The following is a 72,089-nucleotide window of genomic DNA, read 5'->3' as shown; positions in this document are numbered from 1 at the left end:
ATGCCAATTTGTATGAAAAGTCTCTATGTGCCTATGATTCCCAATCACTCACATGTGTATTTAAAGTTTTGAATGGAAAGCCTTAATTGTTGTTGATAATGATAATGATGTTTGCATGTGGAAAAAGGTAACTTGAATTATGAAATACGGCCAAGTGCTAAGAATGACTTTATAATTGTGGCAACTAGTGCCAATGAATTAAAAAAAAGATGTGAAAGAAGAATGAAGTGAGATTATTGATAGAAAAGGGTAACGGATCGGGTGAGACGGCCTAGCCGATCGGGCCGTGATCGCACGCCATGCTGCACACATGGTGGTGATTGTGCTGGAAATTTGTGATTGAAATTGTGATGGTGGTTGATGTCTCAAATGAGGTAGCCTAGCCGATTGGGCCTTGATTGTACTCCGTGTTAAAGTACGGTGGTACTGTGAATGATGGTATATCGGAACTAAAGATCTCCAAACCTAAAAACACGGAAATTTATTTGAAAATATAAGCGGTTCTTAACTTGATTTTTGTATTGTTTGAGGCTTCTATTGATTTCATGATTGCTCTCCCGTGTATTATTATTCATTCCATTGAGATGGTGTTTAGTTATACATACTAGTACTATTCGACAGTACTAACGTCCCTTTTGCTGGGGGCGCAGGTTGTTCCACAGCAGGCAGTATTGATCAGTGATAGCAGTACACCCTCCTCCCAGCAGACTTGGTGAGCCCCATCTCATTCTGGGGTTATACATCTTTTGCTTATCATATTATCAAATTTTGAGGTATAGCCGGAGCCTTATACCGGCACTATTATTGTACTCTTGGTAATTATTATAGGCTCCGTAGACATAGTGTGGTTCGTACGTTGTTGTTGGGGAAAGTCAAACAATTCATGTTATGTGTAAATCACTTGTTCCACTTCAGACTATGAAAGTGCGTGTATTTTGAGACATTAAAACTGAAGTAACTATTGAAATGATTTTGTATTGTATACATGATCTTCTTACTATCTAATTAATGAAAATATGTCTTCTCTTTATCATGGGTGAGTGAGTAGAAAGCATCTAACATGCTTGTTTGACCGGGTTCACTCGGTTGAGTGCTGGTCGTGCTCCTCGTATTTGGGGCGTGACATAAAGAAGAAGGAAAAATTTTGGGGTGAGCTATCTTGTGATGATTAAAGTGGATTGAAGGAATTGCGCTTAAAATTGAATACGTGATCTGTTAAAGTGTTTAGGAGGGTTAGCCGATATATCCTAAAAATATCCTACACATTCCTTAGTCCACATTACAACTATAATAAAGTCCTAGTTGATTTCGGACCTAGCGAGCCTGCATTAGTAGAGGTTTACATAATGGGCAAGCCTACTACTCCTTTTGTGCGCATGTGACTTATTTGAGAGGGTGAGTTCCTTTTCTTCATATGTGTGAGTCCTTAAATTTATATTCAGTCATGTGATTTGGATGTGTAGACTGCTTACTCTTTTGTTTTATTGTGAGGGCACATGGTTTCACAAAGGATATGTGACATTATTAGACTTCTCTATTAGATTAAATATACAAGCTTCGGGTGCATTGTGACATTGAGTTAGTTTTTTGAGGCTAGGATTGTTATAATTATGTTGTCCCTGTATTAGATGTTTTGAAATTAGGCATAAGTATGGAAAGTATATTACGACAGCAATATGCTAGAGCGTAATTGCTTCTATCAACCATGGTCATATGTGTAGTGTGTTGTAAATTTGTGGCTTGTTGGGTCCTTTAAGAGGAAGTGCTTAGTTGGTTGACTCGAGGGCGAGCAACATTTAAGTGTGGGGTGTTGATATTGTGCGATAATACCCTATATTTTGACACTATTAACCCTACTTGCTTGTTTTTTGGATGCTAATTTGTGCGAGAATTATGCTTAATAGAGCTTATTTCACATGTAGGAATGCTTGGAAATGAATTGGAGAAAAGTTGCACGAAATGGTATTTCTGACCTACAAAGTGGAGCAATAAAAGAAGACATGCAAGGCAATGAAAAGTCATGGCCATAGACAGTGCAAGGCGTTGTCCAGGGCACTATCATTGGTGCCCCAAATAGTGCCTCGCCCAGAAACATTGGTGCCATAGAAAGTTCCTGGCGCAGAAATATTGGTGCCCCAGACAGTGCCTCGCGCCGATGATGTTATCCGAGCCAATTTTATTTCCTCCTTAGTTTTGGACGTGGACACGTTAACCCTACTATATAAATACCTCATAAAGTTATTTTTTACATAGAGAGGACGTTTTTTGAGAGGGAATTCGATCCAAGGAGGCAAGAACACGCTAGGAGCAAGGAGGAAAAATCTTCTACGAGTTTTTAACTTCCTTCTTCCTATTTTTGTTATTGGTTATGAATTCTAGTTTTGTAGTTTTGCATTCTATTATAGCTAATTTGTTATCTAGGATTTTTATGGAACCTTTTTTAAGATAAATTCTCGCTATGTTTTTCTATAATTAAACAGTTAGTTTTCTCTATTCGTACAACTATGTGTTTACTGTTGTTAACTAAATGGCTATCAATTGACTGTGCCTATTTAGTGTGTATTGCTTGAGAGAGGGTACATATTTAGGTCATTTTTGAACAAAATCACTCCTAACGTATGTGAGAGATCAATAAAGAGTATTTAAAGGCGGGATTAGAGATAACGAAACCTTCGTGGGATCGTAGTAAGCGGTGAATTAGTGTCAGCTAGCGTAGTTCGAGAGAATATATTTAGTAAATTGTGGTAGTTGCTCGAGAGAGAATTACGACACTCAAAGTACTCATGATCGGTAGAGAATACTTAGGAGAAATTATAGAAGACGTAGTGGGAAGGATTCCGACAATTGGGGAAATCATAACTCTAGACCTCCTTAATCTTTTCTCCAACCTGTAGTATCTTTAGTTGTTAATCTACTACTTTATTTGTTAGTTAATTCGATATAAGAATCTTAATATTTATAACTTAGGAATTGTTCGAGCTTGTCTTCTTAGTGATAGTCAATGATTATAGTGAAACGTTAATTATCTGTGGGATTCTACTCCGGATTTTTAGATCGGATTATGTTTACAGCGACCGCTTATCCTTTTTAGGACTAGAGTTGGGCATAATCAGGCTCTGATACCAATTTATCAAGATCCAAATCCCACCAAGGGCTCGTGATGGTACCTACACTAGGTAAGACAATTCTCATTAACAACTTTAAGTCATCCAAATATCATATAATAAGGCTGAATTAACATAAAACAGTGAAAATAGTGATACCATGAGCCAGAAATGGCAATACACAATACAACTCCCCAAAACTAGGTAATAGAGAGTTATGAGCTCTAAACCGTAAACATAAAGAAATATCTCATACAATATTGTCTAAATGTGAAAATAATAGTAATCAACACAAAGTATGGGACCCCAAGGGAATGCGACGGTATTGAAGCACAAAGTAAGAAAATCCAATTTCGACAACCAAATCATCAAGTATAAAAATAGAGGCATATGATAGCATGTCAAATACAACTTAAAACAACTGGCCAAATATATGACGAGATTTAAAGAATACATGTGCATGATCAAGAATGTCACCCCCATGCCCCACATATCATCACAGTAACAATATCTACCCTTATGATCCATACCCCGACACAATAACAATATCCATCATTATGCTCCATACCCTGTCAAAATAACGATATCCACCCTTATGCTTCATATCCCGACACAATAACAACATGCATCCTTGTGCTCCATATTTCATCAATAACAATATCCGCCCCAACATGTCCATAGGTGTCATAATCATCAATGCAATATGCTAAATTTTATCAAAAGACAGAGACTCATAATTTATTAACAAGGGCACAAGGACATGATAATAATAAAATGCTAATGAATGTTCAATGTATATAGCATGGCCATGACTAAACCAATTGTAGCATTAAAGTTCATGTATTCGCAAGCTGATTAAGCGTGTTTCATGTAAAGCATATCATCAAAATAAGGCATATTAGAAGTTTAAAGTCAAATCGGATCATAAACCACACATAGCCCCCGTGTACATGCTCTTCACCTCGCGTACACGTCGCTTTACACATAACACAATTATGTAAATAAGGTCAAATCCTAAGGGTATTCCCCAACACAAGGTTAGGTGAGATACTTACCTCAATAAGCCTAAATAAATCCTCTAAAATAGATTTTCATTTAAAAATCACCTTCGTCCGACTCAAATCTAGCCAAAAACAACTCAATAACATAATACAATGCTAAAGAAAACAATCCCAAACAATAAAGTTCCAATTTTTACCAATTCCCAAAAAGTCAATAAACGTCAACCCCGGCTCACATGGTCAAAACTCGAGTTAAAGGGAGATCCCGACTACTCATAACCCCAAGAGTCCAAATACATTATTAGATTCCAAAACCAAGTCAAAATTGACTCTCAAATCACCAATTTTCATTTTTCAAAACATAGACAACCCCCCCTACCCCCACCCCCCAAAAAAAAGAAATTATCTTCCAAATTCCATTATTTAGGTATAAAAATATATGTGAAATCAAGATATAATATCAAAATCAAGTGAAAATGACTTACCCTTTGCCTTTTGTGAATATCCTCTTCAAAAATCGCTCATCTCCAAGCCCAGGGTTCAAAATATAAGAAAATGGGTATAAGTCCCAAAATCCCTTCTAAATAATAAGCTACGAAAGTCTCAATTACGACAAGGGGTTTGCAACTGGGACCCTCGTAAATGCATGAAATGGCTCACAAATGCGAACTAGATCCCTTCGCCTTAGATATCTCATGTGCGACTAGGAAGCTCGAAAATATGACCAAGTATTGCAAATGTTGACTCCCCTTTGCAATTGCGGAAGTCTCATTTGAGACAACAGATTCGCAAATGTGAAACTATCCTTTAGTGCCTAACATCACAGATGCGATCCCCACTCTGCAAATGCAAAGCATCACAAAAGCAAGCAGACCATCGCAATTGTGATGTTTGTAGAACTAGCAAAATCTAAACCTTCACCAAACTAATCTGCAACCAATATGAGACGTACCTGAACCCCTTGGGACCCATATAAAACATCCAGAAAAAGTATATAAACCTCATAAAAACTAACCTCGCAATCCCAAAACATCAAAATAACATCCAAAACCACAAATCGAAGACCAAAACGCATTATGTAAGCCTTCAAATTCAAGGACTTCAATATTCACAACCAAGCGTCGGATTCCTACCAAACCAACTTGGAATGAGACCAAACTTTGCACACAAATTTCAAACAAAACAAACCTATTCCAATTCCTGAAACAACAATCCAAATTCGATAGCCTCAAAGTCAATTTCATGTCAAACTTATGAAATTTCTAAATGTTCCAAAACGTAACTTTCGGCAAAAAGAGCCAAATAATCCTAGGAACCTCCAAACAGAATCCGAACATACGCCTAAGCCCAAAATCACCATATGAATCTGTTGGAACCATAAAAATACGGATTCGGGGGCCCTTTACACAAAAGTCAAATCTTGGTCAACTCTTATAACTTATTCTTGTAAAAATAGAACTAAGTGTTCCAATACACTCCGAAACCTTCATGGGAACAAACCAACAATTCCCTCAAGTCACAAAACAACAACCAAACATACGGAAACATTAGGAAAAAAAGTGCTCAAATACACAAAATGATCAGTCGGGTCGTTATATTCTCCCTCTCTTAAATAAACGTTCGTCCTTGAACAAGCTTAGAGTAATATCTGAATTGCCAAAAAGATGAGGATATCTGCTCCACATATCATGCTCGGTCTCCTAAGTCATGACCTCGACTGGTTGACCTCTCCACTGCACCTTCACCGACATAATATCTTTAGACCTGAGCTTTCGAACCTACCAATCCAAAATAGCCACTAGCTCCTCCTCATAAGCCAGATTCCTATCAAACTACATTATGCTGAAATCCAATACATGGGACATATCTTTATGATACTTCAGAGTACAGAATCATGGAATACTGGATGAACTCCAGAAAGACTAGGAGGCAAGGAAAGCATGCAAGTAACCTCGCCAACTCCATCCAATACCTCAAAAGGACGAATGAACCTCGGGCTCAACTTTCCCTTCTTCCCAAACCTCATCATGCCCTTCATAGGCAGAACTCGAAGAAAGACCTTATCACCCTCCATGAATATCACATCACGGACTCTCCTATCAGCATAACTCTTCTGCCTGGATTGTGTTGTGCAAATCCTCTCCTGAATTAACTTCACCTTCTCTAAGGCATGAAGAACCAAGTTTGTAACTAATAGCCTAGCCTCCCTGGGCTCAAACCAACCGACCAGAGAACGACATTGCCTCCCGTATAAGGCCTCATATGGAGCCATCTAGATACTCGATTGGTAATTGTTATTTGAAGAAAACTCCGCTAGAGCTAGAAATTGGTCCCACTGGTCTCCAAAATCAATAGTACATGCCCTCAGCATATCCTCCAAGATCTGAATGGCCTGCTCAAACAGGTAGTCTTTCTGAGAGTGAAATGCAGTATTCAACTCAACCTGCATGTCCAACTCACTCTGAACCACCTTCCAAAAGTGCGAAGTAAACTTTGTGTCACAATCTGAGATGATAGAAATAGGTACACCATACACGGGAACAATCTCCTTGATGTAGATCCTAGCCAATTGCTATGAAGTGTAGGAAATCATGACCGAAATGAAATGTGCCGATTTGGTCGACCGATCCAAAATGACCCAAATGGCATCAAACTTCCTCAAGGTCCGCAACAACCCGTCTATAGTAATGCTCTTCTACTTCCACTACAGTATATCAATCTTCTAAAGCAAACCACCTGATTTGTTTCTCATACTTGACATGTTGGCAATTAAAACACCTAGAAACATGTCCAATAATATCCTTTTTCATCCTTCTCCACCAATAATGTTGCTTCAAGTCATGATACATCTTCGTAGCACCCTGGATGAATATATCACAAACTATAAGTCTCCTCAAGAATCAACTCTCTCAAACCCTCGACATTAGGGACATAAACTCGACCTTAAAGTTGCAATACACCATCATTGCTTATAGTCATCTCCTTAGCATCATCGTGTTGCATTGTGTCCTTAAGGAAAAGAAAATAGGGATCATCATACTAGCGAGCCTTAATGTGCTAAAACAAGGATGATCGAGATACAACACAAGAAAAGATCTTGCTAGGATATGAAATATCCAATCTCACCAATCTTTTGGCCAACTCCTGAACATCCATAGTTAAAGGTCTCTCTATAGCTGGAATGAATGCTAAACTCCACATGCTCTCGGCCTTTCTACTCAAGGCATCTACAACTATATTGGCCTTCCTTGGATGATAGAGAATAGTGATATTATAATCCTTCAACATCTCCAACCACTTTTGCTTCCTCAAATTCAAATCTTTCTATTTAAACAAATGTTGGAGACTCTAATGATCCATATACACCTCACAAAACACACAATATAAGTAATGTCTCCAAATCTGAAGCGCGTGTACCATAGTTGCTAACTCCAAATCATGCACTTGATAGTTCTTCTCATGGGGCTTCAACTAACGCGAAGCATAGGGAATCACCCTACCATCCTGCATCAACAAGCACACAAGACCAATACATGAAGCATCACAATAAATTGTATATGATCTCGATCCTGAAGGAGAAACCAATATTGGAGCTATAGACAAAGCAGTCTCCATCTTCTGAAAGTTCTCCTTACACTCATTAGACCATCTGAATAGAGAAATTTTCTGAGTCAACTTAGTCAATGGGCCCGAAATGGATGAAAACCCCTCTACAAGTGGCGATAATACCTAGCCAAACCTTGGAAAATCTAGATCTCTGTGGTTGTAGAAGGTCTGGGCCAATTCTGAAATGCGTCAATCTTCTTTAGATCTACCTTAATCCCCTAACTAGGCACCAAGTGGCCTAAGAATACCACCAAATCCAACCAAAACTCACACTCGGAGAACTTGGCATATAACTTCTTCTCCCTCGGCACCTGAAGCACTATCCTCAAATGTTACTCGTGCTCCGCCCTACTACGGAAATATACTAAGATATCATCAATGAACATGATGACAAGGGAATCCAAATAAGGCTGGAACACACTATTCATTGAATGCATGAAGGCTTTGAGGACATTGGTCAAACCAAAAGACATTACCAAGAAAACATAATGCCCATAACATGTCCTAAAAGTCATCTTAGGAATGTTTAAAGCCTTGATCTTCAACTGGTGGTACCCTGATCTCAAGTCAATCTTTGAGAACACCTTAATGCCTTGAAGCTAATCAAATAAATCATCAATGAAAGGTAGTGGATACTTATTCTTCATGGTAGACTAGTTCAATTCTCGGTAATCTATGAACATCCTCATGGAACCGTCCTTCTTACAAATAGAACTGGTGCTCCCCAAGGTGACACACTCATCCTGATGAAACCTTTATCCAATAAATATTTGCAATTGTTCCTTCAATTCCGTCAACTCTGCTAGAACCATGCAATACGGTGTAATAGATATGGGTTGAGTGCCTGGTAAATCAATATCCACATCAGGTAGTATGCCCGGTAGGTCTACACGGAACACATCTGGAAATTCTCTCACAACGGGGACTGGATCACTGTAGGAGTATCAATATTGACATCTCTAACAAAGGCTAAGTGCTCTAAACATCCCTTCTCAACCATCCGTTGAGCCTTCAGAAAGGAAACCACTCTACTAAGTATACGACCCAAAGAACCTCTCCATTCCAACCTCGACAACCGCAGAATAGCAAATGGCATGGCCTTAGTGTGACAATCAAGAATATCATGGTATGGAGATAACCAATCCACACCCAAAATCACATCAAAATTGACCATATTAAGAAACAAAAGATCAACCCTCATCGCATAGCCCCCAATAGTGACCACAAATGAACGCTACACGGCCCACTATAATAAAATTCCCAACGGGTGTAGACACATAAACAGGAGTAGCAAAAGAATCACGAGTCATATCCAAACACGAAGCACAGTAGGATGACATATACAAATAAGTAGGACCAGAATCAAATAAACAGAAGCATATATATAACATACTAGAACAATTTTTGTAATGATTTCATTTGATATGATTGCCTCAGTCCTACTAGGGAAAGCATAACAACAAGATTGGCCTCTCCTCTAAGACGATCTCTACCCGCATGTCCTCCACCTCTAGCTGGTTGTGCAGGTGGGGTAGCATTGGATCATAGCCTGAGTACCCTACTAAATTATACCCATCCAAAGTCCATGACAATCTCTCACAATCTTCCTAGCATAACCACACGTAAAACAACCCCTCTATGGACGTAGCTACTGGAACTGATTCTGCCTCGGGCGTTTGGAACATCTGCTATAGGAAACCCGTACTTAAGGATGAATGTCTGGTACGAGTGCTTTGAAATCAATGGCTAGCTACAGCACTACATGAAACCTAAAGTGCGGACTGAACTAGTCAACTGAATTGACCTCTACCATGTAGAGCCTTGACCTCAGAGTAGAAGCCACTAAATTCTCCAGAACCATGAGGCCTCGTAGCCTCCTTATACTCCTTCTCCTACCTGCGGATACACTCCAACTTCTTAGCAATCTCCCAGCCTACTGAAATGCAGTCTCCATCTTCCATGCCATCCCAATTCTAAGGTTGTACGTGAGTCCCTCAACGAATCTTGGTAGAAGAACGCAGTTCTGCGGTCAAGTTCACGACCACAGAACCACTCTGTGGGACGCATATCCATCTTGAAGTTGGCAGAAAGTTTGTAGAAATTTGAAGGATGTTTTGCGGTCATTTATGCGATCGCACATCCATTTCGTGGTATGCATTTTCCATCGCAGATTTGTCATGAAGAATTTCATTAGGCGATTCTGTGATCCATTTTGTGGCCGCATCAGTGGTCTACGGATCGCAGACCTGTTGCAGACTGGTCCAGACTAGCCCAGTTTTTGGCATCATTTTCGCAGCCAATTTTGCGGGCTGCATATCTGTTATGCGGTCTATTTTGCGACCGCAGACCTGAGTTCGGAGGGTCCATTTTCCTATTTTTATAACTCGACCCCATTTTGATAAATAGCCTTCGGGGTTCATTTTGAAGCGGATTTATGATAATTTTAGAGTGAGGGAAGAGCATTTTAGAGAGAGAAGGAAAAAACCTAACATTCTAATCATCCAATCTTGAACCAATCTTCAAGAATCAAGGAAGCCAATTACAAGATTATAATATATCTGGGTAAGTCCTACTCCTAAACTTTCATGTAAGAGGTTATGAGTTTAAGTGTATTATAGGGTTGGAAATAGGCCATGCATGTGACAATAGATTATAGTATGTGGGGTTATGAACCATTTTGGGTAGTTTCTTGTTAAAATTGGTTGAGGGAGGGAGGGAGCACCATTGTAGAGCCTTGTAGTCTATTTTGCATGATAGGTATTTGACAAAATTCCTAAGAGAGTTACACCATGAGAATCCCTCTAATTATTGTATGTTTTTCGCTATCTTCCTATAGATTGATATTGCTATAAGTGTTGGGACATTGTAGTAACTTAAGGAAAGCTCAAACAAGGCATGTTGGCTAAACTTCTCTCTTGGAATCGAATTCCATGATATCCCCATAAGTTTCAAGTATGGTTGGCCCAAGTTCCTAAGTCCCATGTTCCGAGTTATCCTGTGCAAATGTTATATATTTGCCTATTCCGGATAACTTGTACTGGAAGATATGTACTAGAAATGTGTACCAAAAGCTCCTATCGTATTGTGCTCTCCTTCGGGAACGTATTGAAATGTGACCAATATGTCGGAATATTATGATTTCAATCATGTTTTTAATTGCAAGTTGTTACGACCATTTGTGAAAGAAAACTCAATGCGCCTAAGAGCTATTGTTCATATTCATGCTTATGGCCTTGATCCCAAATGCTCTTACTGTTGATGACCTATAAATATGATTGAAAGTGAATGAACTAAAGTGAGATATAAAACATGGCCATGGTTGTTGTAGCTAGTGCTTTTGATTTGAAGTCGTGTTTATATCGTAAATCACCATGCCCTCCTTCATAAATATTTCCAATGTGATTTTAGTTCTAATGTACTCAAGAGTTGATATTGTGTATTTCCCCTTTATGAAGAAGTATTTAAAAAAGTACGGTGTATTAGTCGCTTGTAAATTTTTAACTTGTATTGTGATTACAAGTCATTGTGCTCTATACTTGGAAAAAGGATCTAATGTGTTTAAATCCTTCACTACTAATGAACTTAAAGTTCTATTTTTCAGAATATTCTATATGTTGATGTTTGATGGTGATCCTTGAAAATAAAGAAAAGAATGTGTGAAATATGAAATACGGCCACCGTGCCATGAATAAAGAATCTTGTGAATAGCTAAAAGAGCCGAGGAAATATTGTTATTGTGAGTGGTTGAAAATACTAATTAAGATTTATACAATGCGCAAATTAGGCTTGTTCGGTGTCGGTTTTCTGTGTTGCATACCTAATGCCAAGGCATTATCAAGCGCAATCGGTTGCCTTTCGCCCCTCGCGTTCGACGTGCGGGGTGAACCAAAAGCTGTAGTTGTGTCCCAGGTCGTCCTTGCTTTGCCTTGCGATGGCTTGGTCCATGACTAGTATGCTCGGACTCTCGGATTCGGTAAACGCAATGGGCATGGGGCCTTCATTGGCTCCTATTTGCCCAAAGAATGCTCCTTACGAATGACGGTCGTGCTCGTCTTGGACTTGGCGGTGCCCTTTGGGTCGGCCATGCTCATGCGATGCCGGCGTCAATAAGGAATGCTACCTGGTTGATCCTGCCAGTAGTCATATGCTTGTCTCAAAGATTAAGCCATGCATGTGTAATGTCATGGGCGGCTTTCCAGCCGTGCCCCATGACCCCTTGGGCGCGCCCCGTGGCGTCCTAGCAAGCCTTCCAATGCCTAGCGCCACGGACGGCCCCGTGGTCTTGGTCGCGCCAAGTGACAAGCGCGCATGTGCCTCTGTCGCCCCACCGATATCCCTCGCCAGCGCCCAACCGCAGGCAGATGCCAACAGCGCCGCGCGCGCAGACAATGCCGCGCGCGCAGATCCTGATGCCAAAGACTATGCTGCCGACAACGGCCATGTTTTCTGCCTTATAGCAAACTAAGTCTTTTTCATTGTAAATATAGAGTAGTTTTATTCCATGTAATTTCATTATGTTTCTCTAGCTTAATCAAGTCTAGTCTTGTAGCTTTGGATTATTTTTTTTAAGCATTATTAAGGGGGACCAAACAATCAAAACTTTCTAGCAAGCAAACAATTCTCTGTACTGGTGTCTCTCCCCCTCGACACCGCATTTCCTTTCTGTAATAGCTTTCATTAATGCAATCAAGCTTTCTTTCATTCTCAATTCTCATTCCTGTTCTCTCAATTTCTCTTGACATTGGTTTTCCCGTACGGCACTGACAATCTAGTCTAGCGTACGGAGGGGACCTCAGTTGGCGGACAGCAACTGCACTGACATCAGTTGCTTAGCCTTACGTCGCCCTTCCAAGGAATCTCAGGAAGGCGCCGCGTAACAGTTGGTATCAGAGCCTAGGCTCGACATCGGACGAGGGAACGCATTGCCATTACCACCATTTCTGACCATGGTGAATCATGGGGACCGCATTGCGGCCCTTGAACAGACGGTTGACGGATTACTGCCCATCATGGATACGGTGCCTGAACTAAGAACCAGCCTAGGGCAAAGGTTGGATGACCTGGACCGCAGGGTGCTCCAGGCCGAAGTTGACATAGAAAACATCAGTCGTGACTCCGAGGGAGATCGGCAAACGGCAGCCACAGAGGCAGCCGAAATTTTTGGCAAATTCGAGGGACTCCAACAGGAGCGTGCCGAGGATTTAGCTTACAGGGCACAAGAGGCAGATAGGGTGACTGCCATGCAACAAACTATTGACGACTTGACAGACAAGCTCAATGTTGTCAATGCTGCCTTACAGGGCCTACTGCGAGGCGGTGGAAACCAGGTCGGGGGCGCTGCAAACCCCACCTCCGCGACACAAAAATTGAAAATTCCTGAGCCAAAGCCATACAGTGGAGCTAGGAATGCCAAGGAAGTGGAGAACTTCATTTTTGATGTCGAACAATATTTTGATGCTGTTGGGGGCCTAGAAGAAGCCAAGAAGGTAGCAACTGCTGCCATGTATCTTCAGGGTGATGCTAAACTCTGGTGGCGGGTGAAATACGAAGCTATCAAGGCCGGTGAAGATGCTCTCGAAACATGGGCAGAACTGAAGGCAGCCATCCGCCTACAATTCTTCCCCGAGAATGTTGAATACAATTCAAGGAGAAAGCTACGGGAGCTCCGTCAGACCAAATCTGTGCGGGACTACGTGCGGGAATTCTCCGCGCTCATGCTAAGCATACGCGACATGGGGGACAAAGACAAGCTCTTTACTTTCCTAGAAGGGCTGAAACCTTATGCCCGTATGGAGCTACAAAGGCAACGGGTAGATACCCTGCCCAAGGCGATCCAAGCAGCTGAATGCCTTGGGGACTATCAAATGGAAGCCCGGAAGGATAGGCCTCAACCGCCTACCCGAGCGGGATTCAAAGGGGGCCAGTCTAGCAATGGTGGCCCTAGCAGAAGTGGGGGAGATCGAAGCTCAACCAAACCTAAGGCTCCCTCCACAGGCAGCAACAGTGCTGCATCTAACAACAATGATCGGGGGAGGAAGCCTCCTTCAGGGTGCCGTCATTGTGGCGGACCACATTGGAACAATGAGTGCCCACATGCACAGATGAATGCCCATCAGACTTTTGATGATGGGACAGATGACGATTCAGACGATGCGGATCAGACTGAACCCGTAGGTGCCTTCAATGCAATTGTTGGCTCCATTTCTGAGGCATTAGCAGAGACTAGTGCTGGTATCCGTAAGAAGAAGGACCCATGTCCCGTCACCAAGAAAGGGAAAAAGAAGGCGGATGATGAGACTCCTCTTAAGCACGAGAGGACCTTAATGTTCGTTGAGATGAAGGTGAATGGCAAGCCCATTCGGGCCATGGTAGACACGGGTGCTACCCACAACTACTTAGCCTCGACTCAGGTGGAGCGCCTTGGTCTAGTCGTAGGGAAAGGTAGAGGCCGTGTCAAGGCTATCAACTCACCTCCCCAGCCAGTGGGTGGAATAGCCAAAGAAGTACCGATGAAGCTTGGCCCTTACGAAGGAAAATTCAACTTGCGTGTGGTGATCATCGATGACTTCGAGTTGATAGTTGGATTGGAATTCCTGAGGCAAACCAACACCATGCCTGTACCGTATGCTGACATGTTACTGATGATGGGAGCAAACGGGGCCAAGCCCTGCGTTATCCCGTGCATGCCCATGAAGATGGCCGTTGAAAACATCTCGGCCTTGCAGTTGAAGAAGGGGGTCAAAAGAAACGAACCTACGTTCCTGGCAACCCTCTGCATCGAAGATGTAGAATGCTCCTCGGGTCCCATTCCTGAACCCGTGAAGGAGCTACTACTAGAGTTTGAAGATGTCATGCCACAAGACATGCCAAAGCGACTACCGCCTAGGCGCACTGTGGATCATGAAATTGAGCTGGTGCCGGGCGCGAAGCCACCTGCCCGGGCGCCTTACAGAATGTCACAACCCGAACTCACCGAGCTTCGGAGACAATTGACGGAAATGCTAGACACAGGGATTATCGTGCCCTCCAAATCCCCATACGGGTCCCCTGTGCTATTCCAAAAGAAACATGATGGTAGTCTACGACTCTGTGTGGACTATCGGGCTCTAAACAAAATTACTGTGAAGAACAAGTACCCTATTCCGTTAATGGCAGACTTGTTCGATAGACTGGGTGGCGCGACAGTGTTCACCAAAATAGATCTGAAGACAGGTTATTGGCAAGTTCGGATTGCAGAGGGTGATGAGCACAAGACGACCTGTGTGACAAGATATGGCTCGTACGATTTCCTAGTTATGCCATTCGGCTTGACTAACGCCCCAGCTACATTTTGCACTTTGATGAACCAAGTCTTCCGGGAGTACATTGATGAATTCGTGGTGGTCTACTTGGATGACATTGTGGTATATAGCAAAACATTGGAGGAACACCTGATGCACTTGCGGAAGGTCCTAGCTCGATTGCGGGAGCATGAACTATATGCGAAGCTATCTAAGTGCTCCTTTGCTCAAAAGCAAATTGACTTCCTCGGACATGTCATTGGGGAAGGGCGAATCAAGATGGACCAGCAGAAGATTCAGGCAATCACAGATTGGCCGCCACCTAAGGATATCCATGCCTTGAGGGCGTTCCTTGGTCTATGCAATTTCTATCGGCGCTTCGTGAAAAACTACTCCCTCATTGCAGTACCATTGACAGAACTCCTCAAGAAGATCACGCCTTGGGAATGGGGACCCAAGCGAGCGGAGGCCTTTAATGCATTGAAAGCGGCTATGTCTAGTAGCCCCGTCTTGGCCCTTCCTGATCTGGCCAAGCCATTCGAAGTACAAACAGATGCATCTGACTATGCCCTCGGTGGCGTCTTGCTACAAGAAGGGCATCCTGTGGCGTACGAGAGCCGGAAGCTAAAAGATGCAGAGCGGCGCTATGCCGCCCATGAGAAAGAATTATTGGCTGTCGTCCACTGCTTGCGCCTCTGGAGGCACTATCTGCTGGGAACCCCGTTCGTGGTCAAGACAGACAACACAGCTGTTAGCCATTTCATGACCCAGCCGAAGTTGAATGGTCGACAGGCCAGGTGGCAGGAACTCCTAGCTGAATTCCACTTCAACCTGGAATACCGAAGTGGGAAGACCAATCATGTTGCTGATGCGCTCAGTCGGAGAGCTGATCTAGCATCAGTGTGCTTACTCGCCACCCTAAGGGGGAGCGAGGTAGCCACCTCCATCAAGGACCAGATACAAGATCTACTCATCAGAGATCCTGCTTCACAGTATTTGGTTGATTTGGTAGGACAAGGCAAGACTCGCCAGTTCTACATGGAAGATGGTTTTCTGAAAGTGAAAGGGAACCGACTTTATGTTCCTAAAGGAGGAGATCTACGAAGGACTCTTCTAGCGGAATGTCATGATACTCTGTGGGCCGGCCATCCCGGTGAAGAACGCACCATGGCGTTACTTCGCCGTGCATATTATTGGCCTCAAATGGCCGATGACGTTGCTCAGTATGTGAAGACTTGTCTAGTATGCCAGAAGGACAAGTCAGACCGCTTAACACAGGCGGGACTTTTGGAACCACTAGCTGTCCCAAAGAGACCTTGGGAAAGTGTTTCCCTGGATTTCATCACCGGATTGCCCAAGGTCGGGGATCTAACAACTATCTTAGTTGTGGTAGATCGGTTTTCCAAATATGCGACCTTTATTGCTGCCCCACAATATATATCAGCAGAAGATACAGCTCGACTCTTCTTCTCTCATGTCGTCAAATATTGGGGCCTACCCAAAGATATTGTTAGTGATCGTGACTCACGCTTCACTAGCAACTTTTGGACCCAACTCTTTAAGTGTCTTGGGTCGAAGCTGAATCACAGCTCAAGTTTTCATCCGCAATCTGATGGACAGACGGAGCGGTTCAATGGTATGTTGGAGGAATATTTGCGTCATTTTGTAACCGGATCGCAGAAGAATTGGGTGAAGCTTCTGGATGCTGCTCAACTGTGTTTCAATTCACAAAAGAGCTCTAGTACAAACAAAAGCGCTTTTGAAATTGTTACCGGACAGCAACCGCTACTCCCACACACCGTCAATGCACCAAATATGTCTAAATCTCCTCGAGCTGCTAGCTTCTCTAAAGAGTGGAAGCAAAATTTGGAGATAGTGCGGAGCTATCTTGTCAAGGCTCAAAAGCGGATGAAGAGGCATGCTGATCAGAATCGTCGCTTTGTTGAATACCAAGTAGGAGACAAAGTGATGGTCAAAATTCCAAAACGTTACTTATTTGCAGGGGTCCATGACCCTCGCTTATTGCAAAAATATATTGGACCCTTGTCCATTGAAAGGCGTATTGGGAAAGTTGCATATCGGGTGGATACCCCAGCTTGGTGGAAAATTCATCCTGTTTTTCATGTCAGCCTCCTGAAACCTTTTCGGGAAGATACAGAGGATCCTTCAAGGAGCCAGCTCACAATACCCAGTATTCGAGGGCCCAATTCAACCGGGAAGAGGCGTGTTGAAGCTATCCTTGATGATAGAGTGATTCATGCCTCAAGGAAAGATCACCAGGAGTTCTTGGTGAAATGGCAGGGCTGTGATACAGAGGAGAACACTTGGGAGAGGGGAACAAACCTCAAAGCCTACAAGAGCCTAATTGAAGATTACCTTGCAAGTAAGGCGCCGAGGACGTCGCCAACTCAGGTGGGGGAGAATGTCATGGGCGGCTTTCCAGCCGTGCCCCATGACCCCTTGGGCGCGCCCCGTGGCGTCCTAGCAAGCCTTCCAATGCCTAGCGCCACGGACGGCCCCGTGGTCTTGGTCGCGCCAAGTGACAAGCGCGCATGTGCCTCTGTCGCCCCACCGATATCCCTCGCCAGCGCCCAACCGCAGGCAGATGCCAACAGCGCCGCGCGCGCAGACAATGCCGCGCGCGCAGATCCTGATGCCAAAGACTATGCTGCCGACAACGGCCATGTTTTCTGCCTTATAGCAAACTAAGTCTTTTTCATTGTAAATATAGAGTAGTTTTATTCCATGTAATTTCATTATGTTTCTCTAGCTTAATCAAGTCTAGTCTTGTAGCTTTGGATTATTTTTTTTAAGCATTATTAAGGGGGACCAAACAATCAAAACTTTCTAGCAAGCAAACAATTCTCTGTACTGGTGTCTCTCCCCCTCGACACCGCATTTCCTTTCTGTAATAGCTTTCATTAATGCAATCAAGCTTTCTTTCATTCTCAATTCTCATTCCTGTTCTCTCAATTTCTCTTGACATTGGTTTTCCCGTACGGCACTGACAATCTAGTCTAGCGTACGGAGGGGACCTCAGTTGGCGGACAGCAACTGCACTGACATCAGTTGCTTAGCCTTACGTCGCCCTTCCAAGGAATCTCAGGAAGGCGCCGCGTAACAGTACTAACGTCCCTTTTGTTGGGGGCGTTGCATCTTTAATGAATGTAGGTGGTTCATTAGAGGGCATCTTTGGTCCTCGTTAGTAGTCACTCTCTATTCAGCAGGTTTTGGTGAGCCCTACTCTACTCCGGGTCCAATGTCACTTGATGTTCTACTTTGTGTTTTGAGGTATAGCCGGGGCCTTGTCGCCGTCACTTCCATATTACTCTTCGATTGTACTTAGAGGCTCAATAGACATAGTGTGGGTGGTCTTTGATGTTGGGAATTGAATTAGAAGTATTGATATTTTGGCATACATGTTTTCATCATATCTATAAACTTGTAATATTTAGGTAATCATAAGTGAATCTCTTTGAGTAATGGAAAAAGAATATGGAACACTTGACTCTTCTCTTGTCTATCACTTGTACTGATTCTTATATTGTTAATGGGCAAGGTTGGGTAGAAGGCATCAAGTAGGCTTGCACAGTCGGGTTATCTCAGTTGAGCGTCGGTTGTGTTCCCCAAAGTTGGGGCGTGATAGGATCCTCCTGAAGTCTTGGTATCGCTATAGGCCCCTCAAATGCATGCTTAATATGTTTAGGTTCCTGCTCCTCAATTGGAGCTACTTGTGGCTCCATAAATGCTACTCTAGCAGGGGCTCTGGCTGCGGTGTGTACCCCGCCTTGGCCTTTATCTCGGCACCATCCTCTTGCGGCTCTAACAAGGGGTGTAGATGTCTGCTCAGCTGAACCCAAAGACTGTGTCCTCACCATCTATGAGATAATAAAAGATTAAAGGTTCAAGCTTCGGGAATAAAAAATTTGCATGATAAAGAATGCAAGAACGTGAAGTTTTCCAAATAGTTCGATAGCCTCTCGAAGATAAGTGCAAACGTCTCCATACCGATCTGAAAGACTCTACTATACTTGATCATGACTCGTAAAACCTATGAACCTAGGGTTTTGATAGCAACTTATCAAGATCCAAATCCCACTAAGGGGTCGTGATGGCACCTAGCCTTCAAGACTATGTAAGCCAATTCTCATTAACAACTTTTATTCATCCAAATATGATATAATAAGGCTAAATTAACATAAACTACGAAAATAGTGATAACATGAGCCAGAAATGACAATACACAATACAACTCCCCAAAACCAGGTAATGGAGAGTTGTGACTCTAAACTGTATACATAAAGAAGTCTCACATACAATACCGTACGAGTGTGAAAATAATAGTAATCAATATAAAGTATGGGACCCCAAGGGATTACGGCAGTCATGCAGCACTACCTTGAATCCTCGCGAACAACATATGCACTCACTCTCAAAGTCCCCTACTTCTAAGACCCGGGTCTACACAAAAATATGCAGAAGTATAGTATGTGTAACGACCCGATCGGTTGTTTTAAGAATTAACATCCCGATCCCCTATTAACTACTTTTCCCGTATTTTTTTCTGCTATTTTGATTCGCCGGGATGTTTGGTTTTGAGTTTCGAAGTGTTTTGGGACACTTAGTCCCTAAATGAGAGCTTAAGCTTTAGAATTTGGACCCTAGTTGGAGCAGTGTGACGACGGCATCTGAATGGAATTTAATCAGTTCTGTTAGCTCCGTTGGATAATTTCGGGCTTAGGAGCGTGTTCGGATTGTGTTTTGGAGGTCTGTAGCTTATTTAGGCTTGAAATGCCGAAAATTGAATTTTTAAAGTTTTCGGTTCGATAGTGAGATTTTGATATCGGGGTCGGAATGGACTTTCAAAAGTTGGAGAAGCTCTGTAGTGTTGAATGTTACGTGCTTGCAAAATTTTAGGTCATTCGGATGAGATTTGATAGACTTTTTTATCAAAAGCGTAATTTAAGAGTTTTTGGAGTTCTTAGGCTTGAACCCGATGTTAAATTGGTGTTTTGATGTTGTTTTGAGTATACTGAAGATTAGAACTAGTTTGAATGATGTTTTAGGATTGGTTGGCATGTTTGGTTGAGGTCCCAGGGCCCTCGGGTGTGTTTCGGATGCTCAACGGGTCATTTTTGGACTTAGAAAAATTGCAGAAAAATTGCAGAAGCTCAGTTCTAGTTTCCTTCTTCGCATTCGCGAGTGGGGTATCGCGTTCGTGAAGAGGACCTGGGGCTGGGGGAGGTGTAATGCTTCACATTCGCAAAGGTGTTCCCACGTTCGCGAAGCTAGGAGGTCTTATACCTACGCGTTCGCGATAATGGTCCCGTGTTCGTGTAGAAGGAGGAAATTGGTGATCGCGTTCACGACATAGGCATCGCATTTGCGATGAAGGAAAGCTGGACCCAAGCGGAGTTTTACTTGATGAACGCGAGGGTCCTTCCGCATTCGCAAAGAAGGAAATACCTGGGCAGATTTTAAAGACCCAAAATCGAGGGTTTAAGTCATAATTCATATTTTTGGACTTGGGAGCTCGGGAAATTGTGATTTTTGAAGAGATTTTCACCTGGGCGATTTGGGTAAGTAATTCCTACTCGGTTTAGACTAATTTCCATGAATCTACACTTAAATCCATCCTTCAAATTTATGGTGGAAAATTGGGGAAAAGTTCTTAGACCTAAATTTCCAAGTTTTGATTGGGTATTTGACAGTGGATTTGCATAATTTTGATATGGTTAGACTCATGAGAGTATGAGGATTATGAAAATGTAAATTTTACCCAATTCCGAGATATGGGCCCGGTGGGCATTTTGGTCATTTTTCCTAATTTCGCGTATTAGCTTAGAATTAATTAGTGGAATCAGTTACTTGAAGTGTTATTTACATTATGCAATTGATTTGAATAGATATAGGCCATTTGGAGTCGAGTACTCGTGGCAAGAATATAGTTTCGGGTTGATTTTGAGCTGATTCGAGGTATGTGGCTTGCCTTACTTTGTGTGGGGGAAACTCCCTTTAGGATTTCGTATTATTGATAATTGAAATACCTTGTATGTGAGGTGACGAGTGCGTACTTGTGCTAATTATTGAAAAATCCAGTTTTCATTAAGTAATTATAATTGTGTTTCGTTTCTTGTTTATACTACTTGTAATTTAAGACTATTGTTAGCATAGGGAAGCATGTCTAATTGACTTAATTACTTTACTTGCTCAAACTGCCTTATTTGGATTATGTGCAGTATGCTAGGCTAGAAATACCTGTTTTACCTTGGTATGGAATTTGAACTGAACTGTGTATTCTTCTTGTTGTTGCTCTGTGTTTACTTTGGGACTACGGGACAGTATCCTGGGAGATCCCCTGCAAGTTTACTTTGGGACTATGGATCGGTATTCCGTGAGATCCCTCTGCACTTTTATATTGGAACTACGGGACTGTGCCCGGTAGATTTCCCTAGTGCTGGGTATTTACATTTGGGACTACGGATCGGAATTTTGGTAGATCCCCGCATACTATGAGTTGGACTACGGGACGGTATTCCGGGAGATCTACAAGATATGTATATTGGGACTAAAAGACGGTATCCTTGGATATCCCCAGTTGTTATCTCTGTGTTGAGTTGTACTCCTTTCCGTGATCATTTTGCCTCTGTTATAGTTGTTGTTGTCCTTCCTATTCTATGTCATTTCTTACTGTTGCACTTAATTATACTATCTTGTTCTATACTGGTATACCTTATATTTCATTTAATCTCAGTAGGGCCCTGACTTTTCTCGTCTCTACCCGACCGAGGTTAGGCTTGGCACTTACTGAGTACCGTTGTGGTGTACTTGTGCCCTTTCTGTGCATGTTTTACATGTGCAGATCCAGGTACTTTGACTCAACCCTATCACCCTAGAGGTGAGGTGCTTTCATAGAGACTTCAAGGTATATCTGCCGCATCCGCAGACCGAAGAGTCCCTTTCTATTCTCAGTACTAGTGTAGCCCTTCTGTATTTTCCTTGTTAATAAATATTTCTGGAGTTAGAGCTTTTTATGTAAACTCTTAGATTGTGGCTCATGGGGTTTCAGATTTTGGGAGTGTTAGGTTGAGAATATTGTATTGTTATATGCCAGGTGGCATTTTAAACATTGTTAAATTTCATTATCTCGACTTTTATTACTTTCTTTCCGCAAATTTTTCTTTTTTTTCGCATTTGTTAGGCTTACCTAGTCGTAGAGACTAGGTGCTGTCACGATAGTTCACGGAGGGCAAACTGGGTTCGTGACAAGTTGGTATCAAAGCTCTAGGTTCATAGGAGTCATGAATCACAAGCCGGTTTATAAGAGTCTCGCGGAACGGTACGAAGACGTCTCTACTTATCTGCGAGAGGCTATGTAACTGTTAGGAAAATTCCACTTCATTTGAATTCCTTGTCGTGCGAGATTTTGATATCACTACTCTAAACTTCTGTCTTCTATTCTCTCACAGATGGTGAGGACACGTGCTACCCGAGATGATCAGGCACCTGTGCCCCTTATTGCAGCCGTCACAGGCTGGGGCTGGGGTAGAGGCCAAGGACGTGCACGCGGTGCAGTCAGAGCACCCGCGCGAGCTACCACCGAGGAGCCACCAGCAGTTCTAACCGGAGCCCATGCACCTGATACGCCTATTTCTACTACTACTCCAGCGCTTCAGGAGACTCTAGCATAGTTCATGAGCATGTACACCATTTTGGCTCAGGCAGGGTTGTTTCCCCTTGCTGTAGCTACATCTCAGGCCGGGGGAGGAGCACAAACTCCCGCCACTCGCACTCCTGAGCAGCGAGTGCATGTTAAGCAGGTCCCAGAGATTATTCTTGTACAGCCTGCAGTCCCAGATCAACCCGAGGACAGGGTAGCGGTTTTCGAGGATGAGTAGTTGAGGCTTAAGAGGTTCAAGAAGTACAAGCCTCTTGTATTCAGTGGTCTAGCATCGGACAATGCTTTGGGATTTCTAGATGAGTGCTACCATACTCTTCATACCATGGGTATATCAGGATCGAGCGGGGGTTTCCTTCACTTCTTCCAGCTTCGAGGAGCCGCCTATGAGTGGTGGCGCACCTATGAGTTAGACAGTCCGGATGAGGCTGCTTCCCTGACTTGGACTCATTTTTCAGATATGTTCCTGAGGGAGTATGTTCCTCAAAGCCTTAGGGACGCATGGCGTGCAGAGTTTAAGCATTTGCGCCAGGGTACTATGACTCTCTCGGAGTATGTTGTCCATTACACTAGCTTGGCTAGACATGCCCTAACCTTGGTTTCTACTGTTCGCGAGAGGGTTCGCCGGTTTATTGAGGGGCTTATTTCTAGCATCAGGTCTAGCATGTTTCGTGAGTTGGAGATGGATATTTATTATCAGCAGGTGGTGAGCATTGCTAGGAGGATTGAGGGTATGCATGCTAGGGATAGAGAGGAGAGGGAGGCCAAGTGGTCTCGAGAGTCGGGACATTATTCTGGTGCACGTGCCCCAGCTACAGGTCATCATGGTAGGGGTTATATGAGTCGCCCCGTTCATTCAGCTCTTCCAGCAACCAGTGGTATTCCAGCCCCTCCTAGGCCTTAGGAGCCTTATTATGCACCTCCAATATCTAGTGCGCCTCCTGAGCGGGGTGCTTTCAATGGTCAGTCCAGCAGACCTGGCTCGAGCCAGTCACAGTCGCCACGTCCTCCTAGAGCTTGTTTGAATGTGGTGACACATACCATATGGTGAGGGATTGCCCTAAACTTAGGAGGGGTGCCCCTCCACAGACTTTTTAGCCACAGCGTGCCCCCGCAGAGTTCTCAGGCTATGGTTACAGCTCCAGTTGCTACCCCACTTGCCCAGCCAGCTAGAGGTGTAGGTCGGGGAGGTAGAGGTTGCCCTATAGGGGGAGGCCAGGCCAGATACTATCCCTTTCCTGCCCGTACCGAGGTTGTTGCCTCCTTCTTTCATCACAGGTATTGTCCTGGTTTGTCACAGAGATGCATCGGTTCTATTTGATCCAGGCTCCACTTATTCTTATGTGACTTCTTATTTTGCTCCGCATTTGGGTGTACCTCGGGATTATTTGAGTTGCCCTATTTATGTTTCTACTTCTGTGGAGATTCTCTTATTGTAGACCAAGTTTATCGGTAGTGTTTGGTTTCTCTTAGTGGTTTTGAGACCAGAGCTGATTTATTGTTGCTCAGCATGGTAGATTTTGATATTATCTTGGGCATGGACTAGTTATCACCCCATTATGCTATTCTTGATTGTCATGCCAAAACTGTGACCCTGGTTATGCCAGGTATATCGCGTGTTGAGTGGAGGGGTGCTTTAGATCACACTCCTAGTAGAGTTATTTCTTTCCTTAAGGCTCAGTAAATGGTTGAGAAGGGATATAACGCGTATCTAGCTTATGTGAGAGATGTCAGTATTGATACCCCTTTAGTTGATTCAGTCCCAGTAGTACGGGATTTTTTTGATGTGTTTCTAGCTGACCTTCCGGGTATGCCGCCCGATAGAGATATTGATTTTGGCATTGATCAATTGTTGGGCACTCAGCCCATTTCTATTCCTACATATCGTATGGCCCCTCCTGAGTTGAAAGAGTTGAAGGATCAGTTACATGAATTGCTTTATAAGGGTTTTATTCGGCCTAGTGTATCATCTTGGGGTGCCCCTGTCTTGTTTGTGAAGAAAAAGGATGGTTTTATGCGTATGTGTATTAATTATTTCTAGTTGAACAAAGTTACAGTGAAGAACCGTTATCATTTGCCTTGTATTGATGATCTGTTTGACCAGTTTCAAGGCACACGAGTGTTTTATAAGATTGACTTGCACTTAGGTTACCATCAGTTGAAGATTCGGGAGCCATATATCCCAAAGACTGCTTTCAAGACTTGGTATGGTCATTACGAGTTACTTGTTATATCATTTGGGCTGGCCAATGCCCCAGCAACCTTTATGCATTTGATGCACAGTGTGTTCCGGACATATCTTGACTCATTCATCATTGTCTTTATTGATGATATTCTGGTGTATTCCCAGAGTCGGGAAGATCATGAGCAGCACCTGAGAACAGTGCTCCAAACTTTGAGGGAGAAGAAGTTATATGCTAAGTTCTCGAAATGTGAGTTTTGGTTGGATTCCGTGGCATTCTTGGGTCATGTGGTATCGAGTGAGGGTATTCAGGTGGATCCAAAGAAAGTGAAAGTAGTGCAGAGTTGGCCTAGACCATCCTCAGCTATAGAGATCTGTAGTTTTCTTGGCTAGCGAGTTATTACCGCCGTTTTATTAAGGGGTTTTCATCGATTGCAGCCCTTATGACCAGGCTGACCCAGAAGGGTATCCGTTCCAGTGGACGAAAGAGTGTGAGGCAAGCTTTCAGAAGCTCAAGATAGCTTTGACTACGGCCCCAGTTTTAATATTACCTACAGGTTCGGGGTCTTATACTGTCTATTGTTATGCCTCGAGGATTGGCCTTGGAGCAGTATTGATACAGGACGGTAGGGTGATTGTCTACGCGTCCAGATAGTTGAAGGTACATGAGAAGAATTATCCTGTCCATGATCTTGATCTAGCTTCTATTGTTTACGCCTTGAAGATCTAGCGTCATTATTTGTACGGTGTGCCTTGTGAGATTTAAGCTAATCACCGGAGTTTGCAGCATCTATTCAAGCAGAAGGATCTTAATTTGCACCAGAGGAGGTGGTTAGAGCTGCTGAAGGACTATGATATCACTATTTTGTATCACCCGGGCAAGGCCAATGTGGTGGCCGATGCTTTGAGTCATCGGGCAGAGAGTTTGGGGAGTTTGGCTTATTTACCAGCAGCAGAGAGGCCCATGGTGATGGATGTTCAGGCCTCATCCAGCCAGTTTATGAGATTGGATCTTTCGGAGCCAAATCAGGTTCTAGCTTGCATGGTTTCTCGGTCTTCATTATTTGATCGTATTAGGAAGCGTTAGTTTGATGACCCTCATTTGCTTTTCCCAAGGACAAGGTTTAGCACGGTGATGCCAGAGATGTGACTATTGGTGATGATGGGGTATTAAGGATGCAGGGTCGGATTTGTGTACCCAATGTTGATGGGCTTTGGGAGTTGATTCTAGAAGAGGCCCATAGTTTGCAGTATTCCATTCATCCGAGTGCCGCAAAGATGTACTAGGATTTGAGGCAGCACTATTGGTGGAGGCGGATGAAGAAAGATATAGTTGGGTTTGTAGCTCGGTGCCTCAATTGTCAACAGGTGAAGCATGAGCACCAGAGACCGGGTGGGTTGCTTCAGCAGATAGAGATTTTGGAGTGGAAGTTGGAGCAGATCACCATGGACTTTGTAGTTGGACTTTCATGAACTTTAAGGAAGTTCGATGCCATTTGGGTGATTGTGGATGGGCTGACCAAGTCCGCGCATTTCATTCCTATGTGTACTAACTATTCTTCAAAGCATCTGGCGGAGATTTATATCCGGGAGATTGTTCGTCCGCATGGTATTCCAGTTTCCATCATTTCAGATAGAGGTACTCAGTTCACATCACGGTTCTGGAGGGTCATACAACATGAGTTGGGTACTCGGGTGGAGTTGAGTACAGCATTTCACCCTCAGACAGACTGACAGTCCGAGCACACTATTCAGATTCTTGAGGATATGATCCGTGCGTATGTGATTGAGTTTGGAGAGTCTTGGATCAGTTCTTGCCATTGGCAGAGTTTGCCTACAACAACAACTATTAGTCCAACATTCAGATGGCACCGTATGAGGCTTTATATGGTAGGTGATGTAGATCCCCAGTGGGTTGGTTTGAGCCGAGTGAGGCTAGATTATTGGTCATAGACTTGGTTCAAGATGCTTTGGAGAAGATTAAGGTGATTCAAGATAGACTACGTACAGCCTAGTCCAGACAGAAGAGTTACGCGGATCAGAAGGTTCGTGATGTTTCCTATATGGTTGGAGAGCGGGTTCTACTTCGGGTTTCGCCTATGAAGGGTGTTATGAGATGTGGGAAGAAAGGGAAGTTGAGTCCGAGGTTTATTGGCCCTTTGGAGATATTGTGGCGAGTTGGGGAGGTTGCTTATGAGCTTGCCTTACCTCCCATCTTGGCAGGAATTCATCGGGTATTTCATGTTTCAATGCTCCGAAGGTATCACGGGGATCCGTCGCACGTGTTGGATTTCAGTTCAGTCTAGTTGGACAAGGATCTATCTTATGTTGAGGAGCCAGTGGCGATAATGGAAAAGCAGGTTCGAAAGCTGAGGTCAAAGAACATTGCATCAGTAAAGGTTCAGTGGCGAGGTCATCCGGTCAAGGAGGCGACCTGGGAGATCGAGCAGGATATGCACAGTCGTTACCCTCATCTTTTCATTACTTCAGGTATGTCTCTATGCTCGTTCGAGGATAAACGAATGTTTAAGTATAGGAGGATGTAACGACCTGGCCGTTCGTTTTAAGAATTAACGCCTCGATCCCCTATTAACTACTTTCCCCGTATTTGTTTCTGCTATTTTGATTCGCCGGGATGTTTGGTTTTGAGTTTTGTAGTGTTTTGGGACACTTACTCCCTAAATGAGAGCTTAAGCTTTAGAATTTGGACCGTAGTTGGAGCAGTGTAAAGACGGCCTCGGAATGGAATATCGTCAGTTCAGTTAGCTCCTTTGGGTAATTTTGGGCTTAGGAGCGTGTTCGGATTGTGTTTTGGAGGTCCGTAGCTTATTTAGGCTTGAAATGCCGAAAGTTGAATTTTTGAAGTTTCCGGTTCGATAGTGAGATTTTGATATCGGGGTCGGAATGGAATTCCGGAAGTTGAAGTAGTTCTGTAGTGTTGAATGTGACGTGCTTGCAAAATTTCAGGTCATTTGGACGAGATTTGATAGACTTATTGATCGAAAGCTTAATATGAGAGTTTTTGGAGTTCTTAGGCTTGAATCTGATGTTAAATTGGTGTTTTGATGTTGTTTTGAGTGTTCCAAAGATTGGAACAAGTTTGAATGATGTTTTAGGATTGGTTGGCATGTTTGGTTGAGGTCCCGGGGGCCTCGAGTGTGTTTCAGATGCTCAACGGATCATTTTTGGACTTAGAAAATTTGCAGAAAAATTGCAGCAGCACAATTCTGTTTTCCTTCTTCGCGTTCGCGAAGAGGAGCTGGGGCTAGGGGAGGTTTAAGCCATAATTCATATTTTGGACTTGGGAGCTCGGGAAATTGCAATTCTTGAAGAGATTTTCACCTGGGCTATTTGGGTATGTAATTCTTACTCGGTTTAGACTAATTTCCATGAATCTACACTTAAATCCATCTTTTAATTTCGAATTTATGGTGGAAAATTGGGGAAAAGTTCTTAGACCTAAATTTCGAGTTTTGATTGGGGATTTGACATTGGATTTGCATAATTTTGGTATGGTTAGACTCGTGAGAGTACAAGAATTCTGAAAATGTTAATTTTACCTAATTCCAAGACGTGGGCCCGGAGGGCGTTTTGGTCATTTTTCCTAATTTCGCGTATTAGCTTAGAATTAATTAGTGGAATCAGTTACTTGAAGTGTTATTTACATTATGCAATTGATTTGAATAGATTTGGGTCATTTGGAGTCGAGTACTCGTGGCAAGAACGTGGTTTCGGGTTGATTTTGAGTCGGTTCGAGGTAAGTGGCTTGCCTAACCTTGTGTGGGGAAACTCCCCTTAGGATTTGGTATTATTGATAATTGAAATGCCTTGTACGTGAGGTGATGTGTGCGTACTTGTGCTAATTGTTGAAAAATTCGGTTTTCATTAAGTAATTATAATTGTGTTTCTTTTCCTGTTTATACTACTTGCAATTTAAGCATACTGTTAGCTTAGGGAAGCATGTCTAATTGACTTAATTGCTTTACTTGCTCAAACTGCCTTATTTGGATTATGTGCAGCATGCTAGGCTAGAAATACCTGTTTTACCTTGGTATGGAATTTGAATTGAACTGTGTATTCTTCTTATTGTTGTTGTGTGTTTACTCCGGGACTACGGGACGGTATCTCGAGAGATCACATGCATGTTTACTTTGGGACTACGGATCGATATTCCGGGAGATCCCCCTACACTTTTATATTGGAACTACGGGACTGCACCCGGTAGATTTCTCCAGTACTGGGTATTTACATTTGGGACTACGGATCGGGATTCCGGTAGATCCCCATATACTATGAGTTGGACTACGGGATGGTATCCCAGGAGATCCACTGGATATGTATATTGGGACTACAGGACGGTATCCTGGGAGATTCCCGGTTGTTATCTCACTGTTGAGCTGTACTCCTTTCCGTGATCATTTTGCCTATGTTATAGTTGTTGTTGTCCTTCCTATTCTATGTCATTTCTTATTGTTGCACTTAATTATATTGTCTTGTTCTATATTGTTATACCTTATATTTCATTTAATCTCAGTAGGGCCCTGACTTTCCTCGTCACTACCCGACCAAGGTTAGGCTTGGCACTTATTGAGTACCGATGTGGTGTACTCATGCCCTTTCTGCGCATGTTTTTCATGTGCAGATCCAGGTACTTCGACTCAGTCCTATTACCCTTGAGGCGAGGCGCTTTCATTGAGACTTCAAGGTATATCTGCCACGTCCGCAGACCGAAGAGCCCCTTTCTATTCTCAGTACTAGTATAGCCCTTCTATATTTTCTTTGTTGATAAATATTTCTAGAGTTAGAGCTTTTTATGTAAACTCTTAGCTTGTGGTTCATGGGTTTCCGGATTTTGGGAGTGTTAGGTTGAGAATATTGTATTGTTATATGCCAGGTTGCATCTTAAACATTGTTAAATTTTGTTATCTCAGCTTTTATTACTTTCTTTCCGTAATTTTTTCCTTTTTTCCGTATTTGTTAGGCTTACCTAGTCATAGAGACTAGGTGTCATCATGATAGTTCACGGAGGGCGAACTGGGGTCATGACAGTATGAGTACACTATGATCGGTATCCAGTAAGTATCAAGACTAAACTCGGTGAAGTAGTGATGATGTTCACATTATGTGATACTCACTAATCAAAGAACATGTTAAATATACCAACAACTGACAACAAGAATGTATGACAAATTACAATATCATCAATCTCGTTAAAGCATGTGATAATAACTCAACATAAGAAAATCCATTTTCGACAACCAATCATCAAGTAAAAACGCAGAGGCATATGATACCATGTCAAATATTACTTAGAAAAAACTTGTTGAAATACAAGACCAGGTTTAAAAAATACATGTGCATGATCAAGAATGTAACCCTTGTACCCCATATTTCATCACAATAACAATATCCACCTGTATGCTTCATACCCCGATACAATATAAATATCCACCCTTATGATTCATACCTCGATACAATAATAATATTTACCCTTATGCTCCATGCCCCGACGCAATAATAATATTTACCCTTGTGTTCCATATTTCATCAATAACAATATTCGCCCCAACATGTGCATAGGTGCCATAAACATCAATACAATATGCCAAATTATCATCAAAAGACATAGGCTCATAATTTATCAACAAGGGAACAAAGACATGATAATAATAAAATGCGGATGAGTGCTCAACATATAAAGCATGACCACGACTAAACCAGTTGTAGCAATCAATTTCATATATTCGCTAGATGATTAAGTGTGTTTCATATAAAGAATATCATCAAAATAAGACATATTAGAAGGCTAAGGTCAAATTCGATCATAAACCACACATATTACCCATGTACACACTCATCATCTCGTGTACATGTTACTTCACATATAACCCAATTAGGCAAAAGGTCAAATCCTCAGGGGTATTCTCTCACACAAGGTTAGGCAAGATACTTACCTTAATAAGCCCAAATCAATTCTCTAAAATAGATTTTCCTTTAAAAATCACCTCTGTCCAGGTCAAATCTAGCCAAAAACAACTCAATATCAAACAATGCTAAACAAACTAATTATAAACAATAAAATCTCAATCTTTACATAATTCCCAGAAAGTGAACAAAAGTTAATCTCGGGCGCACACGGTTAAAACTCGAGTCAAGGCGTATATCCTGACTACACATAACCCCACGAGTCCACATACGTGATTAGATTCCAAAATCGAGTCCAAATCGACTCTCAAATCTCCAATTTATATTTTTCAATATATAGACAAAAAAACTCCCAAAATTCTCTTCCAAATTCTATGATTTAGGCTAAAAAATCACGGGAAATCAAGATATAATATCACAATCAAGTAAAAATCACTTACCCTCTTGCCTTGTGTGAAAATCCTCTTCAAAAATCGTCCTTCTCCAAGCCTAGGGTTCAAAATTTGAGAAAATGGGTGTAATCCTGAAATCCCTTCTAAATAATAAGATGTGGAAGTCGCAACTGTGACCGCGGATTTGCAATTTCAAGCCTCACAAATGCGAGAAATTGCTGGCAAATACAAAATTCCCTCCACTATAGATATTACTATTGCGATCAGGAAGCTCACAAATACAGACTCGCCTTCGCAATTGTAGATGTCGCATTTGTGACACTAGCTTTGCAAATGCGAAGCTCTCCTTCACTTCCTAACATCAAAATATGATCCACACTCCGCAAATGTGAAGCATCACATATGCGAGCAGGCCATCGAAATTGCGATCGCGAGGTTTGTAGCACCAACAAAATCCAAACCTTCTCCAAACTAATTTGAAACCAATTCGAAACTCACCCGAGCTACTTGAGCCCACATAAATATCCACACAAGTATATAAACCTCATATGAACTCTCCCACAATCCCAAAACAACAAAATAACATCCAAAACCACGAATCGAACACCAAAATGCATTTTGCAAGCCTTCAAATTCAATAACACCAATATTCACAACCAAGCATCTGAATCCTACCAAATCAACTCGGAATGAGATCAATCTTTGTACACAAGTTTCGAATGACAAAACAGACCCATTCCATATTCCGACACGATAGCCTTAATGTCAACTCATAGTCAAACTTATGAAATTTCTTAACCTTCCAATATCCAACTTTCGACAAAAAGAGCCAAATCATCCTAGAAACCTCCAAATCCAAATTCGTACATATGCCTAATTCCAATATAACCATAAAAAATTGGAACCATCAAAACACAAATCCGAAATCGTTTACATAAAAGTCAATCCTTGATCAACTTTTATAACTTAAGCTTCCAAAAATGAAACTAAGTGTTCCAATGCACTCCGAAACCTTCATGGGACAAAACCAACCATCCCCCCAAGTCACAAAATAATAACCAAATATACGAAAAGCATCAAATGGGAAAATAGGGCTCAAATACACAAAATAATTGGTCAGATCGTTACACACTTGGACTAACAAAGGAGGATATTGTGGTTGTCTGTTTGCACGTCTTGATATTGAATTATGACTAGCCATCTACAGGTCTGCGATGAATGAAAGGCGAGTCCCTTACACTTGTGCAAACAAGAACAAATTGAAGTCGAGTTGTACATAAAACTGGTTCTTATGCTAAAGACTGATGAAAAAATGGCAAGTTGTTGACTTATTTGTACATGGGTTTGGCATCATCAAAAGGGGAGAATTTGTTGAGCTGAGTTATATTTTGATGATTAACAAACTAGAGCAGAGAACCAAATTTCATGTTCCAGGTTAATGTGATACTAACTTTGTCACGACCCGGATTTCCCACCCTCGAGAGTCGTGATGGTACCTACTGGTGAAAGATAGGCAAGCCAAATTATTCTAATTACTTAACCTTTTCCAGTTTTAAACCGTTATCAGTGATGAGTAGATATCATACAAATAGCAAAAATAATTAGGCGGAAGACAAAATTTGATAATTTGTCTTAATACAAACTGCGGAAGTCTAAATACAACTCTACCCAAAATTTGGTATCACAAGTTCACAGACGGTCTAAGAATACTACATACAAAGTCTGAAAGATAAAAGATACATTGTTTCTGAAATAAGTAAAGGAAGTAGGATAAAGGAAAGATAGAAGGTGACGCCAAGGCCCACGGACGCCTGCAGGACTACCTCGGGTCGCATGTTGGACTGAAGGCAGTAACCTCACTACGGTCCAAAAGCTCTGGTACCAGTATCTGCACACAGTCCAGAGTGTAGTATCAGCACAACCGACCTCATGTGTTGGTAAGTGCCTAGCCTAACCTCGGTGAAGTAGTGACGAGGCTAGGACCAGACTACCAAATAAACTTGTGCAGTTAAATCATATACATCAGAAAAATAAAAGCAGATAATTACACTTAAAGATGGGAGGGGGAAAATATGCTTCGGGGAATAACAGATAACAACAGAATATCAAGAGGAATATAAGGAAACCAAAATCCAATTACTAACAAGGATAAGGAAAACAAATGCAGAATTCACTTTCATTTCACATCTTGTTGCAGGCGTGCAACTCGATCCCATTTCATATATCTCGTTGCAGGCGTGCAACTCACTCCCATTTCATATATCTCGTTGCAGGCGTGCAACCCGATCCCATTTCATATATCTCATTGCAGGCGTGCAACCCGCTCCCATTTCATATATCTCGTTGCAGTCGTGCAACCCACTCCCATTTCATATATCTTGTTACAGGCGTGCAACCCGCTCCCATTTTATATATTTTCGTGGCGGCGTGCCACCCGATCCCAGTTACAAATCAATAACAATCACAAAAGAATCCCGGCAAGGGAACAATAATATTTCAACAACATCCCCGCAAGGAAACAATAATATCAAAACAAACATCCCGGCAAGGGAACAATAATATGACAATAACATCCCGTCAAGGGAACAATAATGATAATAATATGTGAAGTGCAATAAACCACAACGGAGTCATAACAATTATAATACAAGACTCACAGGCATGCTTAACACCGACGTATAGATACTCGTCACCATGCATATACGTCGTACTCCACAATTAACATGTAGTAAATAAGACATGACTCTTAATCCCTCGAGCTAAGGTTAGACCAAACACTTACCTCGATGCCACGAACACAATTCAAGTCTCAATTATCGCTTTACCTCTTGATTCCACCACGAATTCGCTCGTATCTAGCCACAAGTTACTTAATTACGTCAATAAATGCTAAATGAATCAATTCTAATGCATAAAAATAAGTTTTCCAAAGTTTTATCCAAAAAGTCAAAAATCGCCCCCGGACCCACATGGTCAAAACCCGAAGAACTAAAACCCGATTACCCATTCCTCCACAAACCCAAATATATAATATTTTTTAAATCGGACCTCAAATCAAGGTCCAAATCCCCAATTTTTTGAAAACCCTAGGTTCTACCCAAAACACCCAATTTCCCTTATGAAAATCATTGATTTTGAGTTGAAATCATATGAAAAGATGTTAAAGATTGAAGAAAACTAGTTAGAAATCACTTACAATCGATTAGAAAGAGAAGTTGCCCTTGAAAAATCACCCTAGAGAGTTTATGTTTTGAGAAGATGTGAAAAATGGTTGAAAATGCATCTAAGTGTGAATTTACAGGTCTCTGATATCGCAATTGCGACTTGCGAACCCTTCAGAAACTGGGACTTTCGCATTTGCGAAACAAATGTCGCATTTGCGACCCAATCATCTTTCCGGTCATCTTCGCATTTGCGAGAGACCATTCGCAAATGCAAAATCGCATTTGCAAGAAGACAGTCGCATTTGCGACTAAGGCTGCCCTGGTCCATTCTTCGCATTTGCGAGGATTTGTCGCATTTGCGAGCTTGCATTTGCGAGTCAGGCTTCGCATTTGCGAAGCCTGCAGACCTGACCATACCAGCTGAAAACCTGCAATGTTCCCAAGTCCAATTCTATTCCGTGGCCTATCCAAAACTCACCCGAGCCCTCGGGGCTCCAAACCAAACATGCATACCAACCTAAAAACATCATACGGATTTGCTCGTACATTCAAATCATGAAAATAACATCAACAATTATGAATTTAGCATCAAAATCATGAAATTACTTAAGAACTTCAAATTTTTCAAATTTCTCAAATAAGGTCCGATTCACGTCATTTCAAGTCCGTTTCTTACCAATTTTCACAGGCTCGATTCAAATCATATATAAGACCTGTATTGTGCTTCGGAACCAAAACACGGGCCCGATACCAATGGTTTCAAAAATATTTCACTTTCAAAAACTCATAAATATTCCAGAAAAAAAAATTCTTTAAAAATTCATTTCTCGAGCTTAAGACCTCGGAATTCGATTCCGGGCATACGCCCAAGTCCCATATTTTTCTACGGACCCTCCGGGACCGTCAAATCACGGGTCTGGGTGCGTTTACCTAAAATATTGACCGAAGTCAACTTAAATTCATTTTAAAGTCAAAATTTATTATTTTTCACAGATTTTCACATATTGACTTTCCAGCTACGTGCCCGGACTGCGCACACAAATTGAGGTGATACAGAAAGTGGTTTTTAAGGCCTCAGAATGCAGAATTTATTTTTAAAATAAGTGATGAATGCAGATGTTAGATGCAGATGACAAGTGAACCGGGTTCGTAGCAGATCAAGAGAGAATGATGATCAAACGTGGAATATCAGAATATTCACATAAGTTGAATTCCTCAGAAAGTCCTGCCCATACACTAAAAGAAATATGTAAATCGAAGGGGTTTATGGTCAAAAAGGATTTTGTAACTAAGAGAATACTTGCGTGGAAAGAGAAGGTTAAAGAGTTGGAAACAAATAAGGAAACTGAATCAAAATGGGAGAGGTTCTTCTTAAACAAAATATTCTAGATTTGGAGCATTAATTAAAGAAGATTTTCGGCCAACTTTGCAACTAAAAAAGGAGACTTTTTGCCGCATCAAGACTACTACTATTAAGAGAAATCACATAGAATTATTTCTGACACTAGCAATCACAGCAAAAAGATACTTATGGAGCTCAAGCTGATCAACTAAAGAACCAGTTCCCAAAAGACAAAATTGTTAAAGTTCTTTAGTTGTTAGATTAAGTCAAGTATTCAAAATTATAACCAATTTGCTTTGAGAAGTGTAATAGTAGGTTAGTGCAAAAACTTTGATTTTGTAAGCTTCTTGAATTGATTATAGGACTTAGGGTACTTGAGTTAGCCCCACTGGTTATAGAGTTGTAACCTAAAACTGCTCTTTGAATTTTAGTAGAGTTTTCAGAAAACTCCTACTAGGTAGATCGTAGTTTTTACTCACTTGAGTTAGAGATATTCCACGTAAAATTCTCTATGTTGGTTAAATTTTCGCAATCATTTCAGTTTTTATCTGTTTTCATAGTTTAAAGAATCAGGTTCTTTAAAATCACAAAATTCGGGTAAGACATAATTCACTCCCCTCCCCTTCTTATGTCGAGTGTATCCTAAAATAGCAGATTTATTATTTGGATTTGATTCCAATAGCTTTATTTGACGATATTGAGTTATTTTTTACTAGATTTGAGTCATTTTGAGTTGGATTTAAAGAAAAGGTGATTGTTGATTGATTAAAGATTATTGGGTAGGGGTAAGCCTCTCGTCTATCCTTGAACGAGAAAATTTTCTCCATAGATGATCTATTTGCTACTTATTGCTTGATTTAGGAGCTACATATATGCGAGGTGACAAGCGTATATGTGTAGGTAGACTTTAACTACCTCCAGTGGTATTTGACGTGCATTATGCTTGGTCTGGATTATGTGAAAGTATTATCATGTTTCAATTGATTATAAGACTACATGATGATTCATAATTATGATTTAGAAGCATGCTTAAAGTTATGACTTGTTGAATTGGGCATAAGAATTAGTTAGTTTTCCATGTTGAAATTTATTATTAATCCGTAGGCACTTGCCTTATTTGCTTCATGATTTGGTGGCTATATGGCTTAGTTTACTTATGTTAAATAATATGATTATATTTATGCATGTTGAAATAACTTATTGAGTCGTTGTAATAAGCTGAATTATATGATTATCCATAGCCATCTTTTAGTCATATGAGCTTTTATTCGTATTTTTTCATTGTTATGTCTGGTGCTTCTTTATTATACTTATTTCATAATATATGCATGAGCGAAGAGTTGGTTATTGCGGAAAATTGAGGATTTTGGCACTACGGATATTGGTTATTGAATAATAATCATTGATTGTAAATTAATCAACGCGTGGATATGGATTTATCCCTCCGGAGTCAGGCAATTACTCATGTTACTTTGGACCCAGTAAGCATAGGCATCCGAATTTTTTGTGCTTGGTTTGGACATGTGGCTTGTGTCAGGCACAACAATTTGGTGCTATGAAATATAGAGACACGATCTTGAGCATGCATATAAATAACTTTGACTCATGCAGTAGTCTTGTATAAATGTTTTTGACATGTATCATGTCTTTATGTGAGGATTGAGGCGTTAATATCTTATTTGATCTCCTTTATCTGTAAAGCATAGCTAAATTCCGTATGAACTGTGTTTTGAGCTTTAATACTCATCTCATGATGCCATGCCTTATTTTGTATCGTATTTATGTTCTCACCTTATTATTGTATTTTTAATAAGTATCGATGTCGATCCCTCGCTACTACTTCTTCGATCCTAGACTTGATACTTATTGAGTACTGTGATTTTGTACTCATACCACACTTTCACACATTTTTGTGCAGGTTTTGAGATGTTTTACTTGATCCGATCCATAGCACATGTTGTCCCCTCCTTACTTGTCTATTTATGTCTATCTTTTCCCCTTTTCAGATAGATTTTGTTGTTTAGGTTATACTATTTACTCTTATTAGATGCTCGTGATAATGTGACATTGTGTTTAGAGCGTTGTTAGACAATTGTGGTCGTGTTTAGACCCTATCTTAGGTATTTGTATTATGATATTGGTTGTTGAAACTTATTCTGTTTATATACATATCATAACTCCGTTAAAGACTCAATAATCTACTTTTATTATTTTTGATTGAATATAGCTTGCCTAGCGAGCGAGTGAGCTAGGCGCAATGACGACCTTTAATGTGAATTTGGGTCGTGACAGTATTATGGAATTTCACAAGTTCAACTTTTATAACTCAAAATTCCAGAATAGTAATCCTAGAGTTCGAAGCTTAAGAACAAACTATTCTTCTATTTGCTCTTCCTCTTTTTGCTTATTGTGCGCTTGTTCTAGCTACTACTTCCATGAAGCAACAAATATAATACTAATCTAATACTAAAGCTTTTGTCGGTGAAAATGTAAACAGAGAAAGAAACCATAGCAACTATTGAGGACAGCAGGAAAAAGAAAAAGAGAAAGGGATTTAGAAAGCTAACTATGATTTGGAACTGATACCAATTATGCAAGAAACTGAAAAACTAACACCTGGGTTGAAACACATGATTCCCCTTCAATAGCTAAAATGAGAACCATAAAATTTTCAAAACATACCAAAAAATCCAATCAGCTCACATCGTCATTACTGAAGTAGCTAAGTAACGCCTAATTACCAAGGATGAAAATCCAACGGCAAAGAGGAACCGCGTAATTTAAAAGAGAATAGCTTGAGAAAAATTTGAACTTCTTCACAGTAAGAATTGATCTGCATTTTCACATCCGCGGGGTTTTGAACTCCAGCATATCATGTAGAGTCTCACTAGTAAGAATTTCCCACTCCAACACAACGTGTTTAAGGGTATCTTTGTCCAAGTTTTATTTTAGCATTAAAATGTGCCAATTTTTCAACTACTTGCAAATGTTGGCTATTTTTTAAATTACAGGTTCAAAGAGTGTTCAACCCCCGCTATTATTACAAAAAGTTTTTCAACCTCCCGCGCCCATTGCCATTGCCATCCCTACATACTCCTCCAATGTGTTGGAGTTAGCCATGTAAAAAGCAGCGTAACTATGGACATTACTTAGATTCAATACTATGTAGCATCAAAGTCGTTCATAGCAAAATTCACAACATTGCAAGCTATTTTCCAGTTGCTTCACACATACTAGGCAGAAATATTAAATGTAGACATCTGCCACTGTATTGCTCTTGCTTCTTAGGGATTTAATTTCAACATTGTATACCAACACTCAGATACACAGAATTGTTACAACATGGATACGGGATTCATATGACAGAAAGTTTTCGTGCAAGAGGAAAATTTACAGGTGGTCTGTAGATGCTGAAAGTTGTAAAAGGATGGTAAACCTTGGAAGATGAATATGCTCTTCTTTGTTTTCCTTCTCTTTATTGTCGAACAATCCTTGATCTTTCCTGCCCTTTTCTGTCTATCAGGACCCTGCTTCATTCCAACGTACTGTGTATCTCACAAACCAGCTCACTGGCCTCAAGAGAATGAAATGAAGGCTTTTTTTGCTGCAAAGACTAAGAAGAAAAATATGGTAACAGAAGAGTGGATGCTCATTCTTAATGACTAACATTCTAGAACTTTCTTAATTTGTTCCCAATTTCTGTCATTTTCAACATCTCAACAGGCAGCCACCATTAAGTGTATGTGTATGTGTATATGCATGTGTAAGAGACAGCAGGAATGGGAGGGAAGAGATTTTCTTTTCAAAGAGGAAAGTGGAGAGAGTAGGATCTACGTGGCTAGCGGAATAAGGGCAATATACCCCACTGGTGCAGGAAGCCTTCTCCAGTTGTTACTTCTAGCACCAGCAGCACAAGAACTGCCAACATAGCTGCTCTTCCGTTCCACGTTTCTGCACTTTTTGTCCAACCCCATTCCCAGACTGTTACAGGAGGTGGTAGCTCCCTGCGCTGTGAATCATATGCTGCCAATAGCTCTTCCACGCTGCCAAGAGGAACCAATGACTGCAAATAAACACCAACAGCTTAAATTAGATTCAGTTTAGCCACTGATCTTTGAAAGCACTGAACTTTTAGTTCAAACTCTTATCCACATAAAAATGAAACAAGGGAGGAAAGTTTTCCCTTTATTTCAATCACATATTGCAGTTACAGCATAAAAGCCAGGTGCCCATGGATTTGCTGCAGTTATGCAATGAAAGGCTTGGAAACATGCAAATTGACTAGGAAGGTGGTGGAAGTGTTACAGAACCTTGAACACAGCTGAACACTCACCTCTGTCCCAACAAGTCAATGGAATGTGTTAGTTGATCAATGTCCTACGGCTGAGTAAGATGTTCAAATCCTTCACTTGGTACATAGAAGTGTAAAAGATCTGGTTGCTGATCTCATAATGAAACCAATGTGCTTGACAAGTAGAGCCTCACTTTGTACCGATCAACTAAGAAGAAATGAAGTCTAGCCATTTGGGAAGTAATACCAATAAATCGCAAGTAAATAAATATTAGCTCAAAATGAGACTAGCAGTCGACCATATAATTCACATTACTTAATATAATTCACAGTCGACCATATTTTAGACTAGCAGAATAATAGAAGTTGTTTTAACTCAAAATGAGAATGAATTGAACTTTGACAAGACTGAAGAAACAGAATTGTCAAATCAGGGACGATCTATGAAATAAAGGACTCAGAAGTGTAGATGCTGCCTGACAAAGCTGGAAAATCAATGATACCTTGGGCAAGAAGAAAAAGTTCTGCCATAACTCAAAATGAGAATGAATTATACTTTGCTCAGACTGAAGATATGGTCTAAATCAGTCTCCTCGAGCCTGGTTTGGTAAGTTCAGCACAGTTATTCAGAAGTTTGGCATGACTCGAAGTGAAGCTGATCACTCCGTGTTTTATCGGCATTCTACTTCAAGTCTCGGTATTTATCTGGCAGTCTATGTTGACAATATTGTTATTACCGGCAATGTCAGGATGGTATTATTAAATTGAAGCAACATCTCTTTCAACACTTTCAGAATAAGGATCTGGGCAAATTAAAGTATTTTTTGGGTATTGAGGTCACTCAGTCTAGCTCAAGTATTGTGATCTCACAACGGAAGTAAGCCTTAGACATTCTTGAGGAGACAAGAATGACAGATTGTAGACCTGTTGACACTCCGATGGATCCGAATTCTAAACTTCTGCCAAGACAGGGTGAGCCGCTTACTGGTTGATAAATTAAATTATCTTACATTGACTAGACCTGGCATTTCCTTTCATGTGAGTGTTGTAAGTCAGTTTTTGGATTCTCCCTGTGATAGTCATTGGAATGTAGTCGTCCGCATTCTTCGGTATATAAAATCGGCTCCAGGAAAAGGGTTATTGTTTGAGGATCGAGGCCATGAGCAGATTGTTGGATACTCAGATCCTGATTGGGCAGGATCACCTTCTGATGTTCTACGGATATTGTGTTTTAGTAGGAGGCAATTTGGTGTCTTGGAAAAGCAAGAAACAGAATGTAATTGCTCGGTCTAGCGCAGAAGCAGAATATCGAGCAATGGCTACGACAATATGTGAGCTAGTTTAGATCAAACAATTGCTCAAGGAGTTGAAATTTGGTGAAATAAGCCAGATGGAACTTGTGTGCGATAATCAAGATGCCCTTCATATTGCATCAAATCCAGTGTTCCATGAGAGAACTAAACACATTGAGATTGACTGTCACTTCGTCAGAGAAAAGATACTCTCAGGAGATATTGCTACAAAGTTTATGAAGTTGAATGATTAGATTGCAGATATTTTCACCAAGCCTTTCACTAGTCCTCGTATTAGTTATATATGTAATAAGCTCGGTATATATGATTTGTATGCACCGGCTTGAGGGGAGAGTGTTAGTTACTCCCTCGGTTTCAATTTAGATGAGGTAGTTTGACTTGGCACAGAGTTTAAGAAAAGAAAAGAAGACTTTTGAAACTTCTGGTCTTAAAAGCTTAAGGGGTAAAAACTTTGTGGGTCCGTGACATTTCTGTGGTTATAAAAGCTTCTCATTAAGTTGAATTATTTTCAAGTGTAAAAATGTGTCATTCTTTTAGGAACAGACTAATAAGAAAAGTGTATCATCTAAATTGAAACAGAGGGAGTAATTATTATGTAAATAAGCATAGTCCTACATGGAATAGGAGTAGTGTAGGTATTGTGTATTGTTATAAATAGGGGAACATGGAATAGTAGTGTAGGTATTGTGTATTGTTATAAATACGGGTACTTGAATTATAGTTAGAGTATATCAATAATAGAATATTTTCCGTATATTATTTCTCACGAACACTAGGTGATCTCTTCCGATCTGCCTAAGCATTAGTGGACAAAGTTACCTGGTAACTAAGTTGGTGGGAAGTAGCAAGTACCCGGTGAAATAGTCAAGGTGCATGCAGGCTGATTCGGACACCATATCAAAAAATAGAAAAGCAATGCTGTCAAAAAGGTACATCGTTATACTCTTTAACACACAAAAAAAAAGGGGGAAATAAAGTGTGAAACCACCATTGTTCCTACCCCCCACCCCCCCCAAAAAAAAAAAACTACACTGAAGTACAAATTCTCAGAAAATATTTAATGAATAAAACATATGTAGCTTATCCAAAAGAGGACAATAACTGGTAAGAGCAGCAGAAAATAAGAAATCATTTTTCCCTTCATGTCTTTTAGCTCAAGTAGAAAGAAACGGCAAAGTGGGAAATGTATGGCAGAGTAAAAAATTGTGGATTTGCTGCGAGACTGGGATGGACCTTTTCACATTCCATCAGACTAAGTTACACTGCTTAGTGTCTATGTCGTTGATAGATGATCAGATGTTTGGAAGAGCCCTTCCTTCACTTTAGATAAAGAATTGGACCAATAAACAATAGGGCGCAAGTAGCTTCAAATCAACAAGGGTGAAATCAGGGGCTAATCTACCTTTCCCCTTTTATTATTAAAAGTTATATAATAATATAATTTTTGATAAAGGGCGGCTTCTCCTATGTCGTGTCAAATTCACATCGGGCTTCCATATTTCAGCCCACTGGCTCCATCTACAATAACAGAAATTGATAGCATCCAAGGAAGCCAATCAACACTCGAAACCAAAGACCAGTCCTTGGAACTCCTAGAAGACTAATGACAAGGTCACAAACAAGAAAACATCAAGAGAAGCTCCAAGGCTTTGAAGTGAAGATCAAGAAATGCCTAGTAATGGGGAAAGAGTTGAAGGATTTAGAGGGATTTCACAAGCATTCAACAAATTTAATGTCCAACTTGTGGAGTTAGAAGAGAGGAAGACAAGAAACAACACTTAACAGCTCGGAGAAGCCCCCTTTACAAGTTGCACGGCTAGCCTAGTTGATGCTGGATCATCAGCATGACAAACATACCTAGTTGATGCTGGACCATCAGCAAGACAAACATTATCTTATTTGGATGTTTTTATACTTAGTTTTATTTATTACACTTAATTAATAAGTGGCACATGCAGTTTATTTTAAATTTTGTTGGCTGATTTCACTAGTTTAGGCATGTGGGCCAAATTCAGAAGGGCCTAGGCTTGTCCTATGTTATAAGTAGCCTCTAAAACGTGAAGAGCAGATTATGAAGTTTTTGAATGACTAAAGGTGTTCCCTTTGATGAGACTTAAGAAACCCTAATGGTTCCTGAAAAACTCTATAGATTATCCATTCAAGTGAGTGATTATCCCTGAGGTAATCTGGTTTCCTTCTTGTTTCTTGATATCTTAGGTTCTTAATTGGTAATTTATTGGAGTCGTCGTGTTTTTATACACTTCATTGCCATTAATTTCTCAATTTAAGGTCAAGATCCCTTTTCTTGATGTTTCTTGCTAGATCTTGAAATATCTCGGAATTTGATTTCGTGTTTCTTGTGTACTTTATTCATTGTTCTCTGGGTCTTGTGTTTCTTCCTTTGGTTCTTTATCTTGATTTCTTCTTGTTCTTTATTTCATTCACTGTTCCTGTTCTTGTTCAAGTATTGGATTCCATCTTGGTTTAGGAATTGAGTTTTATAAAATTAAAAAAATAAAAAAATAAAAAAATAATCCGTGCGGTACCAGAAACCTTAATAATTTCTTAATCACAGCTTTGGAGTTAAAAAGCACCTGACGAGCTTCAAGATTTGAGACTGCCATTGCTCCAACATATGGAAGACTTTCAATCACTGCATCTGCCAAATCTGAGATGAAAGTGGGTTCAACACCTAGGGCAGGAACACGTGCCCAATTCTGTATTCCAGACTCCAACGCTAGCTCCTTGTATTCAACATCAATTTCCTCTAATGTCTCAATATGCTCACTTACAAAACTGTGATAGCATTTAAAATTAGAAAACACAAGCAATTAACATGAAAATCAAGAGACTAAGCATCATCAATTATACTGCCTAAAAAGCCAACTTTGCTTACCTTATTGGCACGGCAAGAATACTCTTAACCCCTTTCTTCCCAAGCTCAATTATTGTCTCATCAGTATATGGTTTCAGCCATTCAACAGGTCCAACCCTACTCTGCATCAGAGCAAAATAACTTCATGGAATGGCCAACTAAACGGTATATACAAAACTCAATCATGGCAGTCTAAGTGGGGGGAAAAAAGGTGCATCTCGATATACAGAATCACAGTAAAGCATATCAGTCAGGAAGCCATGTATTTGAAATGCCACCAGTGAAGATTTTCTTTGTGTTCCTCCAAGAAGATAACTTATCAGTGGCAGATAGGATGAACATTACTTGACCACGGACTCCATCGCCAAGCAAGTAGGAGAAACAATGTTATAAAAGCTATATGTTATGTGCTAGCAAATGAGCATATGAGCCTCACCTATCTGTCTAATCTAATAGTGTATCACTTGACAATAGCATCATAAACAAGCACCATCTTACCCTTTAAAAGGTATTAATCAAGTAATAAGAGAAGCACCAAATAATCTTTTTTTTCCAATGGGGACAGATAACACCACATATATTAGAGCCCCTCCAAGTTCACAAAACTGACATCAATGAAAGGCTACAGTACCTTTCATACATAGAGGTGTTATGCTTATAACATGAAAGTGTTCAGTACTCGTGTCTCACGCTCCATATTAGCTAACAATATTTGTAATGCAATTATTCTGATTATTAAACTTGCTTTTTACCTTGTCAGCAACTAGTAAGTTCATGTGGTACATTGTAATACTTCACTAGATAGCAATTAGTCCCCTCACCTATTGTTGAAAAGCGTGGACAAAAGAAAAAAAGCTCTTTCACCTTCCTAACAATAGTTATGCACGTACCACCTTTTCAAAGTAAGCTGGAGTGCTTTAATATGTTAGCCTCGAGTTTACCATATAATTTAGCTGTCTTATGAACTTTCAATATTGAAGAGTGCAATGAAGAAATATTTGCAAACCGTGCTTGTAATGCAGTGATACATTATCACTTCCGTTTTTTGAAAAGCAAATAGGGTTGGGGAACTGGTACATGGGAATCTTGCTCATAGAAAACACCACATTCAAGTAGTGGGGGAGAGGGATGGAATAGCTGTCTTTAATTGTGCACCAACTGAACTCAGAGCTTTCTTATACATGATTGAATAATGAGCCCAAAAACAAAATGTGCAATCAACTAGAGTCTTCATTTCAAGAATGATTTAATGCATAAACATAGACAATGTTGCCTATGCAAGTAAGTTTTAATATTATTAATCATAAAATTTAAGTATGCTAATAGATCTGCAAACGTACCTGATAGGCCAAAGTATATGCGTTATGTACCCTTCTCTTCTCAAGTTCTTCCATTATTAAGTCCACACATTCCTCCATTTCAGCCTTATATGGATCACCTGCTTCCTCTACATATGCAAGTGGTACCCCATGAGCACTGAAGAATATCATCACCTGTGTATATGAAGCTAGTTAATAAGGAAGGAAAGAAGTAAGCATAGAGGGATATCATACTACTTTAGAAGCCCCTGCTTTTATTTTATTATAAGATATCAGACATTATTTCATAAATAAGACATGTCGGGAAGCAGGAACAGAATGCCGCCAAATCTAGAGAAATATTTGGTCTAGAGTGCCACCATTTTTCTTTTTGTTTTTTATCCTTAATCTCTTCAACCGCACAGAGATTTTTCCATGACACTTTTTTTCTGCCATAACCAACTCTATATAGCTTCAAGAGAAGATCTCCAAGCAAAAGACTTCAGGGACAATGATACACTAAATCAAGAGTATCACAGTATCATGGCAAAAATCTGTAAACATTTATTACAGAAGAAAGCAAAACTGGTAAGGCAGCCAGATGTAGTTATAAACAAAACACTTTGCAAGAATTTTTCGATTTTTAAGTTATCAAAGCAAAAATACAAATACACAAATACTTTGCTGCCTCGCGTATAAGGAAAGATGGGGACTGTTTAAGGAAAATGAACACTCTTTTCGCGAGGTAACTATAGCATGAGCCAGTGAAAAATAGAGATGATACTACCTCCCCAGGACGTTCAAAACTTTTCAGCTCTTTTTCCATCAAATCTGCCATCGCTTTGATATATCCTTCCCGTTGATACCATGAGGGTATTACTGTGTGTTGCATGTTAACAAGATACTCATCCTCCCTAAAGAAAATACTCATTGCTACATATATTATTATGACAATTGCAAATGGAATGTATTCCCCGAGCGAGAATATAGGTATGTTTATTACCGAAATATACTCTCTAAAAGGCGAAGGCTTGAACCACTCGTAGATATTGAAAACTGTGGATAAAGAGGGAGCACAACAAGCTTTGTGATTCCATCCCTTTTAATCTGCAAAAAGAACAGAAAAGGGAAAAGGATAAAAAACCAATAGCTCAACTTCAATTCTATCCTAGGTATCTCTATTGTGCTTCAAGGAAAAACTGGAAATAAAGAAAAATTATAACAAAGCTTCATCATTTTAAAAAGGGGTACCCATACATCTTGAAGAAATCAGGAAAAAATTTCGAATTTGGATAAAGGATCGATATAGGACTTCGTAAGACAAAGATATCATTAATCCACAATTATGGCTGTCCAACGGGACGGGCCATCCCGTCCCGTCCCGCGTCCAGTCCCGTCCTGTTCCGCTTCAAGTTAAATGGGATGGGCCAATGTTAAATGGGACACGGGACGGCCATTTCGTCCCGTTTGTCCCGTCCCGTTTCGTCCCGTCCTGTCCCGCATCCCGCGTCCCATCCCGTCCTGCCAGATTTTTTTTTTTTTTTTAAAACTAGCCGTTGGGCAACGGCTTAAATTGCAAAAATAGTCGTTGCCAAAGGTCCAAACAGCCCCTATCCCCCCCCCGAAACACCCCCTACCCCCCCCCCAACTTTTAATATAACCCCTAAGTTTATTAAATTACACTTTGGCCCTATTTTCTACTATAAATACCCCCCATTCTTCTTCATTTTTTCCCACAAAAATCAATCTTCTCTCTCAAATCTCTTACATTCTAATATTCTATCTATATTTTATATTATTCTCTCAAATTTGTTACTATCAAGTATCAACTATCAACTATCAAGTATCAAGTGATAACTTTCAAGTTTCAACTTTCAAGTATTTGGGCAAATTTTTTGGAGCAACTTTCAAGCTTCAAATTAATTCGTCAAGTATTTGGAGCAATATTTTGGGCAATTTCTTCAAGTTTCAATATTTAATCACGGTGTACTTGTTCCATCTCCTAATTTTAATATATAATTTTTGCGTATCATTTTAGTGCTTAATTTTTGTGTTTACTTTACATGTTATATTTTCGTATTTCATTTGTGTGTTTAATAATTGTGTTAGCTTTTTTAATTTAATTTCGTATTTAAATTATGGCACCTAAAAATGTATTTGGTATTTTTAATAAAAGCAGTAAAAAAATAGTAAAGGTGAAAGTAGTAGTAATCCTAATCCTAACCCTTCTCCTAGACCTAGAATTAGAAAGCATATTGATGAAATGACTCATGTTTCATGTTGATGAAACTTCATTTTCCCAACCCCCCACATTTTATGATGTTCATGTCGGAGAACAATTAGATCATGAAACTTTACAAAGACAATTTGGCAATGATATTTTTTTGAGGATGAAGAAAATGAGGATGAAGAAAATGAGGAAGAAGAATTAGATGAAACACCCACTAGTCCCGCAACACAAGCTCCAACTCAGAGTCAATCTCAATCTGGAGCTTTACCCCCTGTACCCCTGTAAGGGGTAAGCCTAAGGCTGAACGTCCCAAAACATCACTTGTATGGAAATTTTTTAAACATGATAAAGTCAATCATCGTGCTATATGTAAAAAATGTAAGCAAGTATTTGCACACACAACAAGTGGTGGGAGGGGGGGTTTAAGTAGACACTTAATAAGGGATCATAAATCTTTACGGATACAAGCTAACATAGAAGCCGGAAAAATTATAGATCGTACAATCAGTACTGACACTCCTAGTGGATCTGGTTCTAATCAAATTCAACAACAACTTGACCCTACTTCTGGTCATGTTTTATGCAAATATAACAAAGATAGAGATCGTGAGAACTTAGCAAAAATGGTGGTTGTAAAAGATGGTCTTAATTTATTTTCTGATGCTTGTAGTAAAATACAACATGCTTGTGGCTATATTTTTCGTGCTCATAAACAAAGTAGAATTCGTGAATTTGCTCAACAATGTGCTAGTGCTAACCTTCCATTTAGAAAAGTTCCAAAAGATGTTTGTACTAGGTGGAATTCTACTTATGAAATGCTTAAAGTTGCTTATGATTATCGGGTGCCTATCCAAAAGGTATTTAATATGCATAATGCTCACCATGTTGATTAAATTGTTGATTCTGATTGGGATGAGATCAGAGATCTTACTAAATTTTTAGAAAAATCTTATTATGCTACAAAACAATTTTCTGGTATATATTATCCTACTGTTACACAAATATTACGGTATATTTGTGGAATTTCTGTTGTATTTGGTAAGTATAAAACAAATCCAACTTATGCACCGGCCATTAAAGAAATGATTTTAAAATTTAAAAAGTATTTTTTTCCCTATTCCCGAAGTTTATTTAATTTCTACTCTACTTAACTCATCTTTAAAACTAAGAGGTGCAGAGGAACTTGTTCGTAAAATTTATGAGAATTTAGAAATTCAAGAAAATGAACAACCATCTCTCGAAAACTGCCAAGCTAGCATATATTCTTATGCTAGATCAATGTTTGATAAATATAAATCTATGGATACAACTGGTTGTGAAACTGCTCCTTCTACTTCTAAGTCTAGAGCAGAAGTTTTATGGGAAGATATGGATGATATAACAGGTTTTGATTCCTCTATTGATGATGAACTTGATTCTTATCTTAATCAAGGATTGGAAAATATTAAAGACGAAGAAGGCAAGGAACAACTTTTGTCATGGTGGAGGGAGCGTGGCAAGGCTTTTCCAACACTTTCAATTATGGCCCGAGATATCCTGGATATTCAAGCATCATCAGTAGCATCGGAGAGTGCTTTTAGCGCGGCAAGATTTCAAATTGGAGATCATAGACATTCATTAGCAGAGGACAGTCTAGAGATTTCCGTATTATTCAGAGATTGGATTAATTCAGAAAGAAGAAATCTTGGTTTTGAAAAATTAACCACTAGGGAAGAAGAAGAATACAATGAGATACTAACCACTGGGAGCGATGACGGCATGGAGCTCATGGAACATCAATCAACATTGCCAATTCCAGCAGAATGTCCGAGAGATATTATTGATAAGTTACAAAAAAGCTATATAGGAGCTTACAAATATTAGTATGATAGTTTGTAATTGGCTACTAAGAGGCCTAGTTCAAACAGAACCCTTCCTACAAGGTGGCTGCGTAGATTAGGTGCTCTTCAAAAGAATTATATTTGTATTTGAGATTTGAAAGTTCTATTAATAAAATAAAAGGCTCCAAGCGTTGAATTTTATTTATGAATTGTCTTAGTTACTTAATAGTTAACACTTTGAAATTATATTAAATAAATTATAACTCTATTATAAATTTATAATTACTAGAATATTTCATTACAAGTCTTTTGTTTTAATATTTTATAGTTCTTTGCTTAGTTTTCTAATTTTCATTTTAACATAGTAACATTTAAGTTTATTAAATAAGTCAAAAATCTAGCCGTTGCAAACTTTAAAAACATAGTAATTTACAAAAAACTAGACGTTTTTTTAAAAAAAAATACACTTAAGGCCCACGAACCCGTCCTGTTCCGTCCCGTCCCATCCCATTTGTTAGCGGGACGGGATGGGACAGAACGTTTCGTCCCGTTTGTCCCGTCCCGTTTCGTCCCGTCCCGCCATCATCCCGCTTAAATGTCGTCCCGTCCCGTCCCGTTGCACAGCCATAATCCACATTGATTTTATTCATGGACAACTTCTTAAACCAGTCTCAGTACTGATATTTCAGAAACAACTGCCTTACTTTCCTTTTACACCTGAAACCACTGCCTTCAATTCCTATATAGTTCTTCTGCCATAGCAAATCAGCAAGATTTAAGACCCTCAACATTCATATCATCCTTCTACGTGCTTTAGTTATTAATTCTTTTCATTAGGGTAAAGAAAAGATAGCAGAATATTCTCCATCGAGTCAATTACTGCGACGAGGTTGTTGAAGATGGACTTAACCCCACTAGTCACAATCTACGAGAGAGAAAGACATATGAGAAGCAATTCAGTTGAATGCTTCTGAGGATATTTTGCACTAATTCTAGAAAAAATTTGACTTCCCTAATTTGCCTTTCCAGTCCCATGGACCACACCAGCCAATGATCAAATTAGCAGAGGAAAATAGGAGCTTTCTTCCGGTAAGGTTTTATTAGCACAATGATTTTGTTCAGCTAAAAGTATTAACTTCCCCTTATCCCCCGAGAACAGCCTTTGACTCTACCTACAAACCCAAGATGGATAAATCTTGGGCAAAATTGACAAAGTAAGGATGCCCTATGCTTGGCCATTACATAGTTTCTATTAATGAGAGTCAAAAACAAATGTATAACCATAATTAATCAGGGAAAGTGCTTCACAAACATCATGAAGCTTGATGATGAAGCAATAAAGACCATTGCTTCAAAAACGAACAGATGAAATCACGGATTAGGGCTCTGAGAACAAATTACCTATTATGAGGACAAGAAAGATGGATCAAAAACTAGTGTATACAGAGAAGATATTGTAAAAGATTTCTCCTGTTGCATAATCTTCAAAGGAATTTCAGTTTTGCTTCTAGATAATCTACAGTTCATTTGTCTGACACTTAAACTAGTAAAGTACTCTAGTTTCTGTCTGCGACCTGCCAACATAAACTTATGAACTACAGGCAAGTTTTCTTTTCTGTTTCTCTCATTTCAAGAGATTTTCCCAAGGTCCCAGTATATAGTATCTGTTAAAATGCTTTATTGGATGCATTTAACTTGATTTGATCTGCCTTATAACTCAATATTTCAAGGACCTGCAACCTCATTGTCACCTTTTGTCTGTGTGAGCCAGCAACCTATATTCATCTACAAAGTCTTCCAGTAGCAGACAATCACTAAAGGGAATTCCTGGGACGTGACTTGACAACCTACTGGTTTAATGTTTCAAAGATCATACTTAAGTATTGAGACAACATTTTCCAATCATAGAGCCAGTTATATGTCAATCATAGTTTTACTTTTATTTTTCAATTTTTAATAAATAAGAAACCATCTCATTGATGACCACCAAGATAGTGCCAAAAGTTGCAGTGTTTTTTTACAATGAATATCAAGAAAATCTAATAAACTAACTATACAAAATAGAATATTTAGTTAAATCAAATATATAACTAAATAAAAGAGAGCTCCTGATCTTGACATTGGTTTTGTAGCTTCTTCGAGATTATGATATTCCCTCTCCCAATCATCAAATATTAAACACATGGCTGCTAGCTCCCCAACATCTTTCTCTGTCTACCCAACATTGTTCAACCTTCACGTTGCTAGGTTTCCAGCTCTCAGCCACTGTGGGCAAGCTGTTAACCAGACAATAGACAAAGTGCCATAATTCAGTTGCAAACTCACAATAAAGGATCAGAGTATTAGTCTCTTCCCCGCCCTTCTTTCACATGCAACCCCAGCTTAACATTACACGTCCCCGGTTTCTCAAATTATGTGCTATGAGGATGGCATCCCAATGCTGCACTCTATGCAAATGAAACTATGGTTTTGGAGTCCAGTCATCCAAATACCCTTTTGAATAAGTTCTGCTGCTAAACTGTCAACTGGTACATATATTATGATCTCACTGAGAAGCTTGTCTCCCCCGGAGATCACACGGCTATAAATGATGTGAAGAAGATGCTCCAATTCTTCCCACTCCCAATCCTAGGTAGGTTTCCAAAAGATATGTCCAAAGATGTTTTGCATGTATTCTTGCTACGTAAATCCTCACTGGTGCCTCCTCCTTCATCACTATCAATTAATAAGCAAGGAAACATATCCTTTAAACAGCAGAGAAGGCCTAAAATGCCCCGAAACTTTGGGATTTGGTACAATATTACCTTTCGTCCACCTATCGGGCTAAAAATGCTCCCGACGTTAACCTTTCGGCTCAAGTTTGCCTTTATTTCTAACGGTCTCCTTATACTCAGGGGTATCTTTAGCCCGATAGATAGATGGAGGGTAATACTGTACCAAATTCCATAGTCAGGGGCATTTTAGGCCCTTCTTCGTTTTATATATGACCACATTATTTGGCATTTGCTTGAAATTTGTCTTCTTTATATTTTGTGGGCCTCTCTTGTATAATGCAACAATATCCAATATTCATGTGAAATCGTTGTAGAAGAATTAGAGGAAAACATTACCGACTGTAAATCTTCATGAGCTTTTAGTTGGTAAATATGGAATTGCATTGAGAGTTTTTTTTTCTTGGCAGTAATACGTAATTCTTCTAGCAGAAAACCAATCTCAATTATTGCTTCCCCTTCCCCATAATTAATGTTTATTAATAGGTATTTTAACATTAAGGTATTAATGTCACACTGCTTGGAATTCTTGTATTCAACAAAATCTTAGAGGCTTAGCCACAAGGCTCCCACAGCTTCTCCACTAAGCTTGGTGAAAAACTCATGACGTTATATTCCATCATGTAATTTAAAATTCTCGTTACTAGATAATTCTATTAACAAATTATCTTGCATGAATCAAAATCATATTGTTGAGCTCAAGTCCTGCAAATATTATCTTCCCAAGCAAAACCCTTAAAATGTGAATGATCCACTGATGCTAATTTGTTTCTAAGCTTTTGTAGAATTTTTGTGAAGTGTAGATTTTGATATAAAAAAAGTGACTGTGCACCTCTCTTTGGCCAAGAAATTTACTCTTTTTTTAAAATCTTTTTTTGGCTTTTTTTTATTTGTTCATTCTACAAAGTCTATAAATATTTAATGTTTTGATACTTTTTTGTTTCCATCCTTTACATATTCCATGTAAATCAAAGGAAGGTAGAAACTCTTTACCTCCCCCACGTTAGATTACTCCTCCGGTTAAATGCTTAAAATGATTATGTAGCTGATGTGTGGCTAAAATGCTATACCTTATACCATTATTTACATTAAATGATTACGTTTTGTATGTAATCTTGATGATGCATGTAACATTTGAGCTTAGTTGAGTTTATTTTATGTGTAGGAATATTTGGACATGAAATATAGAGAAGACTGCGCGAAGTGGCACCAAAACAATGAAGTAGAGCAAGATATGGAGCTGGTGCCTTACACGTCGCAAGGCCTAGTGAAATTGGCACCTTACACGGCGCTAGCCGAGGAAAGTTCAGTGCCTTACATGGAGCAAGGCGAGAACTTGGCGCCTCGGATGCCGCGAGGCACAGTCTGGCGCAGAAAGTGCGCCGCCTCCTATAGCGTCTCACAACAATACCCCTTTGTCCGGGAAAAGTTGGTCTCCTTGTTAGTTTTGGGCTGGGACACTTCGACCCTAACGTATAAATACTCCCTACGCTGGTTGTTGAGTGGGTGAGACATTATTGAAGAGAGAAAAGACCGCTGGAACATATGCAAGCAACGGATCACACTAATTCTTCCTCCAATTCTTTCTCATTTATAGATTAATGCTTTCAATTATTAATATTGTTAGCATGACTATGAATAGCTAATTTCTATGTAGAGTTTCATTGAACCTATTGAAAGATGAATTCTCGTTACATGTTAATATAATTTTGCCTTTGAATTTATCTACGTATTCAACTACGTGCTTATTTTAGTTAATTGAAGAGCTCTGAATTAACGGCCTATTTAGTGTGTATTGCTTGAGAAAGTATGTATATTTAAGTTGTTGAACAACGTTACTTCCAAGGTATATGAGAGAACAATACGGAGGATTCAAAAGCGGTATTAGAGATAACGAATCTTTGACGTGATCATAGTGAGTGCAAGCTAGCGTAATTAAAAAGAATATGACTAGTACATTATTGTAGTTTTTCGAGAGAGAATTACGATAAGTCGAGTGCTCACGATCAGTAGAGAATACTTAGGTAAAATTATAGGAACACAGCGGGAAGGATTCCAATAATTGGGGAAATTATAACTCTAGGATTTTCCAATCTTGTCTCCGACCTTTAGTATCTTTAGTTGATAATTTTACTGCTTTAATATTTGTTAGTTAATTAGTTAGAAATAAAAATCTTAATCTTTATGAATCAAAAGATTGTTCGAACCTGTCTTCTTAGCTAAACCTTGTTCTCTGCGGAATTCGACTTCAAACTCTTACAACGAATTATATTTGCAACGACCGTTTAGTCCTTTTTATAAAGCATAGTTGGTCAGCAGCGTTAAGCTCTTTCTTCTTTCATCAATGATTTAAAATATTTTTGGAATTTATTAAATTTTTTTGTTCATATTAATTTCCTCCCATTGATCTCTTCATTTTCTTTAATTTGCATGTGGTGATAGACATGGAGTAACGTAAATAACATGGACAAATGCAAGTAAACTCATCAGTACAAGGGATTAACAACCCACTAGAACCAAAGAGGAAAAACTTTTATGGAGGATAAGCATATAAAAGTATTGTCTCACTTCTCCTCCTAATTAGTTCTCTTAAGTGTATTTTTTTAATCATTTTATTACGATGTTAATTGAATTTTTTGCAACTATAGTTAAATAAATATTGATTTATTTCATGTATATTTAGTTGAAATTTTGTAAATTTTACAAAATACGGAGAAGGGCCTAAAACGCCCCTGGACTATAAAATTTGGTATACTATTGCCCTCCATCTACCTATCGCGCTAAAAATACCCCCGACTATAAGTGGACCGTTAAAAATAAGGGCAAACTTGAGCCGAAAGGTTCACGACGGGGGCATTTTTAGCCCGATAAGTGGACGGAGTGTAATATTATACCAAATCTCATAGTTCAGGAGCATTTTAGGCCCTTCTCCGTTAAAACAAACTTTCGCCCACTTTCAAAAACTTATAATTTTCATTCTCAACCATGAAAATATGTGTATCGTGAGAAGTCATTTACTCTATCATGATTCCAATCGATTAAGAAAACCCATAGTCATTTTGCACCTGTCATCTCTTTAACTTCTTTTGTTTTGAAGCAATTGACATACTCGGGAGTAAAGACATGTAAAAGATCTTGGAAAGGGTGATTTTATTATTTTGCAACACTTTACTAACTCCTACATATTACTCTCCACCTATTAAAGTCCAAACAAAATTAGCATTTTCCACGAGACATAGATTAACGTGCATGAAGTTAACCTACAATTCTCAAAAGTTGTTTACTTTGCAACAACAAACAGGATAAAAAGAAATAAATTGTCCTTAGGTTGATTCCTTTTTCGTAGTCTAATTAGATAGGGACTAAAAGGCCCTGTTTGTTTCTACTTAATGGAGGTCTAAATCTAATCATTCAAATCTCAATCCATTTCTTCCCTTCTACAACCACGTAATTGCTCTTAATAAAGCTAAATCATTCCGATCTTATACTGTTGTACATAGTTTTAAAATCATTAAGACTTTGCGTACTTATAGAGTCATGTAAAGGTTTTTTAACTACAGTTATCCATTACAACCACCACCACCAACCACTTCTATGGTCAGCCACCAACGCACAACCACTATTGCCAACTACTTGTACCATCGGCGCCTTCACCCCCGAGCTACATCGCACAACAACCACCACAATTGCCGGTCATCACCACCAACCACGCTACCACTAGCCACAGCACTACCAACTACCTCCACCACCATCCACCCAACCTTCACTGCCAACTACCATGACCAAACACATCCACCATCAACCACCAACAACAACCACCTCCATCGCAAGATACCACGACCAACCACTTCCATCATCAACTGGCCTTTGAACAACCACTACCACAATCACTTCTAAGATTAGCCACCACTGCAAAAATACCATCACGGACCACATGTATCACTAGCCACCTTCATCCCCAAGCTACACTGCACAACTACCAACAACAACCACCACCATCGTGTGTCATTACCACCAATCACATTTACCACTAACCACTGCACCGCCAACTACCTCCACTACCATCCACCCAACCTCCATGGCTAGCTAGTAGCTACCACGACCAACCACCTCCACCATCAGCCACCTTACCACCACGACCAACCACCTCCACCGCCAACTACCACAGCCAACCACCTCCACCGCTAGCTACCACAATAAACCACCTCCACTGCTAGCCTTCCCCACCAATCACTTATACCACATCACCAGCTGCCAGCCTCTACTGCCAACCACCACTAGCAACTACGATATGATCGCTGCAAAAACACCACTGCTAGTCACCTGCACCAATGACAACCACCACTAGCCACCACCTCAAAATTGACATCGTTGAAGGCCACCACAACTAGGGGTGTTCATAAAAACCCGAAAAACCGAACCAAACCAAACTGACCAAAAAAATCGATACTTTTTGGTTTGGTTTGGTTTTGGTTTTGAATGTTAAAAAACAATCAAATTTGGTTTGGTTTTGGTTTTAATCACAAAATAACCGAAAAAACCGAACCAAACCGACTATAAGAGTAGCTATTTCAAATTTATTATTACACCTATATATATGTATATTTTTATACAAAGTTTCAAAAAATTTATGGTGAATGTTAATCGTTTGCACTTTTAGTACAGTTCTTTACCTTTACATTATAGTTTGATTGGTAATTTTCTTTTGTTAAGTGTAAGAATCCATTTCATGTTAAAAAAAATATATTTTTAATTGAGTCCTTAAATTATTCATCACTATTTGATTCAATTATCATCAATATATCTTAATAAATAATAGATTTTTCAAAGGGCAATTGATTTGATAGTGTTACATTGAAAATGTGATCGCCGGAATATGTGTTTGGTAGTGTATGTCTTATATTTAAGAAAAAACCGACAAATAACCGAAAAAACCGAAAAACCGACAAAACCCGACATAAACCGAATCGAGAAAAAACCGACTTAATTGGTTTGGTTTGGTTCTAATATTTGAAAAACCGACTTACTTGGTTGGATTTCTTTTTAGGGAAAAACCGATCCAAACCGAACCACGAACACCCCTAACCACAACTAACAATTAGAGTGTGATTTATCAAACAATAGTTTCTACAACACCATATCAATCATAAGTTTCTCTAATATTTTGTTGATATAACATTTAACTATGATTATTGTTTTTAAATTCTCTATTAATTAATTTTTGAATAAAGATAATATATGCACACATTCAGATGCCGGAAAAAAAAAACAATCATAATTATACAGTATCCAGATTAGACACAATTTGTAAATAATCAATATGTAACTAGATTCACATTATCTTTATCTTAACAAAAGCAAATGGGTCTAAGTAGCTTCCTCACTCGGCTTAGCTTCAACTCGGGACTGTTACACAGCAAGATAGAGAGATAAGGCTAACTCGTCTAATCCCTTCTCGAAAGATAAAAGCCTCTTCTCCCAGCCATATTACTCCCTCCACCATCCCTTTCCACTTCTGTGCCACTCCCACTTCTCAGTACTACATATGCTCCGGTCAAAAATTTTGTTTTAGATTTCTTTTTATACTTAATCATGAATGCATGCCTGGCTAATACCAGCTTATTAGTTAGCTATTAAATTATTATTTCTTCGATATAGCTGTAGTAAATTTGATCACTATCACAGTCTAGCCCAAATTATGTGATATGATTCTGCAGTAGTGTAATCCAGTCTGAACCTGGCTCGTACTAACTGCTTCAAACCATAAAACACATAAACAACTACAAAAGGAAAAGGAAAAGTTTACAAAAGAAAATCAAAGAAACAATACCAGCTCAATGGCTTCCTCCGTGAATGGATGCCAGTAGCGCATACCAACATACACCTTTGCAGGCACATTCCTTTCCCACAGTGCTTTTCTCAAGGCTTCAGCCTAAAAATAAAAATATTATTAAACAGGCAGAATTGAATAGAGGAGCGACGGAAAATAATGCACAAAAACATTGTAATGCTCATATACAAATCCACCACAGTAAACAGCAGCAAACAGTAAAAGAGATCTCTCGGTAGAAAATAAGAGGTACAAATCATACTAAAAATAGCCTTAGCAAGTGTTTCCACCATAAATCACTGGAATTCAGCATGGTCCAAAAAATTTCACCACTATGGTAAAACGCTCTCACTTAACAAAGAAAATCTAGAGATCCACTACCATAACCACACGTAAAATACCATTCATTCTTCTTTTAGCCGTCGTTGGACCAACATTTCTTCTTCACTTATTCTTAGTTCTTAGAAACTTACTCATTAATCAGCAATCATGAATAATTATCAAACCATATAAATTCATGCCTGAGCATCAGTTATCCGTCGAAGAGGAGAGCCACCACCAATTGAAGCATAACCTTCTTTGCTCTTAGGTGCTCTAGCAACAGATATGAATTGCGCAAGCGGCCTTTGCAAAAACCGAAACAGCCTTGGCAATCGAATAATATCCTATTCAAACCAAACAATCCAAGTTAAAACCCATCAAACAAAAGAGTGAAACACAATAGCGTCCAAGAAACCGACATATAACTTACAGGATCAGCAAAAAGATTGAATAAAAATGGCTGCACATCTTCAAGAGACTCAGGGCCACCAAGATTAAGCAACAAAACACCAATTTTTCCGTCACAAACAACATTAACAGGATCTGTGGACACTTGTTGGGGCCTAGAAGTGACCAATGCTGAAGGCATCATAGATGGTTTCAAGGAGCATCTGGCAGCTACTAGTGAACAATTTTTGGGTACCCTTAAACAAGAAGCTGCGAAGGGTACACTGCTTTGACCATCCACTTGATGGAATGGTGAATAGGATGTGCAGTTCGCCGGCGACGCGGATATTTCACGGCAGAAAATCACCGGCTGCGCCATTGCTGACTTGACTGCAAAGGGGAAGACTGATCTGGGATAATGCTTTTTGTGGGGACTAAAATGAGGAGAGAAAAAATTTGACAAATCAGTAAGTGATGACTTTGATATTTTGGTCAGTGAATTTGTTGGGAAATTATTGTGGAAAAGCTTTTTGGCGTGTAGTTGGTCTCCTCCACAAGTTCCGGATAATAACGGCACAGCAAATGGACGTATAAGCCCCGTTTGTATTGGGTACTTTTAAGCCACAATAGCCTTTAAGCCATTTTGTAGCGTTTGGATAAAATAAAAAAATATTTTTAAGCACTTGTTTTTAAGCTAAAATGACAAAAACAAACCAAAAGTCAAAAGTTAGAATTCCTAACTTATGACTTAAAAGCTATTTTGGCTTAAAAATCACTTAAAACAAGTTCATTCAAACGGGCTCTAAGTCCCCTTTTAGCTTGTTTTGGTGTTCGGCAAGTTCAAAAGAGTTCTTTTAAGCCAAAACAAGCTTCATATTCGATTAAATATTTTATTTTCCTATCCCTTAATAATTTTTATAATTCCAAAATTAACCTTCAAAATAAAAGCTCTTTTCTTCTCTGTTCTCCGTCCTTGCTGTGTCATTCCTCCATCACGCATCTGCCTTCCCTATGTGTAATGACCCGACCGGTTATTTTATGTATTTGAGTCCTGTTTCCCCTTTTGAAGTTTTATGACTTGAGTGGATGATTGGTTTCGTTTCGGGGAGGTTTTGCAATAATTTGGAACAATTGGTTCCTAGTTTAGAAACTTAAGTTAAAAGGGTTTGACTTTTGTGAAAACGCTCTCGGAACGGTATTTTGATGGTTCTAATAGGTTCATATGATGATTTTGGACTTAGACGTATGCTCGAAATTGGATTCGGGGGTTCCTAGGTTGATTTGGCTTGTTTTGCCTAAAGTTGGCAATTTCAAGGTTTAGAAATGTCCAAGTTTGACAGTAGGTTGACTTCATAGCTATCGGGTTCAGATTTTGGTTCAGGACTTCAAATAAGTCTGTTTATCATTTGGAACTTTTCTACAAAGCTTGGCGTCATTCCGAGTTGGTTAGATAGGAATCGGACGCTTGGTTGTGATTTTGGCAATCATTGAATTTCATTGTGAATCCTATGTGTTTTGATGTCTGATTCGTGGTTTCGAATATTATTTTGGTGTTTCATTCGTATGATATTTTAGACTTGTGTGGATGTTGGTGCTAGGCAGATATTGCAGGTCTCGCAAATGCGAGATCTTGTTCGCATTTGCGAGGTGGGATGGGGGCTGAGATGTTCGCATTTGTGATTGGGGGACCTTGGCGAGGGTGATCTCTTTTGCAATCACAGGATCGTTTTTGCGAAGGAGCCTGACTTCGCAAATGCAAAGTCAGGGTCACATTTGCAACATTTTCACGGATCCACAGGCGTCGCATTTGCGATGGTTCTTCCGCATTTGTAGGGGTTCGCAAATGCGAACCCCAGGTTGCATTTGCGACTTCTGCACCTAAACAAAAGTTTGAAATTTCGGGACTTAGTCTCATTTATCACATTCTTTAGCCCTAGACTCGGTGGGAGGCAATTCTAGGAGGAGATTTTCATATAAAGTCTTTGGGCAAGTGATCTTGACTCAATTTTGATTATATAACATGATTATTTATGAGATTTAACATCTAATCCATGTAATTTGAAAAGTAATTTTGGAGATTTCTGACTATGTTTTGAAAAATAAAAATTTGAGATTTGAGAGTCCAATTGGACTCGAATTTGAAAACCAAACGCACATATGGACTCGTGGGGTTATGAGTAGTCTAGATCTACCCTTCGACTCGGATTTTGACTGGGTGGACCAAGGATTAACTTTTGAAGAATTTTGTAAAGACCTTAACTATAGTAATCGAAATTTGTTCGATATTATTAATTCATATTTTGCTAGATTTGAGTCGTGCGGAGGTGAATTTTACGAAAAAAGCTATTTTTGAGTGTTGAATTGGCATAATTGAGGTAAGTATCTTGCTTAACTTTGTGTGCGGGAGTTACCCCTTAGGATTTGGTCTAATTGCATTAAATGTACTATGTAAAAAAACATGTACATGAGGTGATGAGTGTGACACTGGCTTATGTGTGGTAATGACTGGATTAGACTTGTAGATATTAATATGCCTTGAATTAAAGTTGTTGTTATATGGAATACATTTCATTGTTGAGTTACTCCCCGTTTCCTTGTATTGTTGTTGAAATTATTCTATTCATTATTGTAGAGCCATGTGCTGTGTATTATTGTGATATTGGTATTGTTGTTTGGGAAATGTTGTAGCATATGAGCACTTGTTGTGCGAGTTAATTTGTTGTGTTGTGATGAGATGTGCATACAACTACATAAAGGTGGTGAGAATTGATGCGGAAGCGGTGAGATAAGGGGGCTTATGTGCCTATTGCTAGTAAGAGAAAATACTTTATTGTGAGGCACACGCGGCGAGATAGGGGGTTTGTGCGTGTGAAGCTATTTCGGAAAAATATTTTTTTTAAATGTGAAGCTCACACGGCATCATAATGGTGACTTGTGATTTGTGATTATGAGGTGTGGTACCTCGGGTGATTCTTGTTGTAAATCTTGTGTTGGAACGACTTGATGATTCGATCTGCCATTGTTTTCCTTTATTTATTTCACTTGTATTTTAACTGAGTTTTGGTTAATTTGTTGTGTTATCACATGTTTACACTTTATTGCCATTTATTGATTTTACTTTGCGTTGTTAGCTTTATATTTATATTCTGTACATGTTTTATGTCTAGTTAGTGTCTTGACTTGAACCTCATCACAACGTTAGTCTTGATTCTTACCGGGTACCATTTGTGGTATACTCATACTTCTGCATATTTTTGTGCAGCTTCAGGTATCTCGGATCATGCCAGACGATAAAGAGTTGAGATGAGCTAGAGTTGCAAAGACTTCAAGGTATACCTATTGTTCCCGCTCGTAGGCCTCGTAGTCACCTTCTGTTATTTTCCTATTACTGTTATTTGTATTCCAAAACAATAATGTATTTGAGATTTCTAGTGTACACTCAGTAAAGCTTATGACTTGGTACTACCGCTTTTAGGATTTATGTGACTTTCGTATTTCCTTTTCGGTTATGTTATAGCATTAATCAGTTCTTATTTAAGTAATTAAGTTGTTTTATTATGTTGATCTTGCCTTGTGATAGGCTTACCTAATCCTAGGAACTAGGTTCCATCACGATCCTAAAAGTGGGATTTTGGGGTTGTGACAAGTTAGTATCAAAGCTCTAGGTTCATAGGTTCGACGAGTCATAAACAAGTTTAGTAGAGTCTTGCGGATAGGTATGGAGACGTCTGTACTTACCTTCGAGAGGCTATGGAACTATTAGAAAATTCTACTTCTTTCATTCCTTATCGTGTGGATTTATTGATTTCGGAATTTGAATCTTTGTCTTTCTATTCTTTCACAGATACTGAGGACACGAGCTTCAGTTACTGATGATGCTGCCCCCCGTATCGGTATTGCTAGAGGTCTGGGCAGAGGCTGAGGTAGAGGCGAAGCACGTGCTATAGCTAGAGGCCGTGCTAAGGCCGTGATTGAGAAGCCACTAGTGGCTCCAGTTGGGGAGCAAGCACTCGAAGCGCCTATTGCTACCCCTAGACTTCAGGAGACTTTAGTGCATTTTCTAAGCATGTTCGGTACCTTGGCTCAGGAGGGATTGATCCCAGTTGCACTAGCTACTTCTCAGGCTGGGGGAGGAGATCAGACTCTAACCGCCTGTGCTGCAAAGCAGTGATAACTAGGGATTATAGTTCATTTTATACTCCTTTTTACTTGAGTTTTGATTAAAAATGTATACAAATTAGTCCCAAAGGATTACATGTTGTACTTGTTTGCAAGGTTTGGTAAAAAAGGTGACAATTAGTCAAAACCAGCTCAAAAAAGAGTGAAACATGCACAAATACCAAGAACAAGTCAAAGCACAGTTACAACGGACCCACCGCGGCCGCAATCCATTTAGTGCGGTCCGCGGTGAGGAGATTCAGAGAGGTGCTGATTTTAGAGGATCAAGCACTGCGGACACAACCCATTTTGTTCGGACCGCAGTCCTCTTCACGGCCGCAATCCATTTTGTGCGGTCCGTGGAGAGGAGGATTCAAAGAGTTGGTAATTCGGACGAATGAAGCCAGTGCGGTCCGCGGAGCATTTTATGCGGACTGCAATGAAGCCGCTGCGATTGCGGTGCATTTTGTGCGACCCGCGGTGGCCAGATTCAGAGAATGATTAATCAAGCCAAGAAGCCTCATCGCGATCCGCAATGCATTTTATGCAAACCGTAGTACCTCGTCAGGGGTATTTTTGTCCAAAAAATTCGGGTTAGTATAAATACTTTCTTTTCATATTTTTAGGGTATCTTTTGTAATCTGTTAGAGACCAGAGCACATGAACGGTGTTTTATGTCCATTTTGAGTAATTTGTAGCTAGATTAACACTGAATCTTCTTTATCTTAGTTTGTAATTAAATCATATTGGTTATTCTTCATCTATTTCTCTGTTTTTTTTCATTATTATGAGTAGCTAGACCCATTATCTAGGATTGTGGCTCAACCCTAGTGTGGGTATTTGATGGGTCTTTTGATTTAAGGCTTAGATGTTTATGGGTAGTTGATATTTGGACTGATTTGTGTTTTCCATGTTGAATTAGTGGTTGCAAACATTAATTTGTGCCTATTTGACTTGGGCTCTTCTTGAGAAAGAGAGCTTGAGTCTAGGAAAATCAGACCAACAAGGAATTGGTAGTGTAATCAAGAGATTGATATCCCCAATTAAAGGGTTAAACCTAGAGATAGTCAATACCCGACTTGAGCCTATATTGCTTGCACAATTTTGACACCCAAATTGTCTTGAGAAAGTCAATTAGGGCAAAGTCATTCAAGCTATCGAGAGGTATAGAGTGAGTAACTCCGTGCATTGGCTATATCACAATCTCCAACATAACGTCTTTGCCTTAAGCTTTAGATCCCTTCAAGTATTCACCTAGGAGAAAGTCATTTCCCTAGTTCCTCTTTAACTATTTAGAAAACCTTACAATCAATCATTCTTAGTTTAATTTAGCTTATCATTAGCATAAATATTAGAAGTAACAACCAACCAGAAGATGATTGGAAGAGTAATTAAGAGCACTACACATTTCTAGTTTAGATAGGGATCCAATTCCCAATTCTAGCTCCCTGTGGATTCGATCTCGACCATCTCGGGTAAAATCTGCTTCAACCGCTCTCGCACTTTGTAGTGGTGTAGGGTTGGCTCTGATCATTTTTTGGCGTCGTTGCCAGGGAGCTAACAGTTTTGGCTATCTATCTAAATAGTTTTGTGTATTGTTCTTCTTTCCTTCTGCGTTACTAATTTGTGTGTGTCACAAATTCAGGTACAAAATGGCAGCAAACAATGCACCTCTTGGAGATCTTCCGCCGGGGGAGGAGGCAGATGACAATATTGACGATGAGGTTCCTATTATACCTCAAGGTCAAAGGAGAGGCCGCCAGGCTAATGATAATGTTCCAGACCCTTCCCCCCACCTCCAAGAGTGGCTCCTCGTGCTTCCCAACCAAGGATATGCTAGTGCAATTGTCCCACCCCGAATTCGGGCCGGCGATTTTCAAATTACAAATGTGATGCTGACATTGTTGGAGCAGCGAGGGTATTTCACGAGTGCTCCCAATCAGAATGCTTACAAACATCTCAAGGGTTTCGTGAATACTTGTTGGGGGAGCAAGAAAACTAATGTGTCAGAAGATGCATTTCGGTTGAGATTATTCCCTTTCTCACTTAGAGGGAAGGCATTGGATTAGCTTGAACGACTTCCCAACCATTCCATCACTATTTGGGATGAGTTGGAGGATAAATTAATTGCAAAGTTTTTCTCGCCGGGGCACATGGAAACATTAAGGGATGAGATCTTAGCTTTCAAGTAGGAGCCCACCGAACCATTACATGAGATATGGGAGAGATACCGAACCATGGTAAAAGAATGTCCCAACAATGATATGACTGAGGCAATGATACAATAAACGTTCTACCGGGGCATTAACACAACAAATCAGTGCATAATAAACCAACTTGCTAGGGGTAATTTCATGAAGCTGTCTTATGATGAGGCTTGTGACATTCTTGATGAGATGGCTGACACGTCCTCCGCTTGGCAAAGTAGAACCAATGTGCCACAAGGTGACACCACGGTCAATCACTTGCACAAAGAGCTTCATGATCATGGGCAGGCAATAGTAGAGCTGACAATAACAATGAACCATCTAGCAAAGGCACAGTTACAACATGTTCAAAATTCACGCCAAGTAAATGCTATGGAGGGTATCAGCATGCTAGTGAACAAAGAAGACAAAGAGGTCACCAGAACCATGGAAGTTCGGATCAATATGACAATGATAGTGGTGGATTCCAAGATGATGGTTATGAGGGACAAAATGAAGAAGTCCAATATATGAACAATTATCAGGGCCAAAGGGGCAATTCTTCCAACCAACAACAATGGAGACCCCAAGACAATTGGGGCAATCAACAACAACAAGGGAATAGTAATTGGGGGAACAACAACCAAAATTCCAACTGGGGCAATAAGAACAATAATCAGAACAATCAAGGTAATTGGAATGGCAACAACAACAATTGGGGTTGTAACAACAATCAGGGTGGTTGGAACAATGAAAATCAAGAAAATCGGGGGCAAGGCTTTCAAAGTCCCCCAATGTATCAAAAACCGAACAATCCACCCTCATTTCCATACCAAGGTCCTAGTTCTTCCAACAATGAAATGGGGAGAATTGAAATGGTGTTTGAACAGATGATGAAAAAGAATGCGGACTCTGATGCTCAATTGGCTTCCCACAATACTTCAATCAGAAACTTGAAGGTTCAATTAGGCCAAATCTCATAATCCTTGAATACTCGCCCTAAGGGGGCTCTACCAAGTGATACGGTTGTAAACCCGAAGGGTGGGAACAATTCTGGGCATGTAATGGCGGTAACTACAAGAAGTGGACGAGGCGGTGATGTGAATGCCTCCAAACAAAAAGAAATTTTGAGTGATGAAGTTGAGTTGCAAGAAGATGAGATTTCTTTGGTGGTTGAAAATGTGATTGATGAGAACATGAATGAGGAAGTGAGGATTGATATCCAAGATTCCGAGGTGGAAACTCAGAATGACGTGAACCCGTCTAAGGAACACGTAATAGACATGCCGGAAATGGTTGTGCCTAAAGCCAAGGTTCCTTTGCCAAGGCCACCTCCACCTTATCCTCAAAAGCTCGCGAAGCAGAAAAATGAGAATCAGTTTAAGAAGTTTATTGACATGATGAAGAGCTTATCCATTAATGTGCCTTTGGTGGAGGCTCTAGAGCAAATATCGGGTTATGCTAAATTCATGAACGACTTGGTGACAAAGAAAAGATCCATGGATTGTGAAACTATCAAGATGACCCACCAAGTTAGTGCAATAGTGCACTCAATGGCCCCGAAGCTAGAAGATCCTGGTGCTTTCACCATTCCTTGCACCATTGAGAGTGCTGTTACATCTTGCGTTTTTCGTACATTTAAATTTCGTCTTCAGTTAATTGACGTAGACTCGGGGGTGAGATCATCTTGACGTTAATATATTTACTCTATTTATAACAAGCGATAAATAAGTGTTATGAAAGATAAAGGGATACACAGATTAAAGGAAATGAGTTACGTTGAAAGTGGTCAATTTGGAATAAAATATGGGTCGAGCAACAATGCCCGATAATTATAAACTAATACCATGAAAGGTACCATATGACCAAGGTAGTATAATACATAAAGTATATATGAAGTATTTTAAAAATAAATAGAATTTTAAGTAATTTGTTATAATTTTTAAATTATGTGGGTAATTGGTTAATTATCGGGTAACGGGACATTACCCGGTTAACTAATAAGTGGATTAAAAATTAATTAAATAACTCACCCCTACTCCCCACGTGGCAGTATGCCACATCCAAGCATATGACTCATAGTCATATATGCTTGTAACGTGTAAAGTTATTTTATGACTCATAAAAATGAGTCACTTAAAAGACTTGTTTTAACGTCTAACATGTAATGACTTGAATTTCAAAGAGTCACTTTGAATGAGTCAATTTTCTGATTCTTGACAATGAATCAAAGGAATTCAAAAAACATTTCCTTCCAAAACTTGAAAGAACCAGAAACATTTTCCTTTCAAATTCTCAAAGAAACCAAATTTGCTTCATTTCGTATCTTTGGGCTTGAAACCAAGAGTTGAGGTTTGAAACCAAAAAGCTGTTATTTAGCCAAGAACTATTAAAACAGAATACTTTTCGTCCAAAAAGAAAATTTCAAGAACCAAGCCAAATTTTGTTCCTCAAGTTCAAAAACGTAGAATCTTAAATCTGATTTTTTTAGGTCTAAGTTCAATCCACGAAGGTTTCCAACGGGATAATTATACAGAGTTGTTCCTACTCCAGGTATGTTAAGGCTAATATTTTCCTTCATTTTTGCATGATATCGTAACTACACAAGTTTGATAACGAGGCATAAAGAAAAATTCATATCCCGAAATTTACGTATATTTTGCTAGTTTCGCAAATTACATATATTTTCCTAGTTTTGTAAGTTACCATATTCTTCTTATCGGGACTGCATATTCAGTTGAGTATTTCCTTCTTCTGGTCAAAAGAGCAGAGAGTTCGCATATATACAGTATTAAAAGTATTTTCATTACCTTCGAGAAGGCCTCTATTGGGCAACCTCTGATCAGATGGTAAGTTATATACCGAGCCTGCTGTGGCCGAGCGCCTATGAGCGAGCCCAGTTGGTCGAGATACAGAGCCTAGTATGGCCGAGCGCTTATGAGCGAGCCTACTATGGCAGAGCGGATATATATGTATACCGAGCCTTATAGGGTCGGACAGCTATTTTACTCACTATATTAAGAGAGTTGAGTCATTATCTGCAGATGAGCATATCTTCATATTTTCTTGACTCCTAGTTGTTTTCAGTTATTATATTATCAGTTCAGTTTCAGCTTCAGTATATTGCCTTACATACTCGGTACATTATTTCATACTGACGTCCCTTTCTGGGGGTGCTGCATTTCATGTATGTAGGTTCAGACAGACAGACGGGTAGACCTCCTCAGTAGGTGTTGCCCGAGTTCAGCTTTAATGGTAAGCTCCCCTTATGTCGAAGTTGCCGGTTCTAGCAGTGTGGTATATATCTGGTGTATATAGGTCGATAGGTTATGGGTAGGTCGGGGCCCTGTTCCGATCACAGTACATCTATCATTAGAGGCTTGTAGACATATCCTATCGGTTAGTGCAGTATGTTGGGCTTGTAGGCCCTGTACGTATATTTTGTTGGCTTTTTAGTTGTAGTAATTATGACGGCTTTGCCTGCCCAGCTTTATGTTGATGTTTAGTCAGCGTTAGTCTCTATTCATTTTTATATTTTGAATCGCACATTATCTTGCAATGTGGCCCATGGCTAAAATATGACATTACATGTTCAGAGTCTCTTAGTCGCTAGTGGTATGCAAGGATAGGTGAGGCACTGGATGCCGGTCTCGCCCCTAGGCTTGGGGCGTGACAAAAGTGGTATCAGAGTTGTTCTGCCCTAGGGAGTCTACAAGCCGTGTCTAGTAGGGTATTGATTATAGATGTGTGGTGCACCACATTATATAAGTAGGGGACTACAAGGCATTTAGGAGTTGGTTACCCTTCTTTTAAATCTAAATCGTGATGTAGCACTTTATAGGAAATTTGAGTTAAACTTACGTGTTGACATTGTTGATACCCAGTTTTTCCCTAGATAATTTTTAATATGCAAAATAACTTCAATATATATATATATATATATATATATATATATATATATATATATGCATATATAAGTATGTCCAAATATTTTATTATTTTTCCATAATTTTTAAAGGTTTTTAAATCAATTTAATTCCCTCTTATCCATAAAAACCCAATAATTATTTTCAAAATTATTATTTTTGGTGATTCATTTACTGTATTTTTATATTTATGTTAAAATATAGCTTTTGTAATTTTTTGCATATTTTTACAAATTTATTTGTATTTTTAAGCTAAATTACATATAATTACAACATTAGCCTTTTTAAGATTTAATTGTGTTTTATATTCATAAAATTAAGTCCTGTATTTTTAAATTGTTAATTATATGTTATAAATCATTTTAGTACTTTCAATTTGTTTTCAGAAATGTATTTACTATTTTTTATAAATTAGAAAGAGAAAAGTGGCTATTTAAATTTTAGCCCAAATTGGCCTTCAATTTGACCCCAAATTAAACCCAATTTCCCCCGGCCCAATTTCAATTTAAACCCGACCCCTAACCCAATTTAACCAGCCCAACCCGGATTCCCCACCTAACCATTTTAATCCTGGCCGTTGATCATTCAAATCAACGGCCACTGTTACCCTTACCTAAAATAAACCTAAACGACCCCTTTCCCTAATTCATTATTCACCAAACGCCGCCCTTGAATCCCTTCCCTCTCAATTCTCTCTGCAACCTCTCATGAACCCTAACCAGATTCATATCTATGCGCTAGCAGGTCGACAGGACCAAGAGTCCTCACCAGACGTTGTGATAGGTATGTTGACTATTTGTTCTCACGATGTTTATGCTTTGATAGACCCAGGATCTACTTTATCATGTATTACCCCATTTTTCGCGAGGAAATTTGGTATAGTGCCTGAAACACAAAGTGATCCTTTTGCGATATCTACATCGGTTAGAGAATCGATTATTTCTAGATGCGTTTACCGAGGTTGAACGGTATCAGTTTGTGGTCGTCAGACCTCAACCGACCTAGTTAAACTAGAGATGTTGGATTTCGATGCTATCATGGGCATGGATTGGTTGGTAACTTGTTATGCCACAGTTGATTGTTGAGCAAGGACAACTAGATTTCATTTTTCGGGTGAGCCAATCCTTGAATGGGTAGGTAATACAAAGACACCCAGAGGCAGGTTTATTTCTTATCTGAAGGCGAGGAAAATGATCGCAAGAGGGTATATTTATCATATTGTGCGAGTTAAAGATGCGAATGCTGAGATACCTACACTTCAGTCTATTCCAGTAGTCAAAGAGTACGCGAATGTATTTCCAGATGAACTTCTAGGTATTCCTCCAGAGCGAGATATTGATTTTGGCATCGATTTGCTTCCAGGAACGCAACCAATATCCATCCCTCCGTATAGAATGGCACCTGCCGAATTGAAGGAGTTGAAGGAGCAGTTAAAAGATTTGTTGGAGAAAGGATTCATCAGGCCCAGTACTTCACCTTGGGGTGCACCAGTACTGTTTGTGCGGAAGAAAGACGGCTCGCTAAGGATGTGTATTGATTATAGGCAACTAAACAAGGTAACTATTAAGAATAAGTATCCCCTTCCAAGGATAGACGACTTGTTTGATCAATTGTAGAGAGCTAGATGCTTTTCAAAGATAGATTTGAGGTTGGGGTACCACCAAGTCAGAGTTCGGGAGAAAGATATTCCCAAGACAGCCTTCAGGACCCGATATGGACACTTTGAGTTCCTTGTTATGTCATTCGGGTTGACGAATGCACCTGCCATATTTATGGACTTGATGAATAGCTTATTCCGGCCATATTTGGATCTATTCGTGATAGTCTTTATTGATATATTCTGGTTTATTCACGTTCAGAGGATGAGCATATGGATCACCTGCGAGCGGTATTCCAAACCCTCTGTGATAATAAATTATATGCTAAGTTTTCGAAATGTGAGTTCTGGTTGAACTCCGTAGCATTCTTGGGGCACATTGTATCCGACGGAGGTATAAAGGTAGACACTCAAAAGATTGAGGCTGTAAAATCCTGGCCTAGACCTACCACTCCAATAGAGATTTGCAGCTTTCTAGGCTTAGCAGGATATTACCGCAGGTTCGTAGAGGGGTTTTCTTCTCTTTCAGCACCATTAACAAAGCTGACGTAGAAAGCGACTAAGTTTTAGTGGACAGAGGCCTGTGAGTAGAGTTTCCAAGAGCTTAAGAATAGGTTGACCTCAGCACCAGTTCTAGCACTTCCAGAGGTCCAAATGGTTATGCCATGTATTGCGATGCCTCAGGTGTCGGGTTAGGATGTGCCCTGATGCAACATGGGAAAGTAATTGCATATGCTTCAAGGCAGTTAAGGAAGCATGAGCGGAATTATCCGACCCACGACCTCGAGTTATCTGCGGTTGTCCATGCACTTAAGATATGGTGACATTATTTATATGGTGTGCATGTTGATATATTCACAGATAATAAGAGCCTACAATATATCTTCAAGCAAAAAGAGTTGAATTTGCGACAGAGGCGGTGGCTTGAGTTATTAAAAGACTACGATGTTAACATTCTCTACCATCCAAGAAAGCTAATGTTGTAGCAGATGCCTTAAGTCATCAATCTATGGGTAGCTTAGCACATGTAGAAGCCGATAAAAGACAATTAAAAAGAGAGATTCATCAATTGGCTTGTTTGGGGGTTTGGTTAGTAGACTCTGGCAATGGAGAAGTTGTACTCCAAAATACTGCAAAATCATCTCTCATAGCTGAAGTAAAGAAGAGGCAGTACGAGGATCCAGAGTTAGTCAAGTTGAGAGAGCGGGTTTCATAACAGAAGAAATCGTTGTTAGAACTCAAAGGAGATGGGTTTCTCAGATACAGGGGTCGTTTGTGTGTTCCAGATGTAGCAGCGCTACAATGCAGGATTATGTTAGAGGCACATTATTCATGGTATTCTATTCACCCTGGGTCGACAAAGATGTATCATGATATTAAGGATGTGTATTGGTGGAACGATATGAAGAAGA

General features: G+C 39.7%; 2 protein-coding genes across 2 annotated transcripts; both read right to left on the bottom strand.

Annotated features, from left to right (window-relative positions):
• Nucleotides 1–5,984: 5,984 nt before the first annotated feature.
• LOC138870727 (uncharacterized) lies at nucleotides 5,985–6,377 on the bottom strand. The gene has a single exon (XM_070148561.1). The coding sequence runs from the start codon at nucleotides 6,375–6,377 to the stop codon at nucleotides 5,985–5,987; it is 393 nt and encodes a 130-aa protein (XP_070004662.1).
• Nucleotides 6,378–38,840: 32,463 nt separating this feature from the next.
• Nucleotides 38,841–59,301, bottom strand: LOC104210835 (ferrochelatase-2, chloroplastic). Its single transcript, XM_070150220.1, is given in 11 exon segments — nucleotides 38,841–39,287; nucleotides 39,509–39,614; nucleotides 39,617–39,737; nucleotides 43,873–44,074; nucleotides 44,175–44,275; nucleotides 45,494–45,646; nucleotides 46,239–46,365; nucleotides 46,455–46,558; nucleotides 58,103–58,204; nucleotides 58,624–58,767; nucleotides 58,854–59,301. Coding segments are annotated over 11 exon segments (1,590 nt in total). The 5' UTR covers nucleotides 59,190–59,301; the 3' UTR covers nucleotides 38,841–39,193.
• Nucleotides 59,302–72,089: the final 12,788 nt, after the last annotated feature.

The sequence above is a fragment of the Nicotiana sylvestris genome, chromosome 6, assembly GCF_000393655.2.
Source record: "Nicotiana sylvestris chromosome 6, ASM39365v2, whole genome shotgun sequence".
NCBI classification, from domain to species: domain Eukaryota; kingdom Viridiplantae; phylum Streptophyta; class Magnoliopsida; order Solanales; family Solanaceae; genus Nicotiana; species Nicotiana sylvestris.
This window is presented reverse-complemented; position numbering and strand designations above follow the sequence as displayed.

Bases quoted from the DNA above. Each gene is read 5' to 3' on its own strand.
- LOC138870727 (XM_070148561.1), bottom strand. From the start codon at position 6,377: ATGGCTCCATATGAGGCCTTATACGGGAGGCAATGTCGTTCTCTGGTC.